Source organism: Chlorocebus sabaeus, chromosome 21 (genome assembly GCF_047675955.1).
Source record: "Chlorocebus sabaeus isolate Y175 chromosome 21, mChlSab1.0.hap1, whole genome shotgun sequence".
Lineage (NCBI taxonomy): Eukaryota > Metazoa > Chordata > Mammalia > Primates > Cercopithecidae > Chlorocebus > Chlorocebus sabaeus.
This window is the reverse complement of record NC_132924.1, coordinates 89,201,113-89,261,160: the sequence shown is the minus strand read 5'-3', so window position 1 is coordinate 89,261,160 and position 60,048 is coordinate 89,201,113. Positions and strand designations below refer to the sequence as shown.

Here is a 60,048-nt window from a genome sequence, read left to right as displayed (position 1 = left end):
GAGTTGGTTTTTTGAAAAGATCAACAAAATTGACAGACCACTAGCAAGACTAATAAAGAAGAAAAGAGAGAAGAATCAAATCGACGCAATTAAAAATGATAAAGGGGATATCACCACCGACCCCACAGAAATACAAACTACCATCAGAGAATACTATAAACACCTCTACGCAAATAAACTGGAAAATCTAGAAGAAATGGATAATTTCCTGGACACTTACACTCTTCCAAGACTAAACCAGGAAGAAGTTGAATCCCTGAATAGACCAATAGTAGGCTCTGAAATTGAGGCAATAATTAATAGCCTACCAACCAAAAAAAGTCCAGGACCAGATGGATTCACAGCTGAATTCTACCAGAGGTACAAGGAGGAGCTGGTACCATTCCTTCTGAAACTATTCCAATCAATAGAAAAAGAGGGAATCCTCCCTAACTCATTTTATGAGGCCAACATCATCCTGATACCAAAGCCTGGCAGAGACACAACAAAAAAAGAGAATTTTAGACCAATATCCCTGATGAACATTGATGCAAAAATCCTCAATAAAATACTGGCAAACCGGATTCAGCAGCACATCAAAAAGCTTATCCACCATGATCAAGTGGGCTTCATCCCTGGGATGCAAGGCTGGTTCAACATTCGCAAATCAATAAACATAATCCAGCATATAAACAGAACCAAAGACAAGAACCACATCATTATCTCAATAGATGCAGAAAAGGCTTTTGACAAAATTCAACAGCCCTTCATGCTAAAAACGCTCAATAAATTCGGTATTGATGGAACGTACCTCAAAATCATAAGAGCTATTTATGACAAACCCACAGCCAATATCATACTGAATGGGCAAAAACTGGAAAAATTCCCTTTGAAAACTGGCACAAGACAGGGATGCCCTCTGTCACCACTCCTATTCAACATAGTGTTGGAAGTTCTGGCTAGGGCAATCAGGCAAGAGAAAGAAATCAAGGGGATTCAGTTAGGAAAAGAAGAAGTCAAATTGTCCCTGTTTGCAGACGACATGATTGTATATTTAGAAAACCCCATTGTCTCAGCCCAAAATCTCCTTAAGCTGATAAGCAACTTCAGCAAAGTCTCAGGATACAAAATTAATGTGCAAAAATCACAAGCATTCTTATACACCAGTGACAGTCAAACAGAGAGCCAAATCAGGAATGAACTTCCATTCACAATTGCTTCAAAGAGAATAAAATACCTAGGAATCCAACTTACAAGGGATGTAAAGGACCTCTTCAAGGAGAACTACAAACCACTGCTCAGTGAAATAAAAGAGGACACAAACAAATGGAAGAACATACCATGCTCACGGATAGGAAGAATCAATATCGTGAAAATGGCCATACTGCCCAAGGTAATTTATAGATTCAATGCCATCCCCATCAAGCTACCAATGAGCTTCTTCACAGAATTGGAAAAAACTGCTTTAAAGTTCATATGGAACCAAAAAAGAGCCCGCATCTCCAAGACAATCCTAAGTCAAAAGAACAAAGCTGGAGGCATCACGCTACCTGACTTCAAACTATACTACAAGGCTACAGTAACCAAAACAGCATGGTACTGGTACCAAAACAGAGATATAGACCAATGGAACAGAACAGAGTCCTCAGAAATAATACCACACATCTACAGCCATCTGATCTTTGACAAACCTGAGAGAAACAAGAAATGGGGAAAGGATTCCCTATTTAATAAATGGTGCTGGGAAAATTGGCTGGCCATAAGTAGAAAGCTGAAACTGGATCCTTTCCTTACTCCTTATACGAAAATTAATTCAAGATGGATTAGAGACTTAAATGTTAGACCTAATACCATAAAAATCCTAGAGGAAAACCTAGGTAGTACCATTCAGGACATAGGCATGGGCAAAGACTTCATGTCTAAAACACCAAAAGCAACAGCTGCAAAAGCCAAAATTGACAAATGGGATCTCATTAAACTAAAGAGCTTCTGCACAGCAAAAGAAACTACCATCAGAGTGAACAGGCAACCTACAGAATGGGAGAAAATTTTTGCAATCTACTCATCTGACAAAGGGCTAATATCCAGAACCTACAAAGAACTCAAACAAATTTACAAGAAAAAAACAAACAACCCCATCCAAAAGTGGGCAAAGGATATGAACAGACATTTCTCAAAAGAAGACATTCATACAGCCAACAGACACATGAAAAAATGCTCATCATCACTGGCCATCAGAGAAATGCAAATCAAAACCACAATGAGATACCATCTCACACCAGTTAGAATGGCGATCATTAAAAAGTCAGGAAACAACAGGTGCTGGAGAGGATGTGGAGAAATAGGAACACTTTTACACTGTTGGTGGGAGTGTAAACTAGTTCAACCATTATGGAAAACAGTATGGCGATTCCTCAAGGATCTAGAACTAGATGTACCATATGACCCAGCCATCCCATTACTGGGTATATACCCAAAGGATTATAAATTATGCTGCTATAAAGACACATGCACACGTATGTTTATTGCAGCACTATTCACAATAGCAAAGACTTGGAATCAACCCAAATGTCCATCAGTGACAGATTGGATTAAGAAAATGTGGCACATATACACCATGGAATACTATGCAGCCATAAAAAAGGATGAGTTTGTGTCCTTTGTAGGGACATGGATGCAGCTGGAAAGCATCATTCTCAGCAAACTATCACAAGAACAGAAAACCAAACACCGCATGTTCTCACTCATAGGCGGGAACTGAACAATGTGATCACTTGGACTCAGGAAGGGGAACATCACACACCGGGGCCTATCATGGGGAGGGGGGAGGGGGGAGGGATTGCATTGGGAGTTATACCTGATGTAAATGACGAGTTGATGGGTGCAGCACACCAACATGGCACAAGTATACATATGTAGCAAACCTGCACGTTGTGCACATGTACCCTACAACTTGAAGTTTAATAATAATAAATAAATTAAAAAAAAAAATCATATCTGTGGTTATTCTCTGCCATTGATTAGCAACAATGTAATACAGAGAAGCTTGTAACAGCTAAAAAAAGAAAAAATAGCAGTTTTATCTGTTTCAATATATTATTGAGCATCTATGTTGTCCTAGTGTTGGGAACAGAACAGAAAAGGCAGATAAAAAAATCCCTGCCCTGATGAAGTTACATTCTAGTCCTTGAGACTAAAGGTCAGACAGCAGCAAAAAAAGGTATACATGATAATACCTTTAGTCTGTAGAAAAACTGTTGCAACAATATTCATTGAAGCAGTTTTTAGCTAAATAATGTATCAGGTTACATGGTGATTTAACATCTTGTTCCCCAGGTAAAGGAAGGCCCATGGTAGCCCCAAAGCTAGAAATATTAAGAACACAAGTCAGTCACTCAAACATTTTCTAAGTGCCGACACTGAAGATACAGAAATAGTAAGGCAAGCTCTACCCTCCAGCTGCTTACAGTCTAGTGAAGGAGACAGATGAGTGACATTCACACACACACGCCCCCCCCCCACACACACACCATTGGGAACACAGAGAGCCTGGAGACAATGATGGAGTTTGGGCACGGGGAATCAGGAAAGGTGTTCTGAAAAAAAGTTAAAGCTAAACTGAATCTAAAGGAATAAGTGTGTAGGTACAGTCAGGTAAAACAGGGAAAAGTAGGGTGTGTTAGAAAAACTATAAAGAGTAAGCAAAAGACAAAGAACAGTTTGTAAACTAGAAAATGCTGGGAAGCATGTGGAAATGTATGATTTGGGTTGGATAACTAGTACAAGGGACAGGAGAGGCAAGAAGGGGCCAGGTCTATTAAAAGTTTAATAATTTGCATTTTAGGAAGATCATTTTCCATCATTATGGTGGGTAGCTTTTGAGCAAGATGAATGAAAGTGGAGGAACGAAATTTGAGGCCACTGCAATAGTCAAAATGACAAAAAAAAAAAAAAAAAAAGGTCTGAAGTAGAGCGGTTGTAATTATGAGAATGTGAAATATATTGGTGAGACACAGTTGACAGAAAATGAATAACTGTATCGGGGGAATAAACGCTGAAAATTGGCAGTGACATCAAATCTTGTTACGTTATCTTCAAAGTACCACACTCTTATAACTATATAAACTATATGTAATTTCATTCCTTAGCCAGGAGTCTCTTTTACTTTATTTATAGCTCAGGGGACCATTAACACGTATTTGTTTTGCTGCATATAAAGAAGTAAATGTCTTTTTGGATACTCCTGGCTTACACACTTTACCATCTATGGTCAACTTTTTACCCTTTATCTACATTACCATCACTTGACCATTATACAATAGCAGCTCTGTGTAAGCAGAATAAATGCAAGAAAAAAATACACTTTCACATTGGAATGTTTGCCCACATAAAAATCTAAATATGCAGGCCAAATTCTGTTATGCCAAATCAATTCAATAAGGTTTTAAGCAATAGGTATCTTACAATCTCCAGGTAGCAAAAACAAAATTCCAGTGGGTGGTCCAGTAACACGAACAGAAAGCATCATATTCAAATAGAGCTAAAGAATATCAACAGCCCCTAGACACCGTTATTGAAATGGAATCTGATTGCTAACCATGAGAATAAAACAATCTCATTCCCATTAAGAATTTTTTAAGTGAGGATTTTATTACTAAGCAGTACCTATAATTGATACTATAAACTTCACAAGTAGAAATCTTGAGGTGGCTCATAGTCAATGCCTGTACTGTTTTTGAACTGCCTTGATTTTAACACCCTGTGGTAGATAATTTGCTTTCTACTTAGGAGGAGTGCTTTCTGTTTCCCATTTGTAAGAGGCTTTAAGAAAAGTAAAAACTCAAGTCCTAAAGCAGGCTGAGGCAAAACCATCTCCTTAGAACACTTCTCACCACAGCGTGATTCTTCACATAGCAGGGCTTGCACACGGGCTTGTCATTGACCATCACGTATATTTCCCCAGCTAGAATGCTATCACAGTCAAAGCAGCAGAAGTGTTTCAGGTGCCAATTCTGGTTTTCTGCCTGGGTATACTCATTGCTGAATATCAGCTAGGAAGAAGATAAAAATAAAGATTTTTTTTTAATATAATAATTTACATCTGTAACAACATACTTTCTCAGGGTCTAAAGTTTGAAAATGATAACCTAAAGCTTGAACTTATGCTATCATTTAATTTAGTCTAAATCAATCTTTTGTATTTCTAGTCTTTCATTTGTTAACCCAATTAACACAGACAGAATGAATGATATCAAAAGTTAATTTTTTAAAACTTCTGTGGACATAAACAGAGCAATTGCTGTTTGGTTAAGTCTTGTTGCCTTCTAGGTAACGGGACCGTATGAGGGTCTAAGAGGGCACCAGCATGCAGGTGGTCCCATAGAACGTACCTCGTCACAGCCAGCACATCGGGGTTTCTCGCTGTCACAGTAATGTCTGCCACAATATAGCTTCTCATTCTTCCAAAAATAAATCATGTCAACCAGGAGTTCATGGCAGGTGCTGCAGACAAAACAAGCTGGGTGCCACAGTTTATCATAGCCAGCCCTTTCGGCATAAATGGCGGGGTCGCCTTCTTTCATACTCAGTTTGCAGCAATAGCAGGACTGAAAGGGAAGCCATCCAGAACAACCTAGTCATTAGAAGACTGCCATTTCTTATCATTGGCTTCAGTAGAAATTCAGAGAAACAACTTTGAAGAGACATAATTTCTACTGAAATTACAAATTTGTCGACGTAGATAACAACATATTAATACTTCTGTAGATAATAACATATTAATACTTCTGCAAAATGGAATCTCAGCTTTCTCCAGGCTACTCAAATCTACTTCATTCATGCTGTGTGTAACAGGGCATTATTTCCTGAATTAAGGTCACTTATGGAAAAAGGAAAATAGTAATTTTCAGCTCAATTTTAAGCAGATTCTCTAAAACGATCACCTCAGGGCTTATTAGTGCTCTTTTTTCAGTACTAAGCCTTATTGGTTGGTGTGCTAACTGGAGCTATGAGGAATATATTACAGCAGGTTTAGTTCTTATGTCTGTTCATCTGTGTCCTAATTGCCTCCTACCTTCAAGTCATTAGCAAAATACTTCAATTTCTCCCTTTAGAAGAGACTTAAAAAAGAGCTTCACTATATATCCACAAAAATTAAATTTAAGTTTGAATTTTAGGCATGTTTTCACAAGCAAAACTGAATTAACCTAAGCATATATTCTTATTTATGAGCAGAGATAAGCAATTAATACCAAGAGCATGTTTAGAAACAGACTATAGAATAATACACTGTCCTTGATCAGCATGCCAATACCAACTACTGTCTGTATATAAAACTCACAATTATCCTTGATAATAAATGCATAGAAAATTTGGCTTTAGATAGAAGTTTCAAACATGATGACCCTCTGTGGGAAGTCTAAAGTGAATCTTAATTCTGTTTATTCCCCATACCTATTCCCTTTTGGAAACTCAGAGGAATAGTCCCCAAAAAAGTTCAAAGAAAGGGAAAAAACTTTGTAAAGTATACAAATCGGGCCAGCAGTGTGACCACTCTACTTACATACTGAGTTCTTTTGTGCTCAGCAGACTTGTCCTCCATGGCCCCCACTGCTGCTGGGGTGCTTCTGTCCCCTCCAGGAATGTTCATTTGTTTCGGGCCTTGGGCATCCATCTCACAGGGAAGTTTGACATCTCCTACTCCCAGAGCTTCGCTCTTATATTTCTTTACAAACTGCTCCATTTCCTTCACCTCTCTGGGAGACAACTCATGGCACTTTGAAGGGTCCTGGTCATGTGCAGGGAGCTGCTTTGCCAGCTGCTTCTTCCGGTACTGTGCCCCCTCTGAGCCTGCTACTGGCTGCTTTTCCTTGGGTAGCATCTGCATGTACTGCCTGGCCTGAACCACAAGGAAGGAGGCCAATGTTAACTGGGATTAGCCATTAGGCAGTGTGATGTTTTAGAACACACATCAGAAGCAAGTTACTTAAGAAAGAAGTGGGTTCTATCCAACAGTAGCAACTCACCCTCACAGTATATTAAGAAGTTAAAACTCAAAAACGGTACACGAAATAGATTTAGTTGGGTAAAAAGTAACACTTTTTCTCCATGAAATTACATATTTTTTCAGTTTAGAAGATCTGGCTTACTACTGTTTACTTAAGCTAAATAAACAAATGTACAGTTGAAAGAACACACAAACTTTTAGGCAGACATGTTTGGAATGGTCTACAGGACCAGGAACATTTTTATCACATAAAAAATGACATTGCAAAATTCACTTTAATGATTTAACTGACTTTAAAAGACTTCCAAATGTTTCATTTAGTTGTTATAATAGTGGAAGGCGCTTGATATAAAACTGTGATCTTTTTGGTCTTATATAGTATTAATAAAGAAAATAAAATGAAGAAAAAACACAGAAAGATAATGTTGAGTATTTTTTTTTTTAGTTCTAAACTATGACAAAAATTCTCTTTATCATCTTAAAAGAAATCCTCTCAAGAGTAAGCTAGAAGAGTTACTAGATTAATATAAAACATGATTTCCATCTAATTATTAAGAATGTTAGACCATTCCCTCAAAAAGGTAAACATATCTAGGGAGTTGGAAAAATTTTATGAAGTATTTAGTCTGACATTCAAAAGACTAGAAAAGGAATCAGAAGTCAAAGTAATGAGAACCCCGGAAGAATAATAGATCGGGGATGTGTGAAGTTGATTAGGTCACCAAAGAAACTGCCCCAAATAAATGCTTCAGGAACTTCAATAAAGGAACTCTCTGTCCCCATATTATTTACCAATGCCTGATTCTGGACAGGAGGTGCCCACTCATAGGTAACTGTATTGATGGAGACATTCTTCTTGGCAGCAACTGGATTGGTCAATATCATAACATTGCGTTTATACATGGGAATTCCATCTGACTTTAGTTTTGCAATCAGGGTGGTATACTTGGTGTCTTCAAAAAGTTTTCCCACTTTTCGATCCTCTTCATTGCTCAAGAGGACATCATGTTCTTCTTGGCCACACTTGCAGTTACGACATATTTTTCTATAATTTTGAAAATAAGTAGAAAATGATTAATCATACTTAATCGATATTTATGTTGATACATTTACAGTTCATAAAATACTTTTAGGCATATTCTATATCATAGTATGCAAAGGCAAGTTCTTTTTTACAAGGGAGAATAAGTATCCATAAAGTTGCAAGAAGGAAACAAAACACAACTTTGCTTGATAAGGCTTTTAAGAGCTTGGTTGTAAAAATTGACAAGAAGGACCCAATTAAACTGAAGAGCTTCTACAAAGCAAAAGAAACTGGCAACAGGACAGACAGACAACCTACAGAATGGAAGAAAATATTTGCAAACCCTACATCAAATAAAGGTCTAACATTCAGAATTTATAAGGAACAATTCAACAAGCAAAAGGCAACCCCATTAAAAAAATGGGAAAAGGACATGAACAGACACTTCTCAAAAGAAGATATACATATGGCCAACAAATATATGAAAATATGCTCAATATCACTAACATTAAGGAATGCAAATCAAAACCATGATGAGATGCCATCTCCCATCAATCAGAACAGCTATTACTAAAAAGTCAAAAAATAACAGATGTTGTGGAAAAAACGGAATGCTTATACACTGTTGGTGAGAATGTAAATTAGTTCAGCCACTGTGGAAACCAGTTTGGAGATTTCTCAAAGAATTTAGAACTACCATTCAACCCAGCAATCCCAAAGGAAAATGCATTGTTCTTCCAAAAAGACAATGCACTCGTATGTTTATCACAGTAGTATTCACAATAGGAAAGACATAGTGGAATCAACCTAGATGCCCATCAATGGTAGACTGGATAAAGAAAATGTGTAACATATTCACCATGGAATACTATGCAGCCATAAAAAAGAATGAAATCATGTCCTTTGAAGCAAAATGAATGCAGCTGGAAGCCATTATCTTAAGTGAATTAATACAGGAACAGAAAACCAAATACTACATATTCTCACTTATAAGTGGGAGCTAAATATTGAGTACACATGGACACAAAGATGGGACTAATAGACATTGGGGACTATTAGAGTGAGGAAGGTGAGAGGGAGCAATGTTTGAAAAGCTAACTCTCAGGTACTATGGTCACTACCTGGGTGATGGGATCACTTGTACCCCAAACCTCAGTAACATGCAATTTACCCATGTAAAATACCTGTACTGCACATGTACATTCTGAATCTAAAATGGAAGTTGGAAAAAAAGAGGAAAGCAGCAGAATTATCAGTCACTAATAATGTATTTTTGGAAATTACTGAATTAAGTTTTGTGATTTTGATGGTACTATAACGTTTCAACTGAATTTTCAAAGTAAGTGTTTTAACAAATTCAGTATGTTTTGTCAACCAAACGTGCATCTGCATTTCTGATATGATCAGGAGAAGCAATTATTCATTTGATTTTTATCAAAACCAACCAAGATTTTTTCAATTAATTCACTGAAAGAAGTGGTGATGGCCCCAATAAGAGACATCTTCAATTGTACCATTAAAAAAAAATAAAAGACTGCGATTAAAAAGTACACACTTAAAGGTACATGTCTGAGTGTAACGCCATCTGATATTCCTTATGCTGTCACCAAATAGTAAATAAATAATAAAGAAAAAGAAATGAATTAAATAAAACCACAAAAATTATATGCGTTTCCTTATTTTATTTAAGCAACAGGCTTTGTATTTTATTGCATGTTAACATTTTATAGCCATTATCCAAGGTTTCGTGTTTGTTTTTTTTTTAGTGAGAGATAGGGAAACTTTTCCCATCAAAGACTACAACCTTTCTCATTTTTTTCTCAATTTCTTTTGCCCTCCATTTCCTTCCCTTTTGTTTTCGTTTCTCTTTCCTTCCCTTATTTTATTTCTTCAAACACTTATTGCCACCTACCATGTGCTCTCTGCCATCATGGTGTTTTTTTATAGTTCAAGGACAATGTTCTCTTTTTCACTCCGGTTTGGCACACAGACATTCATTCATTCATGCAACATACATGAGTGCCCATGTGCCAAGCAATGTACTTCACACTAGGACATAGTGCTACAAAAAAAAAAAACAAAAAAGGTCCTAGTCTCTGACTTGTAGAACTTACTGTCTGGTGGGAGACAGACATTAAATAATCACGCACACACACACTATTTCATTCGTGATAGGAAAGTCAAGTATAGGGTCCCTTGAGAGGGTGTAATTTTGACTTCAAACTAGTGAAGAAGGGACTCCATAAGAAGGTGACATTTAGGTTGAGATCTGGATGATATATGAAACATAGGTGTAAACTCTGTATGTGGGTGCTATCTGGGAAGGAGAAAAGGAAGGAAAAGAAAAGTCTCTAGTGTCTGGGTATAAAGAGGAATACCTGCAGTGGTCCTGAATTAGGAAAGAAATTGTCCCCTTAGGTGTCATAACCAGGGGAGGCTGGTATGACTGTAGGAAGATGAGTCAGTGGGAGGGGGGTGGCAAGGCTGGAGGGACAGGCATGAAGTCATGCAGGGGCTCATAGAACACATGAAGGAATTTGGGCTTCATCATAAGAGCAATCAGGAGGCAGCAAAGGCTTTTTGGTAATGGAATAAAATGATCGGATCTGTAATTTTAAACATCACAATATCTGCCATGTGGTAAATGGATTAGGAGTGAAACATAACTGGAAATAGGGAGACAAGTTAACATGTTAATTATGCATCCAGTTTGCAATGGCACGGTTCTAAGTAACAGGATACTGCCACTACTTCACAAATGGAATTTATATCTTGGAGCGTTATTGTTGTGGTCCAGATAAAATATTCTGTGGCTTAGATTAGAGTATTCAACAGTAGAGATGAAAAGAAAGGAGGAAATCTGAGGTCTCCTCGAACAAAAACCTGACTAAACTTTGTGATTTGGATATAGTGATGGTAAAGGGAAGGCTCAGTGATATGGTTTGGCTGTGACCCCACCCAAATCTCATCTTGAATCGTAGTTCCCATAATTCCCATGTGTCATGGGAGGGATGTGGTAGGAGGTAATTGAATCATGAGGGCTGTTACCCTCATGCTATTCTCATGATAGTGAGTGAGTTTTCACAAGATCTGATGGTTTTATAAGGGACTTTTCCCCCTTTTGCTCGGCACTTCTCCTTCCTGCCACAATGTGAAGAATGTGTTTGCTTCCCGTTCAGTCATGTTTGTAAGTTTCCTGAGGCCTCCCAGCCATGCTGAACTGTGAGTCAATTAAATCTCTTTCCTTTATAAATTACCCAGTCTCAGGTATGTCTTTATTAGCAGCATGAGAATGGACTAATATAGTAAATTGGTACTGTAAAGAGTGGGGTGCTGCTATAGGGATACCTGAAAATGTGGAAGCGATTTTGGAACTGGGTAACAGGCAGAGGTTAGAAAAGTCTGGAGGGCTAACAAGACAGGTTGATGTGAGAAAGTTTGGAAATTCCTAGAAACTTGGAGGGTTCAGAAGACAGGAAGATGTGGGAAAGTTTGGAACTTCCTAGAGACTTGTTGAATGACTTTTACCAAAATACTGAAGAAGACAATGAAGTCCAGGCTGAGGTGGTCTCAGATGGAGATGAGGAACTTGCTGGGAACTGGTATAAAGGCCACTCTGGCTATTCAAAGAGGCTGGTGGTATTTTGCCCCTGCCCTAGAATCTGTAGGCAGGGGCAAAACTTTGAACTTGAGAGAGGTGATTTAGGGTATCTGGTAGGAGAAATTTTTAAGCAGCAAAGCATTCAAGAGGTGATGGAGGATAAAAGTTTGAAAAATTTGCAGCCTGACAATGCGATACAAAAGAAAAAGCCATTTTCTGGGGGGGAATTCAAACTCGTTGCAGAAATTTCCATAAGTAACAAGGTGCCCAGATGTTAATCACCAAGACAATGGAGAAAATGTCTCCAGGGCCTGTCAGAGAGCTTCACAGCAGCCCCTCCCATCACAGGCCTGGAGGCCTAGGAGGGAAAAATGCTTTCATGGCCCAGGCCCAGGGCCCCCTTGCTCTGTGCAGCCTTGGGACATGCTGCCCTGCATCCCAGCTTCTTCAGCTCCAGTGGTGGCTAAAAGGGGCCAAGGTATAGCTTGGGCCATTGCTTCAGACGGTGCAAGCCCCAAGCCTTGGCAGCTTCCATAAGGTATTGGTCCTGTAGGTATGCAGAAGACATGTTTGGGAACCTCTGCCTAGATTTCAGAGGATGTATGAAAATGCCTGGATGTCCAGGCAGAAGTTTGTTGCAGGGGCAGAGTCCTCATGGAGAACCTCTGCTAGGGTAGTGTGGAAGGGAAATGTGGGGTCAGAGTGCCCACACAGCATCCTCACAAGGGCGCTGCCTTGTAGAGCTATAAGAAGAGGGTTACCATCCTCTAGACCCCAGAATGGTAGATCCAAGGATAGCCGCAGACACTCAACACCAGCCTGTGAAAGCAGCTGGGAGTGGGACTATACCCTGCAAAGCCACAAGGATGGAGCTGCCCAAGGTCATGGGGAGCCCACCTTTTTTGCATTAGCACGCCCTGGATGTGAGACATGAAGTCAAAGGAGATCATTTTGGAACTTTAAGGTTTAATGACTGCCCTATTGGATTTCTGACTCATGGGGCCTATAGCCCCTTTGTTTTGGCCAGTTTCTCCCATTTGGAATGGCATATTTACCCAATGCCTGTACCCTCATTGTATCTAGGAAGTAACTAACTTGCTTTTGATTTTACTGGCTTACAGGCAGAAGGGACTTGCCTTGTCTCAGATAAGACTTTGGACTTGGACTTTTGAGTTAATGATGGAATGAGTTAAGACTTTGGGAGACTGTTGGAAGGGCATGATTATCTTTTGAAATGTGAGGACATCAGAGTTGGGAGGGGCCAGGGGCAGAATGATATGGTTTGGCTGTGTCCCCACCCAAATCTCATCTTGAATTGTATTTCCAATAATCCCACGTGTTGTGGGAGGGACATAGTGGGAGGTAACTGAATCATGGGAGCTATTACCCTCATACTCTTCTTGTGATGGTGAGTGAGTTCTCATGAGATCTGATGGTTTTATAAGGGGCTTTTCTCCATTTTCCTAGGCACTTCGTGCTGCCACGATGTGAAGAAGGATGTGTTTGCTTCCCCTTTTGCCATGATTGTAAGATTCCTGAGGCCTTCCTAGCCATGCTGAACTGTGAGTCAATTAAACCTCTTTCCTTTATAAGTTACCCAGTCCTGGGTATCTTTATTAGCAGTGTGACAGCAGACTAATACACTTAGTCCCTCGAAAAATAAAACCAAGTTTCTGAGATGAGTAAATTAGTAGAAGGAATATAATATATTAAGACAGTTTATTCAAAAGATGAACAGTTTTGCAGTATGGAGTGGGGAAGGCCGATGGAAGCCTCCAAAATGAAACCACTGATAAATCTGATATGCCTGTGAGACAAGGTAACAATATCACAGAGTGCAGGATATATAACTCTCAGGTTAAACACTGTAGCCTGGTAGGAAATATAAATTTGGTGGTCAGAGAACAATATAATGACTATGAGTTAAAGAGATCATCTGTGCCTCTTGGCGAAAGTGTCGAGGGAAAAAGTAAGGACTCAAGAAAGAGTCTAGCAGAGGAAAAGAAGCTGGAAAAGGTGACAGAGAAAAACAGAGTAGTAGGGAGTGGTGTTAAAAATTTAAGCTGGAACTAATATACAAGGCAACGACAGCATAAAATTAAGATTGGCGATCTGAGTGTTTTAAAACGCATTCTAAAGATACTTACATTGTTCAGTCTATATAAACATGGATTAACTAGATAGTTAGGTTAAGTATGCATGTTGAAATAACTAGATAACTAAATAAAAAATTTTTACTTTAAAACACTCAAATTAGAAAAAAGGAAAAAATAAAGTACTAAGTGTTCAATTCAGGAAGTTAGGAAAAAGGCATAATAAGTCTGAAGTAAAAGGAAGGAAAAGAAAGAGAATAGAAAAAACTAGTAAAGGGAAATAGAAACAATTCTAGAAAGTTTCTGCAGGGTGGGGCACGGGGGGAACAAACCCAGACACTCAGCATAGATCATACTTACTGCATTAGTTTTAAGATGTGAAGCAAGAAAGCAACCTTGCTATCACCAATTCTAATCATATTGTTCTGAAGGTACTAATCAGACCAGTGTGAAAAAAAGTTACAAGAATTCATCAGAAAGAAAAAAACTAAACTGTTGCTATTCATAGATGTTATGGATGATCACAGAGAAATGCAATGTATTAATTAGCATTAAGAAGAGTTTAATAAGTTTTCTAAATTTAAAATTAAAATAAGTCATGGAATTTCTCTACATCAGAAACAGAAAAAACAACAACTAAAAACCCAAATGAATCTCATTGCCAAATAATACATTATTAATTATAGATTTTAGGTTGTTACATTCTGAATGTTCTTAAAATACTTTTCAGTATGCAAACTGAAAATATTACATTTGACTTGTATATTCCGAGAGATACAGAGAGAGAGAAAGAGAGAGAGAGAGACTGGTGGTGAAGAGGCAAATTGCTTTCCTTGTGCACGCTAGTCAGAAATCTTTATTTGGTAAGAATTTGTTGAAGAACTTGCATATTCTACTTCAGCTATAAAAGAATCTTTCTAACATCTGGTTATCTCATACTCCCATCTAGTGGAAAGCAGCAAGTTATCCTACTACAGTATGTTCTTTACTTTTATTCTTTGGTTAACAACAATGTAATTATACTATCACACTGCTTTTGGATCAAGTTTAAAATTATATCTTCCTGAGGGGGGAAAAAGGTGAAGTGGGAATTTAGTTCTTAATATAGCTAAATAGATCCTTCTATGGCTGTGAGCTACAGCGTGCATCCCAGTAATTAGCAAAGTGATGTCTTAAAGGATCAAGGCTGTATAATAAATACTGGACTTTGGAAATTTTTACAATCTAAGTTCTACACCAGTACAACATGAATACCACAAAATAAGAATGGTCAGATTTTAGAATCTGAAAGATAAATAGTAAAAGATACAAGTGAAATAAAGCCTGAAGGTTTCTGAAGCATGAATAAACTATGGTGAGCTGTTACTTGGTGAGGCCGAGACGGGCGGATCACGAGGTCAGGAGATTGAGACCATCCTGGCTAACACGTTGAAACCCCGTCTCTACTAAAAATACAAAAAAAAAAAAAAAAAAAGTTGTATTTACTATGAAAGTGTTAAATATAAAGAGTTAAATTCACTAATTATAGTAGAACCAGCTCTGTATTTTTTAAAATTATTATTTGTCTTGACAATTAGAAGAAATCACAATCTCAGGAAGCCTCTGCTTTTCTACCAATGCCTTAACCACCCAATATACCTTTATTAATAAGTAAGTAAAATCACGTTAAAACAACATACCAATAGCAGTAGTGGTAAGAAAGAAGAAATACCTAAGAAGTCATACTGTGCCATATAATTAACAGTTTCCTAAGTAGGGAAAACCTATGATTGATTCATTATAATTTTAAAAATCATGACTACATTAAAAGCCTCATCTGCATCCTCACTCTAATGTGGTGAATTGTGGTGACAGAGTCCTTGGTAAGAATGTGACCCAAGAACGGTGGGATGGTTCTTCAACTAGAGCTGTCATCACTGAAACAGCTGGGATGACCACATCCCTTCCAGTTGCCTTACACTGGAGCTCCATTTCTACAAGGAAAAGAGCCAGCTACAAACCACTCTGCAAGAAAGCATACTATAAAATCAGCACCAGGTGCCAGGAGCTATCTATTGTGGAAATCTGTGCTATTACCACTTACCTACTTTTAGGTTTTAAAATCTTTTTCTTAGAGTTCTAATCTACAGTGTTTTATATTTGAATCTCCCACATTTAAACTAAAACATTTTACTTTTAGAAATACCTATAAAAACTTTTAGAGTCATTTGGAAGCAATCCAACAGATTAATTAAAAGAAAAACCTTGTTGTGGAATTGGAGAAGAAAAGGATGCCACTGTGATCTTGTTATCAGAGAGTGGCATGATAATAAGTGGGATGTTTATCACATATTCAATTTCAGCCTAAAATAACCCAGATTCTACCCTTAAGAAAATGAAGAACTTTAAAAACGTGGTTTTATACAAACCTAAAACAAAAACAAAAACGGGGTATGGGTGAGCATAATATCCACGTGCAAGGGGCTGTTTGTGCGGTGTGTGGATTATTTTTCTTCAGATGATCCATAAGTAACTTTTGATGACATATATAGATTTAAACAGCTTGTTTATTAAATTTATTTGTGCTATATTCAGTTGACAGCTTTAAGAGAGTATATAAATCAGTTCCCATATTTAGCACAGTTTTCAAACCTCTAAATTTTCTAAACTGTCCTATTGAGCAGTTCTCTCTCCAGACTCTCCACAGGATGTTAAGAAAAGTGCTATGGGGAAAAGAAAAGGGAAGGGGATTCAGAATTAAGTTAGTTTAAAAGTCTTTTTCATGATTCTTTTAAAAAGATGCAAAGGTGGACTGGCAGATTGGAAAGCTCTAAGGTGTGGGGATGGAGGAGGGTTATTTGTATTAAACGCTGTTTGTACAAAAAGAGTTTAGCACCATTAACACATATATATGCAAACATTAATATGTATGGCAAATCAAAATTGTACACTCAAAACTTTACAACTTAAGAGTTCTAGAGTTAAATCTAACTGGTAAAGGAAAGGGAGGAGCGAAGGGGAGGAAAGGAGGGAGAGAGGGAGAGAAAGAGACAGCCTGGGATAGCAAGTTCAAGAACCAAACTACCAAAAGTATTGCCTCAGACAAATAAACATATTTACAGTTTCAAGCTGAAAGCAACCAAGAAACTATCCTTTATTCTACCAAAAGAAATTTTTTTTGTATCACTATTTGTAAAACTTACTATTTTTCCAAGGCAAGTAGTAGAAACTAGAGTGCTTTGACATGCTGCCAGCATTCGCAGTGATTTAAAAGCATGGCCATGGCATTGCTACAAACCATAATTTAAAAGGGTTGGCCCTTTTATAACAGGGATATACATATATGGATTTAAGCGTGGGCCTCTGTGATAGAATTCAACACAAGTATTAATCCATTTATGGTAGGGAATTTTCAGTTTTCACTCAGCTCTAAATCAATCAGAAATTCTGAACAGATGTATGTTATAATCAAGTAACACACTTTCAATAAATTGCAACTGTTTTATTGGGAGACGTTAACAAAGATAAGGCAAAACTAATAATTATGTTACTTAATATGATAAATGACATGGCTGCAATTATATTAACTATACTTCAATATGAAATAACTGGCTATAAACTGGAAACCTTGGGTCCGTGTCATACGTTTCAATAAACACTCATTCTCTCGAAATATTACTTGAAAGCATGCCCGGCAGATAGTGTTTCTTATTGGGTCGTTATCAGGCTTCCTGAACCCTTTATTTTCCTCTACTATTGTAATCACGGGCACACTGAAAAAGGAGAGAGCTCACAGTAAAAGTACACCTTTGTCCGCAAGGATGTCTGTATCACAACAATCACACTTCAGAGGCGACAGCCTGGTGCAGTTCAAAGTTCACTGGCCCTGAGAGTGAAAAATGCACATTCTAGTATCTCCTCTGCCATGGAGAAAGGTTTTGGCAAACTCTGAATTCAAATTCAGCTCTGCTATCTGTAAGTCCTAACTTTGGTAAGTTGTTTAACTTTCCTAAGTCTTTGATTTATCATAAATAATAAAATAAATATTAGGAGTATTAGGTACAATCAGGTATATAAAGTGCTGTGGTAAGCAGAATTTTAAGATGGCTCTTATGAATTCTGTCCCCAGTGTTACTTTCATGATGATGTTACTTTTATATGGCAAATGCGAAATTTTCCAGGCGTGCCTAATCTAATCATGTGAGCCCTTAAAAAGCAATGAATTTTCTCTGGCTGGGAGCAGAAGGGGAAGTTGGAGACGTGTGAGGTTCAGGAAGCATTCTAAGGAGTGTTGCTGGCTTTGAAGATGGAAGGGGCTGTACCTCAATGAATGCGAGTGGCTTCTAGAAGCTGAGAGTAGCCAGCCCCCAGCTGAGAGCAACGAGGAAACAGGGACCTTGGTTCTCCAACCACAGATAATGAATTCTACCAACAAGAATGAGCTTAAAAGCAGATTTTTCCCCAGAACTTAAAGGTGAGAACTTAGCCTGGCCAACACCTTCATTTCAGCTTTTTGAGGTGCTAAGCATAGAATCCAGCTAAGCCAGCCCCACTACCTCAGACTTCTAATCTGAAAGATAATGGATGCTGGCCAGACACAGTGGCTCATGCCTGTAATCCCAGCACTTTGGGAGGCTGAGGCGGGTGGATCAGCTGACGTCAGTGGTTTGAGACCAGCCTGGCCAACATGGTGAAACCCTGTCTCTACTAAGAATACAAAAAATCAGGTGGGTGTGGTGGTGGGCGCCTATAATCCCAGCTACTCGGGAGGCAGGCAGGAGAATCACTTGAATCTAGGAGGCAGAGGTTGCAGTGAGCTGAGATTGTACCACTGCACTCCAGCCTGGGCAAAAAGGGTGAAACCCCGTCTCAAAAAAAAAAGTAATAATATAATAATAATAATAATAATGGATGTTGAGTTAATAGTTGTTGCTTTAACTTGCAAAGTTTGTAGTAATTTGTTATGCAGTGGTAGAAAATTATTACAAGTGCTCACTGGTGTGTGACACATAGAAATCATTCACAAATTATATTATTAATAACTCATGGGCTCAAACAAGTTATTTTAACTTCCTTTGGTTTTGGTTCTTTGATCTGTAAAATAAGGTTTGACTAAAGTTACAAGTTCTACTCTAAATTTCTAATAATTCATTTTTAGTCTCCTGCAACTATGGTGATAAACCTTGATCCGGCATCTTCCATTCACCTCTCCAGGTTCACTCTCCATGCCTCAGTACTCTGTGCTACTTCCCAGAAGGCTGACCCTTAAGGACTGCACCGTGGGTTCCCTTGGCACTGGCAATGGGACAATGGGAGGTGCCAGCAGGAAATCAGAATGATGAAGAAGAATGAAGTCTGGGTATTTATCTCCTGGCTTCCTATAAGTATACAAGGTGATAAAAAGGAAAATGATTCCTAACAACTTTGGGGGTATGTGGAAGCAGGGGAAGGGGGTGCTGTGGACTGAACTGTATTTCCTCAAAGTTATATGCTGAAGCCCAAACCCCTAATGTGACTGTAAAAGCAGGGGCTTTTAGGAAGTAAAGTTAAAAGAGGTCACAAGGTGAAGGTCACAATCCATTGGAATAGGTGACCTTATAAGAAAAGGGAGAGAGATCTCTTCCTCTCCAGACACACACACAAACATGCACACATGCACATGCACACACACACCAAGGAAAGGCCATGTGAGCACATGGTGAGAAGGCAGCCATCTGTAAGCCTGGAAGGGAGACCTCACCAGAACTCAATCATGTGGATTGATCAAGCACCTGATCTTGAACTTTCCAGCCTGTAGAACTGGGAGAAAGTACATTTTGTTTAAACTACCAGGTCTGTGATATTTTGTTATGGCAGCCCGAAAAGACATACATGGGCAGGGAAGAATTCTCAGAGGTATTTCTTGAGCTGAGACTTTTTGTTTCCTACTGGTGGGAGGTAGGGTTTTCCAGGCAGAGAATACCATCAATAAGGCACAAAATTTCAGGGAATAGTATGTATCAAGCACTTGGAGCATAGGGTGCTTGGAAGGGCAGTGGAAGAGGCTGGAAAAGCAAGCAGAGGCCAGATGTTGGGGTGTAACATCAAAGGTCAAGAAATTTGCCTAAAAGAAGTCCAGTGGGAAACTACTGAGGGTTCTTAAGTCATCAGAAGTATATAATAGTATCCATGTTCAAAAGATCATTTATGTGGTTGTGTGAGAGGCCAGACTAATAAAGAGGTAGAGAAAATTTAACTCTGATTTTTGAAATGTACCCAGTGGAGCCCTCAGGGTCCTAAGTCAAGGATCACCATGAAGCTGGAGGAGGAGGCTAAGTGGGTAGGGTCAGGGAATCCCATGTCTACCTCACCCACAGAAGTTCTGTGGCCCTAGACTAGACCTGGAATCTTTGTTACACTCAGGACAGCCAGTCTAGAATATTTTACTTCAAAGACTGTACTGAAAGAGGCTACATATGGAGGTCAAAGGCACCTGCTTCAGCTCTTTTAGCTATGGTGAAAAAGTCAGGGAATTATCAAGAATTCTGAGAGAAATGTGACTGGACTCATGCCAGGAAGATGTCAGAACTACTAAGAAATACCAACGGGGTGGACTGTTATCAACCCTAGCTGAATGACAGGCCATATGCAAAGCCCTAGACTATTATGGCTCTTAGATTTTCAGACTATACCCAGTTGATTAAATGAATCTGTGTGATAAAATTGAAAAAAAAAAAAAAAAAGGTTATTTTCATGCCATGGAGATCTGCTCTTGTCGGATATATTTTCATCTGAAAGTATCAGATTAAAATGATTAATATAGACATAACAAAAATGACTATAACTTGCTTTAGAGAAAAGATGATATCTCTTAGGAATGAGCTTTAAAATCTCATGAGCAGTTTTTGGCAATTGCATAGCAGAACCAAAAAGAATACAGGTTAAGTATCTCTTACCCAAAATGCTTCAGAAGTAAACAGAAGTGTATCAGATTTCAAATTTTTTTAAATTTTGGAATATTTGCATAAACACAATGAGCTATCTTGGGTATAGGGCCCAAGTTTAAACATAAAATTCATTTCTATTCCATATACAGCATATGTACATAGCCTGATAATTTTATACATATTTTAAATAATTTTGTACAAGACACAAAGGTTTGAATGCATTTTGACTGCGACCTGTCACACGGTCAGGTATGTGAAATTTTCCACTTGTGGCATCATGTTGACTCTCAAGAAGTTTTGGTTTAGGAGCATTTTGGATTTTGGATTTTAGGTATTATAAGATTGTAAGGTAAAAACTACGCCCAGGAGAGGGCAGTGCAGCCTTCCGTAAAGTTAACTGATAGGGACAATAGAAAACTGTGTGAGCATTAAGAGCAGAGACGTTCTAATCCACGAAAACTATTTTGTGTTAAGTCACTTTACCTTTTTAAAACATGAGAGACATACTGCCTCACTTCTACATCCCTTGAAGAGACAGCACAAGGGAGAGCTGTTTAAGTCTTGTAAAAAAAATTTCTGGAAAACTTTAGCTCCCTAAAACTGAAGAATTGTATCAGTTCTAGCAGGTTTCTACTGACTTTGCTATTTTACACATTTACCTTTGTTTCTGAAAACTGATTCAAGAAACTAGTTTTTAAAAGAGCTTAATTTCTAAAATTTTATTTGTTTATAATCTCCTTTAATTACACTGTACACATTTCCAAGAGCTGATGAAAGTATTTATTCTAAAGGGTTTCCTGTGGAAATTTGTAGTACAGAAGTGGCTCTCAAATGAGAGTCATCCTAACAAGATAGCTGCCATCCTAAAATTGTATAGTTATCTTTATTTTTTTTCCTGCTAATTCTAACTTTGAGCAGACTTGTGAACTACCATTACGGACTTGACAGTCATTCATAAGCACAGGTTTCAAATACTGATTTTAGATTTATATGATATGCAGTAGTACTTTCAAAACAACCTAAAGATAAGATCTATATAAAATCCACATTTTTAACCCACTAACATTTGTCTTGTGTATATCTGCACTTCATTCAAACCAAGACACTACAATTAATTTTTTTCTTAAAAAAAAATTCAAGTGTTTCAATGTTTTTCACTGGTAACTTACAGCTGAAAATTTTAAAGAGACCTAACTTCAACTTCATTCCCTGATAACTAACATATAAATTCTCAATTCAGTATTCATATTTGTTTACTGAAAATGTAGAGATGAGATGTGAAGTTACTAATTTTTAAGAAGAAAATAATTAAATTAAAAATTAAACAGGGCCAGGCATGGTGGCTCACGCCTGTAATCCTAGCACTTTGGGAGGTTGAGGTGGGCTGATCACTTGAGGTCAGGAGTTTGAGACCAGCCTTGCCAACATGGTGAAACCCCATCTCTACTAAAAATACAAAAAAGAAAAATTAGCCAGGCATCGTGGCACAAGCCTGTAATCTCAGCTATTCAGGAGGCTAAGGCAAGAGAATTTTTTGAACCAGAAAGCGGAGGTTGCAGTGAGCTGAGGTCACACCACTGCACTCCAGTCTAGGTGACAGAATGAGAGCTCGTCTCAAAAAATAAATAAAATAAATAAATAAATTATTAAACAGTCCTGGAGGATTACTACAAACTTATTTACTACCAGAAAGATATATTCAGTATTTCAGGCTCAAAGGAAATCCTAAAGACAGCAAGCAAATCCAACAACTCTAAATATAGTTATTATGGTTCAATTTACTAAGTCAGACTTAATGACAGTAAGAAAACTTTATGTTGTATTCATTTCTCAGAAAAGACAATAACAGGTCTGCAACTTAGCAAGCATGCTGGAGAACTTGAAGATATTTCCACTGTCTAAGGAAGTATTGCAAAAAGTATAAATTACTAATGTGGTTGCAGTTTTCAAAACAATACCTCCAGAAGTGCAGTTCGAATCCTTCACATTTTTCTTTGCATTTTAAACAAGGGGCTCCAAATCCTTGCTCGTGACCTAAGCCCATCTGTTAAAAAGAAAACATCGCGAATCTATTATTACATTCTTTACAAATCTAAAAATTCAATAAATTGCAGTTTTAATTCCACTTACCACTTGTGTTGATATAACTTTCAAACAAATCTTATGTTTAGTCAGTGATGATACCCAGGTATGTACATGGCAGTTCCAAGTACATACATAACATATTTTATATTCTGATTGCCTTTTATCATAGAAAGAAAAGCATCAGAATATAACCGTATAGAAAACTACAAATATTGCAAATAGCAAAAAGTCATGAACTTATGTCTTTGGCCACTACATGCTTCGTAGTCCAGCCCTGTAGTACAACAGGTACAACACTCAGAAAACCATAGCTTAAAAAGCAAGTCTCATCCTGAATAACATATTTTGCATCAAACAAGGCATTAAAGATTTTAGAAATTACAACTGAAGTAATATTATTTTTATTATGATAAATATTAATAGCTACAATATACACTTTTTGAATGCCAGTGCTATGGCTTTAACGTTTGTGCTCCTCCAGAATTCATGTGGCCACTTAATCCCCAATGTACCAATATCATGAAGCTGGGCCTTCATGAAATGATTAGGTAGTTAGGCAATGATGGCTCCACCTTCATTGATGGGGCTTCCTCTCTTCCATCTCTTCTGAAACTTCCTCCATGTGAAGATGCAGCAACAAGGTGCCATCATCTTGGAAGCAGGAAGCAAGCCCACACCAGACACTGAATCTGCCAGTGCCTTGATCTTGAACTTCCCAGTCCCCAGAACTTAAGAAATAAATTTCTATTATTTATAAATTACCCAGTCTAAGGTATTTTGTTATGGCAGCAGGAATAGACTAAGATACGAGGAATAGAGGCAAGTACTTTACTTATATCTCACTAAAATCTTACAGAACCTTTGCCCACTTTTTGATGGGGTTGTTTTTTTCTTGTAAATTTGACTGAATTCTTTATAGGTTCTTGATATTAGCCCTTTGTCAGATGAGTAGATTGCAAAAATTTTCTCCCATTCTGTAGGTTGCCTGTTCACTCTGATGGTAGTTTCTTTTGCTGTGCAGAAGCTCTTTAGTTTAATTAGATCCCATTTGTCAATTTGGCTTTTGTTGCTGTTGCTTTTGGTGTTTTAGACATGAAGTCCTTGCCCGTGCCTATGTCCTGAATGGTATTACCTAGGTTTTCTTCTAGGGTTTTAATGGTTTTAGGTCTAACATTTAAGCCTCTAATCCATCTTGAATTAATTTTCATATAAGGAGTAAGAAAAGGATCCAGTTTCAGCTTTCTACTTACGGCTAGCCAATTTTCCCAGCACCATTTATTAAATAGGGAATCCTTTCCCCATTTCTTATTTTTGTCAGGTTTGTTAAAGATCAGATGACTCTAGATGCGTGGTATTATTTCTAAGGCCTCTGTTCTGTTCCATTGGTCTATATCTCTGTTTTGGTACCAGTACCATCCTGTTTTGGTTACTGTAGCCTTGTAGTATAGTTTGAAGTCAGGTAGCGTGATGCCTCCAGCTTTGTTCTTTTGGCTTAGGATTGTCTTGGCAATGCAGGGTCTTTTTTGGTTCCACATGAACTTTTTAAAGCAGTTTTTTCCAATTCTGTGAAAAAAGTCATTGTAGCTTAATGGGGATGGCATTGAATCTATAAATTACCTTGGGCAGTATGGTCATTTTCACAATATTGATTCTTCCTATGCATGAGCATGGTATGTTCTTCCATTTGTTTGTGCCCTCTTTTATTTCACTGAGCAGTGGTTTGTAGTTCTCTTTGAAGAGGTCAGGATATGAACAGACACTTCTCAAAAGAAGACATTCATACAGCCAACAGACATGAAAAAATGCTCATCATCACTCACCATCAGAGAAATGCAAATCAAAACCACAATGAGATACCATCTCACACCAGTTAAAATGGCAATCATTAAAAAGTCAGGAAACAACAGGTGCTGGAGAGGATGTGGAGAAATAGGAACACTTTTAGACTGTTGGTGGGACTGTAAACTAGTTCAACCATTGTGGAAAACAGTGTGGTGATTCCTCAAGGATCTAGAACTAGAAATACCATTTGACTCAGCCATCCCATTACTGGGGATATACCCAAAAGATTATAAGTCATGCTGCTATAAAGACACATGCACACGTATGTTTACTGCAGCACTATTCACAATAGCAAAGACTTGGAATCAACCCAAATGTCCATCAGTGACAGACTGGATTAAGAAAATGTGGCACATATACACCATGGAATACTATGCAGCCATAAAAAAGAATGAGTTCATGTCCTTTGTCGGGACATGGATGCAGCTGGAAACCATCATTCTCAGGAAACTATCGCAAGAACAGAAAACCAAACACCGCATGTTCTCACTCATAGGTGGGAATTGAACAATGAGATCACTTGGACACAGGAAGGGGAACATCACACACCGGGTCCTATTGTGGGAAGGGGGTGGGGGAAGGGATAGCATTAGGAGATATACCTAATGTAAATGACGAGTTAATGGGTGCAGCACACCAACATGGCACATGTATACATACGTAACAAACCTGCACGTTGTGCACATGTACCCTAGAACTTAAAGTATAATAAAATTAAAATATATATATATATATACTTTATCTTTTAGCAGTTACATATTTGAGTTAAACCAACTTTTCTTCATGTACATCAACCAAAACGGCATATCAGAACAGATAGAATTCTATAGCAGATATGAGAATCTAGAAGTTGTCTATTAGAGGGTTTTTCTCGTAAAAATGTTACTTTTCTCAGTGTTTTTTGTTTAGACAATATTTTTATATAGAATGTAATTTATAAAAAAAAAATCTTACAGAACCATATAAAATACTTACAGAGTAGGCAATATTATTTGCCATTTTTGACACGTTTTTGCTGAAACTCAGAGATTATGGAATTTGCTTAAGATCAAAGTGTTAATAAATGGTAGAGTAGAGATTTGAGTTCAGGTCTTTCTGACTCCAAGGCTTGCGCTCTTCTGCCTGAAGCTGTAGGGAGGTGAGGAGTGGAGAGCTGTATTACCACCCTTGCTATAGTAAACCATCTTTTCTTCTTTACCATATTAAACAATAGTCTTTGAGAACTTGCTGAGACATGGCCTAATACGTGGAAGGAGTGGGGTGCAGATGGCAGAGGACACAAGATGGTAATTAAGCTCTTTTACCCAACTACCGATATTGGAAAAAAAAAAAAAAGAGTAGCCAGTCTTACATCAGTACAGTGGCAAACCACCAGTAACCACATTATTCCGTGTTTTAAATATCACATCAGTGACCATGAGGAATTGGTTACTGGTTAGTGCCTAGAGTAGCAGTTCAAGCTGGACAAGTAATGGATATTTTTCAATGGCCCTCTTTTGTAACTTTACCAAGTTCTGTTTGTCACTATGCAATCGAAACCACATTGTAACTTGTTCCTTGAAAGATCAGTCTGACATGCCCTGAAGTTGAAGTGAAGCCTTTCCTTTTGTTCTAAAGAAAATGACCACATCCTTTTTCCATAATTAAGGCCATATTCAAACCCAGCTAGTCTACCCAGCTGCTTAAGGGAACCCACATTACTTTTAAGTTAGACCATATAAAGTATACTCTCTAATGAATAAACACCTGCCCAGCATTAGTTAAGCTTTATCATCTTTGCCATGTCCATATTACCAATTTTCAAAAGAAATGAAAGTCTTTAAATTGTATATTTAACGTCAACACTAAGCTTTTTTTAAAAACAAATTGTTTCCTTGTCACTGATGATCACAGTTCACACAGTATGGAAATAATGTAGGTTAAACAAAAGACAGAGAGAGACTGTTTTCTGGTCTTGTGTAAGAAGCACAATTACATGTTTTCTCTATTACAATATCCACAATAAAATGAAAAGCAAATCCAAAAAAGTGTATTCTTTTTCAAGCCCTTTCTAATTCTCCATTACAGAAGAGTTAGTTCTGAATGTGCCTGGAGTATGGATATGATTCATACTATGTTCATGCATCTCCTGCTAAATAAACTCTAATCCCAAATGAAAATTTTGATTACATTATTAAGCCTTAATCACATAGCTTAGCTTAAATCAGAGGTTTTTAAACTCTCTTTTATGTAATTCACAACATGGAATACATTTTACCTCATGACATAGAACTTGCATATACACATACAAACTTATATATGTGTATAAAATCCTGATATTTGCGGACAGATAATATCTAGAAATATGCTTCTGCCTCTAAATTAAATGGCCACTTAAATTCTTGCATGCCTTCAAATTAGAATTGCCTGGTCTGAACAACGCTGGGCTTATAAAAGACTGCAAACATCCTGGAACAATACCATCTCATTCTCTATTTCTGAATGCAACTTGAAAGTTCAGCTCATGTAACTAGAACCTCCATGAGTCAGCAGAGTTTTTACACTAAGGCTTTGGAGTAGCTCACTACTGTTACAAAGTCAATCTTGCAAAGGGGCAAGTTGTTTTCTCCTACCAACTTTTTATCTTTGTAAATCAAAAATAAAATTATAAACCCAAGAAACATCTGAATGGACCTCACCTCTTGGCCAAGGTCATTCCAAAGTGAACCTGAAAAACCAGTTCAGGCCATGATAGGAAATGGGGAGTTGGGGCGGGGCGGTGGGGGGGGCGCGGTGCATGCTGCTTCACAGATGACCAGCATTAGCATAAACACAGAGACCTAAGACTGACAGAACAGACTCTGATAAGAAACATTTACAATCTATTCTGACACCTGCTACCAGGAGACTTCATCTGCATGATAAAACCTTGGTCCTTACAAGCCCCCTTACCATAACCCAGACATTCCTTTCTATTGATTTCAGGTCTTTAGATAATAAGGCTTTCAACTAATCACCAATCAGAAAATCTGTGAAGCTGCTCATGACCTGGAAGGACTGCTCCCTACCTCCAGCTGTCCTGTCTTTCCAGACTGAAGGAATGTACATCTTTCATGTATTGACGGATGTCTTGCATCTCTGTAATATGTATAAAACCAAGTTGTAGCCTGACCACCTTGGGCACATGTTCTCAGAGTCTCCTCAGGGCTGTGTCATAGACCATCGATCACTCATATTTGGCTCAGAATAAGATCTTCAAATAATTTTACAGAGTTTGACTCTCTACATCAATATGGTCTTAAAATAGCTATCGGTTTATTTATTAGAATTACTAGAGCTGGTGGTATTTCATGAACAGCTGCTCTTTTAAAGTGTCCCACATATTCTCATTCTGAACAGGACTAGGCATCTCCCTCATGTAAGAGATCAAGCAAATATAGTCAAGAGAGGATGAGGAATTTGCTCCTGTTGCACGGCTACTCAACAGCAAACCAGACCTAAAACTCAGCATCTGGCTCCTGCTCTACTGTTCTTTTGGGGCAGATGGCTAGAGTGTCAAACGGGAGCTCTTGCCTTTCAAAGAGAGTCACTAGCTAATTTCTGCCCCAAGGAAAAGAACTACCAATCCAGAAACACTCTTGCACCATCTCTAAGTGTAGATGACTTTCTGAGAGCTTTAAAAAGGAAGACAAGGAAGTTAAATAAGGCAGGCTGGGGAAGCTTTGTTGAAGGAGAGGTGCATGAATTACAATGGAAAGGATGACCAGTATCTAATTTGGCTCAGAGACGTGCATTCAGGGAAGAGGAAACACCATACACAAGGCCTGTGGCAGAAGAGGGCAAGGGAAGAGCCAAAAAACTGTAAAGCACTTGCAGGGTGACAGGGCTGGCTGGCCTTGTAGCGGGTGGAGTATTTTATTTTGTTTTCCTTTTCTTTTCATTTTCCCAAGGAAGAAACTAAACTTCTTGCAGCATTCAATGCCATGCCTTAGGCTACTGGCTTAACAGAGGATGACATCCTCAGAGATAGGAGAGACTGGTAAAGGGGAAAGCCACAGGGCAACAGGGGACAGTGAGAAGCAAGAGCACCTCTCAAGCTCTGCCAGCAGAAGTTCAGGCAGCCCTCAAAGAGAGCAGGAGACCAGGCCTTGGGAAAAGCAGTAACTTGAGAAACTGGCTCTGTAGGCTGCCCTGGAAAACCCAGAAAGTATTGTTCCAGGGTTCTTTTGCCCTTGGGCCCTGCCTGGAAGGCCAACTTCATCTCTTTATGGACTCTTTCCAGTTAGACTTGTGATTGCCTGGAGAAAGTGTCCCTCTACCTTTCCAAACACAAACACTTTCATCTTCCCCATGTGCTCAGACTTAAGTGTGAGGGAACTTTTAAACATCACAGACAGCAAGTAAGTGAAAGAGAGTGGAATGGGTCACGGCAATGAGATACACTTTCTCCTACTATAACCTAATGGAAGCAGTCCTAATTAAACACACACACACAAAACACAAACAAAAATGACACCAAGTTTTCAAAATCACTTTTAACAGCTAGATCAATTAGAGTTTCAGACTGGCAATAAACTTATTTTCCTGAGAACATTTCAGTAAGAAACTTATTTTATAGCTACAAGTATACAGCTACAAAACTTAAATCTCATTGACACCAGCACAGAAGATCTCTGACTTATGCCACACTATTGGGTGAGAACTTTTTCCATATTTTTATTCCCTTTATCAACCCTCTGTTAGGAAACAAGCACAATGCCTCTCCAAGAAAGAAGATACATGATTCACACTCTAGTGTTTTCCTTGTTTAGGATGTGCCTAGTTTCAGACTGAATTATAATTTAGAATGCAGTTGTTAAATCCAATTTATATTATAAAATTGCATGGTAGCAGACATACCTCTACCAGTGTGAGGCAAATTTCTTCTGCTCTGTTCCCACTCCAACTGAGGCATCTAATCATCTGCTATTCTCCCCTTCATAAGTCAAATGTGCATCAGATGAAGGAAAGCATACGGACTCTAACCTGTGGTAAGAGGAGTTTCACAGCCAGAACTGCCCCAAGCACAATTTCTTAGGGCCTATTTTGGGCAAAGTGTCACAAGAACTGAGGTTCCTCAACTCCTCTTGGTTTCAGTTCAAGGATCTGGAACCCCATCTACTCTTAAGGGCTTCTCTAATTTCTCTCCATTATTCACTTTGTATTCAAGATTCCCTGAAGTCCAGGACCCAGAATTCTTCTCATCCCTTCTCTTTACCCTCAGCATAGACCACACCTTCTCCTTAGGGTCCTTCTGCTTTCCTGAAGAGCCAAGGCTATTATTATTCTTGAACATCCAAATCTTGTAGGTTAGTCTCTGCCCAGATGACTGGGCTGGAGAAAACTCTTGGCGAGGGATATAAATAAGGAAAGTGTTACTTAATGATGCCCAGGGTTCACACAGGGGTATGTGAGAGAGAGTGGTAGGGAGGAAGGGGAGCCCAGAGAGGGTCAGCTCCTCAGCTAAGGCAAACTGGCTGTTTAGAAAGTGAAATCTAGATCCTTGGACTAATATAATCAAGATACGTGTGCCTGTATGTCATATGTATGTTGTGAGAATTACCAAATGTTAAGGAAATGATAAAATATATATATATAGTTACAGATACTAGTGAGCTAATGGGGAACTTTGAAAATGTAGAAAGATCCCTAGAGGAGAGTAGAACTTTGAAAATGTAGAAAAATCCCTGGAGGAGAGTCAGGAAAACTGCGATCTGGTCCCAGAGTGTCACTGGTGAGTTCAGGGATTTTGAAAGTGATCTTTCTTCTTCAGGCTTCATCTAGATAATGAAGAAATTAAACTAGATTGGTTCCGAGATACCTTTTAATTTTATTGCAAATCGTGTCAGATTAACTCTTAGTTTGGTTATTATTCAGCATGGTCAACTGCTCTAAGTTTAATCACTAAATAGAAAATAATTATTTGAAAAAGCTAATATATTAATGACTCTGAGAAGTCAGAATCACTTGGAACTCAGTTTGGTGGAGTAGTTTTACAAAGTATGCATAGGAAACAAAAGACTTAAATTGTGAATGATAAAACTCAGGCCTGCTGCATGTAATTATTTCAACAGCAAATGTGATACGGTATTCCCTGCAGACTCAACACTTAGTGCCTAAAAACACATGCTTTTCATAAGCACAAAAGTCTCAAAGCTGTCTACTTCATATCATTTTAGTAACACATTCTGGTCAGCATCAATAAAAGGATATGACAGAATAATTTTTTTTCTTCAGCATCCAAGAAAACAGGTCCTTTGGATTGATTATATTGGAAGAAAGTATAGTCAGGCTTTAGGAATATCTATCAATATCCTAAGAAAAAAATAAAAGTGACTATATAATATTTACTATGAAACAGGAATCACAGACAAATAGGACTTAAGTATCTTTAACTGCAGGCTCCACAAACTGAATTTATATTCACATGATCTGTGCCTCCAAACACTCTTTTATACCCTGCTTATTTTAGAATAAGAAAACGGAATGGAATCAATTTATCCATATTCATAATTTTAAGCAGTCAAATAGGTTGGCAACATTTCAGGTCACCCTTCTGACCCAGAAAAAGGTATTGCATGTCAGATACTTTTTAAAAAAAAAAGAAAGGAAAAAAAGAGTATGGAACATCTGGTATTTCAAACATGGTCTGAATTGATTTGGAGACAATTTGGATCTGGAAGATATTATGCAGTATTCAGGGTGAGATCATCTGATTCATGCTGTTTTCATAACCAAATTCCCTCTGGAGTAAAGAATCCTATGTGGTTACTAAACAAGCAAGTGTTACTAAGACTTCTTTAATAATATTGGAATGAAGGTAGATCATATGAAATATACATATCTCTCTCCTACTCCCCCTTTCTCAGTGTGTATGTGCATGCATGTTTATCTACCTATCACATATACACACACATATGCATGTACATACACACACATATATACTCATATTACACTCCTAAAGAAGCATTTTAGATTTTTGTTCATCCAGATAAATATTCTGGACAAAGGAACTACATATCTAAATAATTCATCTTAGCAAATGGCTCCCTTAGAAATCTAGTGTGATCTGTGAAGTCCCCCACCCAAGGAATGTATTTTTATTAAGATCTGATACAAGATTTAAAATTATTTGAAATTTTTAGTTCATTGCCTATTTCCAAATCTCTAACAAGATTTGCATTACCAAAAAAGTGTAGGTTGGCCAGACGCAGTGGCTCATGCCTGTAATCCCAGCACTTTGGGAGGCTGAGGTGGGTGGATCACGAGGTCGAGAGTTCAAGACCAGCCTGGCCAAGATCATGAAACCCCGTCTCTACTAAAAAAAATACAAAAATTAGCTGAGCACAGTGGTAGGTGCCTGTAATCCCAGCTACTCGAGAGGCTGAGGCAGGAGAATGCTTGAACTCAGGGGGTGGAGGCTGCAATGAGCTGAGATCATGCCACTGCACTCCAACCTGGGTGAGAAAGTGAGACTCCATCTCCAAAAAGTAAATAAATAAATAAATAAATATAAAAAAAATGAAAAGTGTAGGTTACACAGATAACCAAACTTAAACATAAAAATAGTTGCACACTTTATTAGTTTGCCAACTTTCTTAGGTAAGAATACAAAGAACTAGTGTGATTAAGAGCTACAATTAGTCATTCCTAGTAAAGCTGCTACATTTCTCTTTCTTTGCTAATAAAAACAAAAACTTCCCATCTCTCAGTTACTCAAGTCTGAAATACATGAGAAGAAGACTGAAGACAAAGTTGTCATCACCCACTTGGTCACCCAACCTGGGGCCCAGAGGCCTCCTTGTCCTTGTCTAGCATGTTTATTATGCTCCAAATTCTAGTGTCTCTTTTCTAAAAAATCACACAGTCTCCTCCCTCATCTGCACTCCAGGGTTCATGTTTAAACTCACATCATATCATCCTGAGACCACGCTCTCTTAACTGATCATTTTGTATGATGTTGTATTGCTATTCTCAAAATTATTTTGATAAACCTAAAGATAATCATAACACTCCCCTTGCTAGATGATTTTAATAAGTTCAATGAATTTCACTTTTCTTAGCATGCAAAGAAGATCCTTTAAAGCCTGGCACCTCTTGCCTTCCTCACATCACTCCCCTCCAGCCATTCTCTGGTTTAAGGGGAGTTTTTCGCTTTGCTTGAATCTCTGTTCCTCTTCTTCTCCATCTGCCAAAGTCATTCTCTCTATTGGGCCCACATATCAATTTTAATGTCAGAAACTCTGTGATACTTTTCTTTAACTATCCCCTTGGCACAAATGGTGTCAAATCCTTCCTTACCATCCTATGATTGTGTGTACATCAATTTACCCCCATTAGATTATGAACTTCTTGTTCAGATTTGAACTGCTAGTACTGCCACAGTGTCTGAGATTTACAGGAGTGCTAGAAAGTTTTATTTATTTAATTGTTTTAATTATCAAACGATCTTGATCATAACGTATCTTTACCCCAAGGAACTTCCACTGCCTTTTACACACACACAAAAAGACACTGGAAGGGATGGTGATAATAAAAGCAGCAGCTGATTTTTACTGAGCACTTACACTGCCATGCACGGTTCTAAGTATTTTACATGGATTATCTCATTTTATCCTCCTAACAATCTTATGAGAGTCTGAGATACTATTACTACCCACATTTTCATCCATATGAAGAAACTGAGACAGAGCTATGACTGCTCTTAACCAATAAACAGTGCCTAAAGATAGGTCATAAAATGGAAAGCACTGATAAAGAAGCACTATTTCCTAAATCCGTTTAAAAAAATAGAATGTAATGGAATTTTTAACTGAAGACCAAATATTATAGCTCAAGAATAGAATAATCAATTAAGGGTCTTCACTTGTCAACACGGCTCATCCATAAGGAAACAGGAATAAAACTATTTACTGCAGATTCTAGGATTCATTTCCACATCCCCTTACCTTTTCAGCTTAGGATGCATAAAGCCAGAAGCCCTGTATGCATCTCTATTATGAAATCCACTGTAAGCCAAATGGTCAGAAATCTTTTTTGTTCACAGACAGCAGTAAATAATCACATAGACTATTATGTTAGGAATGAAAAGGAAACAAGTGTTCTTTCTGCCTAAATATTTTATAGTAAAATATATTCTGGAGGTAATAGGTCAAGTTTTCTGGGACTTTAACAAATTAAAGTAGACTATTCCTACTTAATCTGTCCCTACATTTCTTAAGGCAGTAACAGTATTAAGTTAATGACAAAGGTACTGTCATCAAGACAATTTCTCTACTTGAGTTTGAGATGTAATCAAGTTGTAGCTGATTACCCAAAACATCTATACCTCAATAAATACGGTAACATATGTGAAGAAGAGCAGAAATAGATCCTGCTATCATATTTGAAGAAGAGCAGAAATACATCCTGCTATATTTTTAGGAAACAGTAATAAATTTTTGTTTTGGCAGGATACGTTGAAGTGTTTTTAACTATACTTTAAAAAATGAGCACTGAGGGTTGTGATGGTAGAAGTGTTAGTAAAAACACCTCAACCACCATTTGTTAAAATGTTACTACCCACCAGCCAAAACACATATACCATCACATTTAATCCCCAACAACCTATTGGAAAAGTATTATCACCTCTATTTCATAAAAAGGAAACTGAGACTCGGAGAAATTAATTTGCCTAAGACTACCCAGCTAGCAAGTGGCAGAAGTGAGATTTGCATCTTGGCATTTCTGACTCAAACCCTATGCGCTTAACTACAAAGTCACTGCTTTTTTCCCTCCAAACTGAAACTTCAAAGGTAAATAGTAATTTAAAGAGTAATATTCCTCATCTGTAACTTCTCTAGAACAATCAATTTTGATCTGAAAGACTGCTCGTTGCTTGCTAGGCAGGAATTCCTCCGTCCTAGGCAAACCTGGGACTTATTATGAGGAACCTGAATGTCTGCACACCAGCTATACTAACATGGAAGTCCCCAAGGTAATAAATTCACACACAATGGGATCCTCAGAAGGATGAGGTGAGAGCCAAGAAAAATCTCCAGGGTCCTGATGCAAAACAGGTCTCTTTCAATGTTACAGCAAGAGAAAAAAAAAAAAAAAATTAAAAGAATGAGCAAGAAATACAAATGAACAAATTCTATTTCAAAGTTGAAAGGCGTTTACTCAAAACATGTAGACATGACTAGTACTAAAAATTATCTGCTGTATTATATGTAAGATGTTTTCACTATGCAGTAGTCAGGGGCAATATAATAAGCAAAATATTCTTTTCATATTTTTCAAATCACTAAATTTCTAGATTCATAATGGAACAACCTTTGTATTAGCTGCAAACTACCCCAAAACTTAGGGTTTGAAAATACCATTTATCATGTCAGAGTTTCTGTGGGTCAGAAATTTGGAAGTGGCTTAAGTAGATGGGCAGATTTAGGGTCTCTTACAAGTTTGCAATCGGGGTCAGCTGGGCTGCAAGGATCGACAAGGGAGATTCCCACTTCTAAGATTTCTCACATGGGCCTACCCACATGGGTACCTCAGGACATGGTAGCTGGTTCTCCCCAGGGCAAGTGATTCCAGAGAGAGCAAGAGCACACAAGATAGAAGTTGTAATCCCTAATCTTAGAAGTGATGCCATCGCTTCTGCCACATTTCATTTTTTGGCAACTGATCAGGTTAGCCTGCACTCAATGGGAGGGCAATACGTAAGGGTGTGACTACTAGTAGGTGGGAGTAATTGGAAACCAGCTCAGATGCTGCCTACTATATCCTATTTTCTGTTTTGATTCTAAATTCAAAGACTAAGTGATTTGTGATGAGACAGACATATTATAAAGGGGAACAGGGGCATATGGGGTGCTTATCTACCACTTCTCTTTATTCTGCCCATCTCAAATATTTAAATTCTCTTCACCCAATGGGTATCTAAAGCAGAACTTTGTTCCTTCCTCATAAATACTCTCGTTCCCCTCAATCTGTTAGTTGTTCACTCAGAACCAGGAAATGATCTTTCAGAAGACAGAGTAGAATATGATTTTTAGCCTCTAAGTCTCATTTTCTTTCTCAATATATAGTTACACACACTTGTGTACACATACATACACACACACTTGTGTTACAGAAGACAGCTGCAAACCAGATTATTAAAATACCAAATATATTTGGGAGGAAATTTTCACAATTTTTATAATATGCCACAGTAGTCCTTAAAGAACACAGAATAAAAATTGGAAAAGATTTATATAAACTTTTAAATTCTATTATATAAATCCACCTGGAGATGGAATTAAGTAAAATAAAATAAATTTCAGTACCTCTATGTGATAAAAGGAGCCAAAATTACTTGATTCAAATTATGTAGTATTTACAGTTAGCAGCTCCTTCCCTCACAGTTCTACTTCTCTATTTGAATCCTAATATGTAACCTTACAATATTATTAGGAGCAAAATTTAGGCCCCCCTTTTTAAAAATAAAAATGGTTTGTACTTATTTTAGGTAAGCAACTGATGAAAATATATTGCATCTGCTCAGTTTAAGCTGGTTCCTTATAAACATTTTTCAAACAGACTGCTATCAAATTATTTTTATACTACTGTATGAAGGAAGTCATTTGAAATGCTTACTAATAGAATACCTCTTCTGTGGACTCTACTCAGAAAAGGCCTCCTCCAGAATCCATTACTTTGAGAAAGACAATGTAGGGCTATAAAAATGTCACAATTATTATAATAAGCTATGACTGCAGCTGAAATTGCTTCTTAATTAGGATTGGCTGAGCTCTGGCTCCACTGAAGGACACTGCAATGGAATGCGTTCATAAACAGCCCTCAAAACCTCCTATTTATTTGCTATAAAAGGGACTTTGAAAACCTGATTCCAAAAGGCATCTGTAGGAGTTCCGTAAAAGAATCTGGATCATGGCAACCATTCCTAATTTGGTCTTGTGTCACTATCTCCACAGCTGCTTCTAAAGGGTGGATCCCACAGAGAGCTGCTTTGAGAGGTCTTAATTAAGGCTCTTTATCCCCAAACTTGAATACTGTGATCATTCTTGCCATGCCTAAGGGCTGTAGTAGTATTTCTTCAGAGGTAACCCATTATAATGCATGGGTGAGGGTATAAGTAGGGTGACTGTACAATTAAGTGATTTATTGCCACTAATTCTTTACCTAACTGGAGCACATGCAGATAAAGATGGCAGTACAGATGTGTTTTCACAGACTGGAGAATGAAAGAAAAGGCTCATGGTATTGGCTGAAGGCTTCACTGAAGCAGGCTGTCCAGAAGAGGATCCAAGGAAATCTACAGAGTAATGCCCAACAGAGACAGCAAAGAAAACAGAAAAGGGGGTGGAAAAAGACAGTCTTCTCATTTTTCTCTTTTGCCCCAAATTAGCATTCACAGGCATTTAGAACAAAAACACAGTCTTACAGCAAGGATAGGGGTCTTGGAAACCAGGAAAGAAAGGGAGAGATGTAAGAACCCTACTGCCAGGTCCTCATGCTTGCTTATTTATTTATTGCATACCCTTTTCATACCATCCCTTATTCTGGGGGAAAAAAAGAATTATGTTTATTGATATGTTGTGCTGCATAAATCAAAGAGCCTTAACTAATTTTTGACCCATGTTTTAACTTCTGATGTATCAGAGAAGTAGTCTGGATTACCATACTTTTTGCTCTATATTTAGACTATACTACTAAAGAAGGTACATAGACATCACTTAAAATTTGTCTAGTGATTCAAGGAAATTAGACAATTTTCAAAATATGCAATATACCACCTATTTACAACTAAGATAAAATTGCAGTTGCATGTTAATTTAATTTTCCTTCACTTTAATGGAACAACAAGCACAAAAATCAAAATTAGATTCGTCTAGAGTAGAAAGTGGGTTCAGTCTTAAGCCACCAATGAAATCAGAGAAGTTTCAGTACATTGATTCTTGATTCTTTCATATGTACAGAGGAATATCAGGGTAATTCAAGTGAGGACAGTCTTCTGTAAGACTCTTTCCACAGCTTTCACCTTAGGAGGCTGTGAAGATTTAAATACCTGTAACAGAGCAATAGAAGCAAGCAAGGTCTCTTGAGGTCCAAGCTTAGGACTCACACACCACTTCTACCACATTCTACTGGTCCAAGTAAGTCAGAAAGCAGTCCAGATTCAAAGGGAAGGAAAATAGACTCCACTTTTTAATGGGAGGTGCTGCTAAGAATTGTAACCATTTCTGTAATTTACCTCAGAAACTCTGAGGAAGATTCCAATCAGGGAAACATGCCAGTTTCCCATACTGGACCACAATACATTGCAGTGTTCACTCAAGTGCTTTCTCAGGGAACCTAATATACACAGCCTTGAATCCTTTGCATAGCGATTGGCACATGGTAGGTACTCAAGTTCTGGAAATATTTATAAACTTTAATTTCATTGTAAAAATAAAAATCAGAATAATTTTTAAATTAGCAAAAGGATACATTAAATATATTAAATTTTAAATTAGCAAAAGGATATATTAAATCCAGTAAGTTAATATATCCCACAGTTATCGAACTTTAAATGGATATTTCTTTGTGTCCAACAAAACACCAAGTGGCAATAATTTACTGAGAGTATGCCATCATAAAATTCTTGATGATATATTCAGGGGTCTGTGAAATAGCATGAAGATCTATGCAGGATTTTCTTCCCTCTAGATTGGATTTCTTGAAGAGGATTATGACACATTTGTTTATTGTCTATGTTTTGGCACCATACTTTGTGCTTTAAGATATTCATCTTGATTATCCTTACAACCCTGTGAGGTAGATAGTTGAAACCCATTTCAGATGAGGTACTAAGGTCTACAGGGCTAGGTAGCTTTCCCAAATTCACACAGCTAATAAAGGCCAGGGCCTTTAAAACTGATAGAGAATACTAATAATCAACACTGATCAGGTACTTGCTATATGTCAGGCACTGTTCTACATGTTTACAGTACACAATAATCCAATAAAGAAGTACTATCCATGTTTTGCAGATTAGATATCTGAAACCAAGGAGCAACTGTTGCCAAACTACTGAGTAAATATCAAAGGTGGGATCCAAATCTGTGTCTGGAAACGTCAAAGTCTGCACTGCTCCCTTTAAATTCCCTAACTGTTAGAGAAAAGTGGGCAACGGTGGTCCACAGGATGATTCTATCCTCTGGCTTAATTTCATCTGGTCCATGAAAAAGTAACAATGAATAACATCACTACTGGTTTACCGGTGACATCTTAAAAGAGCTGTGGAGTTAGGCCACTGAAATCTGTCCTTCCTCTTTTTACCTTTAAATTCTGCTATTTCTCTTGGGATAACCTTCTATTCCGTTACCATAGATAGAGTCTAACCCATATTATCGGAATGTTTACAAAATATATTTTCCATATGTTGCCGTATATAAAAGGTAATATTTTGTAATTCCCCTTCAAAACTTTAGGCAACTTGCCATTTCCCAAATAAATGAGTTTTACATTTCTTCATGTAACACGGAAGTCACATGACCTGGATGGAATGAATTTGGAGAGGTCTATGTTTCAAAGCTAACAGAAGAGTGACTAGATTGAAAAATGGACACCCTAAAAATCAAGTAAGGGATACTGCAAAGTTAACTCTCCTCTACAGTTTTTCGGAATGACCAAAAACTACCCTGCTTTAAAACATGTGTAGTCTGTGATACTGTACAGAATATCATCTCAGAATACTCGATACATGAAAGATCTTCAGAAAAGTATCCTCAAGCCCCTACATTCAACTGTCCCTCTGTAGCACACGTGGTAGACTGAGGTAATGATCCCAATACTTCATTCCCACGTAATAGTATTCAACATCATATCCCTGCCGCAGCCTCATAGTTGCTAGACTAGATTTCTCCTCTCCTTGACTTCAGGACTGGACATGTGACTGCTTTGGCATAAGAAGAGGCTTAAAAGGTGCTCCTTCAGTTGGGCATGACCTTTACTGTTTGCTTCACTGATCTAAGGAGGATGAAAACCTAGCACCAATGTGGTCCCAGTCCACAGCTCCGAGTCCAGATCAGCCTACATGAGCTAGACTCTACTGTGAAATTTCCTCCTCTCTCTCAACAGATGACACAATGTATTAAATAATCATCCAAGTCAAGGGAGATCAGAAACTCTTCAGCTGTGGCCTAGGGTCTTATACTAGCTCAGTGATACACTTCTTTAATTCAAATCTGTACTGTGGAAAAATTACAAATTACTGCCGCTCATCTACTTTAGCTTTATTTTAGGAGAGACAAAACTGAAAATGTTAATGGTGGTTTTACTGACTTTTCACAGTCAGGTACCTTTGGTTCATGCTATTTCCTCTTTATAGAATGCTTTCTTTGCCTAATGAAAGCTTCTTTATTCTATAGGAGGTGTTTCCTTGATAAAATAATCCCAACCCACACAATTAAAGTTAGTTACTTCTGCTTCTGAGACTTCATAACCATTGTTTGTATTTCTATTATTGCTGTGCTACTCAAAGTGGCAGTTCACAAACTGTAAGTCACTTGTCTGTGATGAGATAAGCAGAGAAACTGACAGTAGGCAATTAGGAACTACTATACACTTAAAGTAATTTTGTGTCTCTTGCATTTAATATTTTTTAATTGGTCCTGTATTTGTCTTTTGTTTTAGTAATTTTTACTATGTTTTTAAAAATATCAGCCCATGATAAATTTGTTTACAAAAAGGTTTCTTATCCCAGATAAGAAAAACAGTGTATTATAGCACTTATGTCATTCTATCTAGCACTGTAGTTAACTTACACATCTGTCTTGCTCACTCATCTTCCTTCCTTTCTTTTTTTTTTAAAATCTATCAAAGCTGACATCCATATTTTGCTCAAGAGGTGATACTGATAGATATGGAGTTTAGTGTCTGTAGTTTTAAATCTAAACTGCACTTTTAATATTCTCTATGAAAAACAAACGGTAACTTTTTTTAACCCCAAGTTATTTTTATTGTAGGCCAGGATTTCATAAAGGAAAAATCAGATCCTTGATCCTTACTTTGTGACTCATTCTGTTAAGACTGTCACATTACACTCATATAAAAACAAAAATCCACCTAACATCTACATGGTCATTTTTCAATGAAACATGATATCACTTTATCATCAAACAAGGCAAAGGAAAAGTTCACTGTGGCTAGAGATGCATTAATGGACTCCATATCAAGGCATTTCTGCTGGGCTGAAAGCCCATCTTTTCTGCCAGGCTCGCTGCTCAGATAAGCTATGCATTGAACACCCTGAAACTCCTGTTTACAGCTTTTCACAGTGGCCAGAATGTCACAATGATAAACACAAGTTGAATCACTCATGGTTTGAGGATAATTCAGCATTTCAGATTAAGTATATTTACACAGTAGTAACTTTGCTGTTATTCAGCAGACGAGATCTCAGCAATCCCCACTGGCTGGCTTCTAATAAAGCTCTCCCACTTTAAGCCATGCTCAAATCTGAGCAGACTCCCCACCATTCTAACAGAGACTAAGGAACAGAGAAATTGGCAATTCCAAACTACGCTCTTTTACTTTTTTGAATTTGACCAAAATAAATGCAGTGATACTTAGAAAATTATAGTCATGCACACCCTTACTGCTCGAATTCCCCATTACTAACTAGAATGTTAGGCCGACAGGGCGCTTAGAACAGAAAATCGACAAAACCACGCTAAACTGCAGATCTTTTGTAGGAGAGCCAAAGATTGTAGTTGACTAGTTGAAAAGCATAACTTCTAAATTTAATCCTCTAATAGTGTTTGAGGCAATTTTTAAACATGGATATTTACTCAAAGAACAGTGGTGAAGTTATCAATGACCAAATTATTTTTCTTTAAAATCCTGAAAATCTGTGGTTTTGAAATGTTTTTGATTAGTCTTTTGTTTCCTTATCTTCCTCTCCTAGAAAAAGTTGATTTCATAATTAATAATATAATTTCCCTGGATACCACCACCTTGTAAAAAGTAAAACAATTTCCTGTATATTAATGATTTAATAAACAATTCTTTTAAAATCATAATTTTGGTTACCATGGCAGTAGTTACCAAACAAAAATTAGCTATGACTGCAAACAGGAAATCCAAGAATGACTCTTTTGTAATGCATCTGTAATCCGGGAGAAGACTTACAGTTTGTGTATATTATAGGTGTAAGTCTATTTGTATAGCTTTATGCATTCATAATCTTTTTCACATTCTAATACATAAAAGCTGCTTTCCCATTTCTTTTACATTTGCCATTACTTAAAACAACTGAAATAAGAACCCCTAATTACAAAGTCTGCAAAACCAAGAATCAAGCCCAGGGATCACCACCAAAATTGCTGGCTGACTGTGTTAGAAATGTAGGTACTGCTAACCTATAAAGAGTTCACTGATGGGTATAATCCCAGTTGTGCTTACTTTCAACATTTACATTGCTCTATCATCACTTGTAATAGCGTAATTCTATGACATAAGCTTAAGTTCAGTGTCATTCTTGTTCACTACTATAATCCCAGAGTCTAGAACAGTGCATGGTATGTAAAAAAGCACTCACATAGGTTTTTTTTCTTTTTAAAAATTTTTTTAAAAATTTTTAACAGCCTTATTTTGAGAGAGATAACTTTTAAAGAAAATAAACACTCCATTATTTTTCATTTTCCCATAATTAAATACCAAGGTAAGTAATATATCACTCCTAGACTTATGGGACCCACACTATTACAGCCTTCAGAGCCTTATACTACAGATTTAAATTAATTAAACTTAACCTAATATCTTCAAATACCTCCACAAGTATTATGAAAATTAAGTACAAACAAGTTGAAACAAGCTAAGATTTGTGGAAAAAAATTATTTGGTTCAATCTATAGGGTCTTCATGGAATTCACTAACATTTAAACTATGCCATCTCCTTTATGTATTTATTTACACAAATATTTATATGTTCTTTGTGTGATTTTAAAGCACTGTGGATCATTACATGTGGTAGACTACTGATATTATTTTCTATGATCAAAGAGTCACAGGACTTGCAGAAGTCTCAGAAATCATCTGGTTCCCCTACTGATTTTTATATAAATAGAAATTGATAGCCAAAGTGGTCAGCATCACAAAAAACAGTGGACTTGGATCTACCAACTCTCAGCTTAGGGCAACTTTAAATATATTATACTGATAAATGGAAGTGAGAAAACTGATATATTATGGAAGACATTTCCATACACTATAGATGTTTATATATACTGGAGACTTACTGACCTTTCCTGATTTCTAAACACACTTTGGTGACTGGTATGTAAAAAAGGTATATACACATTAGCATGGGGCCAACTTGTATTCCTTCTTCTAGTTCTCAGAAAAAGAACACAGGAAGTAGCTTCCATGTTAGCAATTTATCACTCTCTTTCCACTAAGAAGGCCCCTCTTGGTAACTCGTGTCGCACACTGATGAGCTATGATGTTGATCCCATGCTCATAATGCTGGATGTCATGCTGGAGCTCCATGAGAGCCTCATGAAATATTTGATCATTGTGGTGTTTTGCACAGCTTCTCAGATTCACAAGAAATGTTTCTGCATGAAGAACGGGAAATTAAAACAAAAAAATAGTTCTCCTCCCAATATTATGAGGTTTTGTTTGTTTGTTTGTTGTTTCTTTTTAGCTGCTCTATTCTTAGCTGTCTGGACTGTCACTCCAGAGGTACTCTGAACACCTTCCTACTAGGGAAAAGAGGTGTAGCCTACTCATGCTATGTGTAAGGCTTTCTATCAACTGCAGAGCTCAACAGGGAGAAAAGTCCATGAGTATCCCTTTATAGTTCCAGATGCCATTGGTCAAACTTAACAAAACAGAGAGCCAAATACAGCGTCACTGTTACCCAGGGCCATTTTACATAGTTAGGAGACAGCTTAATCATTGGCTCACACCAAAAGTCAGGAAGCTGGAAGAAACTTAGAAGACAGGTAGAGAGTATTATTGGAGTTTATGCTATTTCTTTGACTGTAGAAGTTTCCCAGAAATTCCTTTTCACAAACTTTTACTTTTGTATACTTTGCCTCTGCCCAAAGAATGTCAATGGCAACTCACACTAAAGGGAATACATACAACATGGATAAAGTAGAAACAATATACAGAAACTAGTAGGATGGTGATTTTATTGGAATATAAACCATTTTCTCAAATATAATTCCTTTAAAACATGAGTGAAAGTGTTGAAATGTATCTTATTTTATTTCTCTTTTTATAACAGTTACCATTCCACATATATGTAGTGAGCAAGATGAAGAACATAAGACTCGGGCTAGTCGACATGATGAAAGGAGTATGGCTTCTTCAGATTATGGTTGAAGTTCATAGTAAAGTTCTCTATAGAAAGGTTTCAGATTACACTATCTAAACTTTAGTTTCTTCATCCTGAAAGTGGGGCTAAGGCCTACTTCCTAAGGTTGCTTTGAACAGCAAACAAAATAACCATGCAACTATAACAGGATATGGATTCATCTCTCAAGAAGTTTGTAAGCAAGGTAAGAAGGTGAAACATACAACAGGTAAGTATAATCCAGAGGTGGAGAGTGATTAGTGTCCTAAGTGTTACCAATACATGTTTTGGGAATTCAGGCGAAAAGAAGAAAATATTTTTCATCTAGGTGGCAGCATAGAGAAAGATTTCCTAGAGGAGTGTGCAGCGTGAGGGGTTGGTCCTTGAAGGATGGAAAAAATTTAGAACTGTAGATAGAGTATGGGCATGCACAAGCAAAGTCATGGTGTGAGTTGATGGAACACAGGTAATAGCCAGTAGACATATAAATTCCTACTTCTACTTCATAGGGCAGCATAAAGGAACAGAATCAATAGAAAACCTACTATAGTTTTTTCTCCAACCAATATTCAGGACAATTAAGAGAAAGGGACTTTTCATATTCTACCAATGTAATGAATCACACCATGGGGAGAACAGTTTTATAAAAGCCCAGCCAAGGACCACTCATTTTCTTCTGCACTTGTTCTGAGAGGCAGAACACCTCTAAAGCAAAGCCCTGGATGTGTCCTGCCCTACCTTTACCCTCAGCCTTGCCAATGATTCTTGCAGCAAGAGTGGCTTCAAGTCTTGAATCCAATTGTAGTTTTGAGCATCCAGGTCACCATATATTGCCTTTTCCCCTTCAACCAGGGGCCACCTCAGGCAAATAACTCATTCTAATTTCCAATGGAAATAATCTCTGTAGTTCAGTCCTTTTTCCAATAGTATTCACTTGGTTTCACTATGCTTTTTTGGCTAATGACAAAGGTTTTGAAAACAAGTTTGGATACAGAGAAAGGGGATTTTTAGTAACACGTAATCTTTAAAATGCACCACATTTTAAAAAAGTAAAATTAAAGAAATAAGAGTCTTAAGAAAAGTATGCAAAATATTAGGATTAATCAAAATAAAGGCGTTAGAGAGGAGACAAAAAATGAACACGGTAAAATAAAGCCCTGCAGCAATTCCAGGCAGTAAAAGGGAAACTACTGAAGTTCTCTTTCTCTGTTGGTATGTTCTTAATTGAAAAAAGTAATTCTCATGGGAGAGTAACACAGAATGGAAAGAGGAAAACAGCTGGCTGTTGGCCATGATTTACCATTTACCACAAAATGAGACTGTTTCTCCTTCTCAAAGTCCACTGTTTTTCCCAAGCAGACATGGATCATACTGACACAAAGCCAATTAACAAGAGACTTAAACAATAAGAAAGAGGTCTAGATGTGTAACTCAGAAGACAGGGCAAGGACACAGAATCAAATTCTGTTCTAAAGTATTATTAAAACAAAAAGTTTGTATAACCAAACCAGCTCTCACATCCTAGCAACAGCTCGCTTACTTCAAACAAAACAAAATATAGCAAAATCTAATTATAAAAACCCTTTGTCTTTGTGATGGTGGGTTTTAACTGGTAATTAATCCCAATCTGTACAACTGATGTGGATAAGCTTTCTTTTTACAAGCCAAGAATTTTATAACAGTATCATCTATCTCAATCACTGCTTAATAAAGACAATCCTCTTTAGTTCTTTTTACATGAAATGTTAATGTGGAAAAATAATGCTTTTCATCTGTCTGGAAGAAATTCTTCATGAAATCAACAATGTAAAAGTTTTGGAAGGAAAAAAATGTCACACATCTTAAAACAGAAGTCATATTAGTTGTATTTAAATGGTTGTGTCTTTGTTCCAACTTTTAATCTGCCTTTTCTCAAGGTACATTCAAACTATTAATTTTCTTGTATAACTGAGTCAAAAAGAAAGGAGACTTGAAAACTAGGTGCCAAAATAGGGTAAGAAGACTGTGCTGGTAAATCAGTTAGTCTTGTAATATTTCCTTCTTTGGATGTGTTAGAAAACAATTGCTAAAAGGAACGTAAATTTCTTTTTGAGAGTATGGCCAAGATTGTGAAATACATTCCTGAGATTTCCAAACTTTTGTACTGGGAAACTTTTTGTTAGAACATCAAATCTATTAAGGGACCCACACAAACTGGAGACAAATAGGACATCTTTGCAGTTTTTTAATAGCTTCCAATTTACCAGGTGAGGATTCTGTTCTAAGAATCATCAGTGAAGACAACGTAGTGAAACAGGGATTTGTTGTACCATGGGATTCTCTCTAAAACCTTTAATTTACGGAATTCTTTTTGGGGTGGTAGAGGCAGAGAGGAGGAGAATTAGAGGAAGTTAAGATTCTTGGTTGAAAACATAACTTTTAAAAGTAAAGTGGGGGATAAAGGAGGAAAACTATACCATATGTCAAGGGCATTATTTATCATAATCCACATTTTCAAACTCTAAGGAAATTGTTTATAAACAACGTCTGCATTTTTCCTTTGCAAGCACATACAATTTTTAACTTTGAACTTTTTTCCCTCAGAATTACTCCTTGTCTCAAAAAGCTTCAAAAATATCTGATTTTTCCTTCCCTATTAAACGGACTTTGTTTTATAAAGCATTTTTTAGCTTCACAGCAAAATTGAGCAGAAAATTCGAAGTTCCTATGTACCTCCCCCATGCCTCCCCATCTCCAAGCAGCCTCCCGGACTACCAACATCCCGTTATCAGTGCTGTACATTTGTCACAAGTGATGAAACACATTGACACATCATTATCCCCAACATACATAGTTTACATTAGGGTTTACTCTCGTTGTTCTACATTCTATGGATTTTAAGGTATAATTACATGTATCCGCCATTTTATAGTATCATACAGAATAGGGTCATTACCCTAAAAATCCTGTGCTTCACCTGTTCTTCCTGGCCAGCCCAAAATATGTTTACTTTGACAAAGTTGTCTTCAAATACTTAAAAGCAAGGACAAGACCCCTCAAGTTTTAGACAAGTACTAAACTAAGTAGCTCTTACCCACTTGAAAACTAAATGAATGTAGTATTCATCAACAGAAAGCTAAGCGAGAAAAATGCTTTCCCCGCTTTTCCCCCATGACAAGCAAGATTAACCAAAAATATCAGTTACTTAAATGAAAAAAAGGAAGAAACCAAATGGAAAGAGAATAGAATGCCATCACGCTACTCTCAACAATTTATGTTTTTCTGTTCCTGGATACCTTTTTGAGTGCCTGAGAATTTTAGTCCTAAGGAATGAAAAAAAACTGTTTTCTCATTTCAAGTTTTTATTGGTCAATAGCTTCCTAACCGAAAACTCTGCAGTCCTAACACAATACTTTCTATCCATTTTCAAAAATCCAATTCTGGGCATAAAATAGAATTAATGCTCAAGTCAGAAACTTTGTGTTTAGAAGATAAAACAAGAATATTAGGAACCATGAGTAAGAGAAAAAACAAACTTTTATTTTTCCCTTCCTCTCTCTGCAAAACTTCCCTATCCGATAAGGGACAGCTAGCTTAAATTTACCACAAAGTAAAATATGAGCAAATCCCCTGGAACGAGGAGAACTTTCGCACAGGGCAATTCACTCGAATGTGACATCAGCATTCCTTCTGAGTCACAGTCTGGTCCCCACCCTTTTCTCCCAGGCGACACCAGGCTCCGCATAACCCGGGAGTGGCTCAGGTAAGGCCATCGGTTCCAATGCCTGCGAGGCAGCAGCCAGGCTGGAAATGTCTCCCTGCGCTGAGACGCTGGTGACAACTGCCCTTTGGGACTCCCTGCCAAACAGGGAGAATGCGCGCTTTGACAGATAATTCCCTAAGAGGGAGGCAGTGCTTCGGTAGACAAGTGATGAATGACCAAAAAAAAAAAAAAAAAATCACATTAGAAGTTATCACCAGCACGGGTGCGAAGGCAGTGCATTAAATCAACACTCATTTTATAGCGCCCCAGGCAGCCCAGCTGGAAGGGAGGAGGTCAGAGCTGTCAAAGCACAACAGAGCCCCAAACCACAAAGGCTTAATGAAGTTGAACTTCCTGAGCCAGGAAGTGTCACGGTCTCGCCCGCACTCGCCCTAAGCTCGTCCTTTTGAGGAGGCACAGGCAGAGCTGAAACATCTTAAGTAAAGTTTCCAACACCTCCAACCGCTGGGACTCCGTAAGACGGGAGAGAAGAGCCCCGCGCCCGCCCTCGCTCGCGCTTCCAATTTTGTCGCTCTCAAGTTTGGGGAGCTGGCGGGGCCGGCGGGCACCTACTCTACCCAAGGGGCCGGGTCTCTGGGCCCGGTACACCGCAGACCCAGAGCCGGGTTCACGCCGGGCGGCCCGCAAGCCCCACCCGCCTCGGCACCTCCGGCCGCCGCGCACCGCTCGACCCGCGCAGGTGAAGCAGCCGCTGCCCGCCACGAGCGCCCCCTGGGCACCCCCCTACCTTCTTCACTTTGTTTTCCAGGTCCATGTTTATGCGTCCTATGGGTCCCCTCCTCCTCCAGTCCGGGATCCCACAGCCGGGCTCAGCTGGCCTCCGGTTCCGCTGCGGACACGGGAAACCTGCGGAACTCCCACGCCGCCGCCCAGCAGCCACTCGACCGGCGCCGTCGAACTTCCGCCGCCCAGTCCGCCGCAGCCGGCCTGCGGCAGGGACCCGGGAACAAAGAGGGCCCGGCAGCCAATGGCAGCCGGGCAGCCCCGGGCCGCCGCCAATCACCGAGCGCCGCACGCACCTTCGCGGCCCGAGCTCGGCGCTGGCAAGGTGAAGGGCGGGGCCGCGTCCGGGGCGGCGCCCTGCGGGGCAAGCTCGGGGACCCTGACCTGGTCCCCGGAGGATACTCTGGGCGTCCACGGGCCGCTTCTAAAGAGCTGGGATCCAGCCTCTCTCTAGCTGAAGATAGAGCAGAACTTTTTCCATTTTGGCAATTTGTACCTGTGTTTGCCCAGGACTTTTTATCTGGGTCAAGGGGAATAGGTATCCCAACTTCTCAGTTTATTTTCAAACTAACTTCTCAGTTTATTTTCAGAGCAAAGAGAGAAAAAAAAAAAAAGAAAAAGAGAAAGAGAGAGATTGTAGGGATCGTTAGGCATTCCTGTGATGGACCTTGGGCACTAAATTCACTATTGCGTTGTGGAGATGCCCTTTCCTCGATTGCTTTTCTCCAAAATCCCAAATACTGTCAAGGAACCGCATATTACATCCCTAACGTCAGTGAAGATTCTTAGATTGTTTCCTGAGCATTGGGTTGTTCAAAAGTAAAGATGATGTGAATCACTTCAGAAACAGGTGTTATTCCTTTGGAAGTAGAGGGTTGCCCTTTGTGCTGTGTGAAATGGTGCTAGGCCTATCGCGTGCTCAGGCTTTGATGACGCAGAGTCATCACATTGGTGCACCAGAGCTGAACTCATTTCATGCCCCAATTCAGGAGCAATTGCTTCTGATACCTTCAGATTGGTGGGTCCGGAAGGGAGCCTAAGATTACTTAGTCTAGCTTCCTCATTTTGCGGGGAACTGAGGACTCCAGAGGTGCAGGGACCTGCCTAATGTCTTAGCCTGTTGGGGACAGAGGCATTGCTCATGAATCTAAATAACTTCTCAAAGATGTTTGGGGCTGGAAGCAGAGCATGTTGAGTAAGGAAAAAGAGCGGTCCATTTTCTTCAATTTGTGGTTATGTCAAAAAATAACATTGCCCAGACAGCAGGTGACATAATTTGACACCTACTTTTAAAAATAACAAAACAATATAAAACAAACAAACAAAAATTCCCCAATAATGCAGATATTCAGGTCCAGTTGTATGTCTACCTTGCCTCTAGAAATTTGGTAGCTAAAAATATCCAAAATTCATTTTAGCCAATACTTACAACTCTGCTTGCTTGATTATTTGTCAACACAGAGCATTGATTTATAATGTGCATTTTTCCTTTATCCTATTAAGAATTAAAACTGAAATTACCAAAATGAGTTGCGCATTTTTCTTTTCAGTTGATGTAAAACTTTTCTGTGTCATTTTCCCAAATCACCTTGAAAGTTGTGGGCCCCTGCAAAGTTTGCCCTCTGTAAGTGTACAGGAACACGAGGTCTAGCTATGACAAGGCAATTTTGTTTCTTTCAGAGAGCTTAACAGATGGAAAATGTCCAGTAAAGCAATTTAAATAAGGCATCAAACAAATGTTGTAACATAAATTTTGGACCCTTATTTGATGAGGTTGCAGAGATGACACTAAGAAAACCATCTGGAAACATTTTTTTTTTAACTGTCAACTTCTGCCTTTCTCCCATTCTTCCCTCCCAACTCTCTCACCATTACATTGTGTGTGTATCATTGGCAAGGATGGAAATAGAAATTCAGTGAGTTTTATCTGGAATTATCACTGTGCCAATTATAGAAAAGTAATTATAGATTATGTATAAATTATAAAAATAAAATTGAGGTAGATAAGTGTTAAAAGAATTAAATTGCAAGTTTTTGTTCAGTTATTCAGGTTTTAAGCTACAGTTATTAAGGAGGTAGAACTGGCATGGTTTGATGACTACATGTAGTTGATGACAGTGGAATGAATAGAAGATGGCACACATTTCTATCTTGATCACCTCTATGGATGGTTCAGAAAGAGAGAAAATATAGGATGACAGTCAGGGTTTTGTTCAGTTGTGCTTTCTTTGGCGCTGGTGGTAGACATAAAGGATACAATTTTTTAATGTATTAGTTTGAGACTGAGACATTGAAATGAAGTATACAAATATACATCCTAAAACCTGGACTAGAGTGCTGATTTAGGGGTTCACATCCTACATAAATAAATAATTAAAGGCCGAGAAGGAAATGAGCCTGGGAGATAGTAAAATAAAAGAGAAGAATATCAAAGACACCAAGTGAGCAAGGCTGAGCAAGAGAAACACATGAAAGAGACAAGGGCTAGATTATGGGTAAGAAAAAAATTAGGAGTCAAATCCCTGAAATCAAGAAAGGAAATTGAAGAAGAAATTAGTTAACAAATGCCAAATTGTAGAAAAGGCTCAAATGCCCTTTGGATTTAACAAAAAGGAGATCATTGGTGACTTTGGAAAGTGCATTTTTGGTAAAGTTGTGGGGAAAGATATTACTTTACAATTTTATCTCACTTTGTTACCACCAGAGTGCTTTAGTCAATGTTAGACTTGACTTTTCCACAAAACTTATGGAAACATCAGCCAAATAAATGCCCAACTCTGCTGTTTAAATCAAGTAGAGAGGAAATCAATATACTATACTGAATAATACTAAGGAATGTTCTTAAGATCTTTATCCTTAGAAAAGTAAATAAAAATATTAGATTTTACGCATGTGTGCAGGGGCACACACACACACACACACACAGAGACAGAGGAGAGAAAGAGAGAGAGAACAAAATATTTATTCAGGTCGAATTCAATTTCTATGCTGTCAAATTATAATATCCGATGAGGGAAATGTGTTAAACATTTATGTACCCTTCGTCGTAACGATCACTGGAGAGATGTAAAAATACATAAGACATTCCCTTTGTTCTTTAGCAGTTTATAGATTAGTATGGGAGTAGCAGGCATGTAAGAGTAATGAAGTGTTACAGGTAGAGGGAAGCACACGTGAGAGTCAGGAAGAAGGTGGTATTGGGATTTGTAAAATCTTTAGAAAAGAGTAACCTTGGCTTAGTCTTGGAAGATGAATAAGTGTCTTAGTTAAAACCCTTGATTGCAAGTTATATTAGGCTGTTCTTGCACTGCTATACAGAAATACCTGAGACTGGGTAATGTATAAAGAAAAGAGGTTTAATTAGCTCACAGTTCTACAGGCTGTACAGGAAGCATACCTTCTGCATCAGCTTTTGGGGAGGCCTCAGGAAGCTTACAATCATGGCGGAAGGCAAAGTGGGAGCAAGCACTTCACACGATAAAAGCAGAAGCGAGAGAGAGAGTGTGTGTGGAGAGGAGGATGAGGTGTGCCACACAATTTTAAATTACCATCTCCCCTGTGAACTCAGAGAGAATGCTCATTTATCACCAAAGGGATGGCCCAAGCCACTCATGATCCAAACACCTCCCATTGGGCCCCACCTCCAGCATTAGGGATTACAATTCAACATGAGATTCGGGTGGGGACAAATATACAAACTATATCACAAGTAATAGTAACCCTCGAGCTAGTTTACTTTTAAAAAGGTGGCATTTTATTTTAAGGATACAGAGGTATGTTGCAAAACTCAAGGGCCAGATGCATTTGCAACTAGACCAAGCATTTACTAACATCTGGAACAAGGAATCTATTCCTTCACTGGAGTCATGTGGTCTCTCATCTTGCTGCTTGGCCTCCATCAGCTTTAGCTCTTCCTCTTTGAAGACTCTGTTTTCCTGCACACATGGGCAACCAATAAAGGCAGTCTCAGCTCATTAGTTGACATCACCTTAGTTCAAGCAAAATACCCAGTTTGGGATTTCAATCCCTCTAACAGAGACTTTAAATAGCCCAGCTTGGATAAGCTTAGACTTCTGATTCAATTAGCTGAAGCTGGCGCCAGTTGAGAGACACAAAGGACAACACATAGACTAAAGCCCAAACTTATAAGGAGTAATAAGAGTTTTCCAAATGCCTCCAAGGATATCTATCTCTGTTGCAGATGTTATAAGGAAATTAGCAAAGGAAGAGGCTTAGGAAGTACAAGCAGAAGATTTTTCTTTCTGTCGATATTGGAGAACTTTTTTCCCTTGACTTTTATTATAAGTTTGGGAGTACATGTGCAGGTTTGTTACATGATTAAATTGCATGTCGCTGGGGTTTGGTTTACAAATGATTTCATCCACCAGGTAGTGAGCATAGTACTCAATGGGTACCTTTTTGACCCTCACCCTCCTCCCACCCTCTAACCTCAAGTAGGCACCATTGTCTATTGCTCCGCTCTATGTGTTCTGGTGTACTCAATGTTTCTGAACATTTCAAAAACTATTTAAATTACAGAAACCCCACTTGGGCAAAAAGCTGTAGATGTTTATTTTATTGCTAGGAATAGGGGTGGATAATGAATGGGACAAGTCTAAAGAATAGAAAATTAATCAGGAGATTCTAGCTATAGCCCACAAGAAATATGATGAGGGCCTAAGTAAAGCAGTAGGAATGAGTGTGGAGAGTTAGAAGGATTTATCAATGATATTAAAGAGGTAGAAAATATTGGACTTGACTGATTCTTGAAAAGGGAGAGGATAAGGAATCCATTAGGATTCTATTTTCCTATCTCTTAGAAATCTGTTTTGGGTCACCAACTTGGTGGATATAACACACACCTTGAAGTAAAAAACAAAAGAGGAGAAGAAAATTTGACGGCGAAAGATAATGGGTTTTGTTTCATATGTATTGATTTGGCAAAGCCAATAGGATCTGAGTCTGGTGGACAAAAGAAACATCTGGGCTGAAGATAGAGATGATGCTGCATACACAAGTACACATACATAAACATATGTACATATGCACACATAAATACACACACAGAGTAAACACTACATATGCCAGGGAAAATAATTATTGAAAACTTTTCTATACTGGATGAGGTAAAAATTTCAAGAGGAAAATGATACACCTGTCTCGTCAATTATTAATGTGATCCCAAGAGGCGTCTTTAGATATGTTAATCAGTTATTAACACCTGTCATAGGAACGCCTTTGTGAGTCTGACACAGCTATTATTCCTCATTAGCAGCTTGTATAAGATTGCAGGTTGTTCTCTAGGGGCATTTTTTTTTTCTAAAGAAAATAGGTGTCAATGTAGCTTAGAGCAAATTAATATCCCATAACGTTTTTAATTGACCAAAAATTGGGGACTGGCTAAGTAAATAATTGATGAGCCACATGATAGATTTAGCATAGTTACTGATCAATGATACTTAGGAATGTTTGTAATGGAAAACAATTATAATGTTAGAGGAACAGAATATAATATGGAATTGTATCTACAGTATGCTCACAGCTATACAAAAATACACCATGCATAGAAAAAGAACATGAGGCAAATACACTAAAATGTCACCAGCAGTTTGCCTTTGATTGGTGGTCCATGGGGATTTCTTTCCTCCTTTTAAAAATATTCCATGATTAGTATGACTATTTTAAATGAAAAAACCTTATTTAAAAATATATTATTTCAAACATTTTAGGGGGACAGAGCAGTGGCAGTGTAATTTTCAATCTCTACAAAAGCCTACATTAAGAAACAAAAAAACAAAAACCAGATCCACTAATTAGCAAAACCAAATGCCCAGGGACAAACTTTACAAAAAACTCGGTAATAAGGTATCTTCATAAACCCTAAAACACAAGAGATGAGGGCAAACCACCGAAAGTCACAAGACATATATGCATAAACGATTATGTTTTAAGGAGGGAAGAAAACAGTGGGGTGGTGTCTGATGGATGGCAGAACTAGAATGCTCTCCTCCAGTTATTTATTGTAAAGCATTTCAGGCCAATTTTATAATAGCAGCTGGAAAAGTAAAAAGGATTGAAGGGAGGGAGTGAATCCATCTAGCCCTTGTGCTATGTCAAAACTGACCCTCCAGGACTCTCTTCTAGGACGAGTTTCCACAATCAGAAATTGCTTAGAGAGAAATCAAAATTGAGCAGGATGGGGCAGTAGAGGCAATGGAAAGAAGCCTAGAGGGGCGCCATCCAATTTGGTAGCCACTAACTGCATGTGGTTATTTCAATTTTAATTAATTTTATTTAAGTTTTAATTAGCTAAAATTAATTAAAATTTAAAATTTGGTTTCTCAGTCACACTGACCACGTTTCAAATGTTCAAAAGCCAGAGAGGGGAGCAGTATCAGGAAATCTCAAAAGTACTGCTGTATTTTTGATTTATTTTTATTTTTAGCACTTTATAAAAACAAGGAGGCCAGACGCGGTGGCTCACGCCTGTATTCCCAACACTTTGGGAGGCCGAGACAGGCAGGTAACCTGAGGTCAGGAGCTCAAGGCCAGTCTGACCAATGTGATGAAACCCTGTCTCTACTCAAAATACAAAATTAGCCAGGCATGGTGGTACATGCCTGCTATCCCAGCTACTCAAAAGTCTGAGACAGGCAAATCATTTGAACCCAGGAGGCAGAGACTGCAGTGAGCCAAAATCGTACCGTTGTACTCCAGCCTGGGCAACAAGAGCAAAACTCTTTCTCAAATAAATAAATAAATAAAATAAATTAAATAAAAACAAAGAAAGATGGAGCTCTCTAGAGTTGGGCAAGATTTCCTGAACTTTGCCTTATTATAAAAGTTCAGGAAAGCTAATACCACATGAAAATGAGCAACAGTAAATTATCAAGATAAAATTCCATACAAAGTTGTCATAACAAAAAAAAGAGAAAAAAGGAGCAGCATAACATCATTACAGATAGTGAACGAGCATCAGAAAAATGTGTCCACAAAACAAAACTATAGGCTATTATTTTATTTATTTTATTTTTTATTTTTTTTATTTTTTATTTTATTTTTTTTTTGAGGCGGAGTCTTGCTCTGTCGCCAAGGCTGGAGTGCAGTGGCACTATCTCGGCTCACTGCAAGCTCCGCCGCCTGGGTTCACGCCATTCTCCTGCCTCAGCCTCCCAAGTAGCTGGGACTACAGGCGCCTGCCACCACGCCTGGCTAATTTTTTTGTATTTTTAGTAGAGATGGGGTTTCACCGTGTTAGCCAGGATGGTCTCGATCTCCTGACCTCGTGATCCACCCACCTCAGCCTCCCAAAGTGCTGGGATTACAGGCTTGAGCCACCGCGCCCGGCCAGGCTATTATTTTAAAACAAGCTAAAAGGCATTAACAAGATAACATATGTAAAGGATCACACAAATCGGAATTTTAAAAACTCGGAAGTGAGGTGAGAGAACTTAGGAAAAAATTAGAAATGAAGAAAACAATATTAACAAAATGAAGACTAAAGTAAAAGAATAAAAGAGCAAAAAACTAATAATGGCTAAGACCAATAGAAGGTAAAACAGAAGAATATTTGAAAAAGAAATAGTCTAGAGAAAGTAACAAGTATTGAAAACAGACTAAAAATGTGCAACACAAGGATAATAGGAAGCCCTGAAGAAGAAAACCAAACCAAAGGAACAAAACAAAAAGTAAATACTATAATTAAAGAAGTCTTTCTTGAATTAAAAACAAATTTAAAACTAGATATTGAATGATTGCTGTACATGCCTGAGACTATCAACTCAGAAAAATCAATACCAAAGCATAACCTAGTAAAATTACTGGACTTTTAAGAATGGGGGGAAAATCCTCTGGGTTTTTAGATTTTTTAAAATGTATGTAACTTAGAAAGAAAATTATATTATCATCTGATATATTAATCCTTTAGCTCAGAAAAAAATGGAGAAACAAGATATTTAGGAAAGATGCTGTGAGCCAAAGATTTTATATGAAGTGATTTTCAAGTGTAAAGGGCACAGACAAACTTTTATCAACATGCGAGAACTCAAGAAATATTGATCCCCTCAGCCCTTTATGAGGAATCTATAATGAGCTTCAGACAACCAAAGTTACTGGAGAGATATTGAAATGAGGTGAGTGTTAACTCTATAGACAACTCCTATAGAACAAAAACTAGATGAGGAACAAAAAGGAGAGAGTGTAATGTATATTAACCATATGATCTGACAATGTAGATATAATAAAAATAAAATGGGAGGAAAGCATATAAAAATTTTAACAGACTTTCAATATTCGTATTGGTGGTAATATTAGCATAATCTGCTCCTATGCATATAACAGGAAGTGAGACAAATGAGTCATCAGGGGATAGTCTAATTTTATCATCCCCTGTAATCTTGACAACCAGGATTCGAGGTGTATAAGAAAGAAGTTAATCTAAACTCCTAAAACTATAATAGTTTTGAATTTGACTTTCTATTTACTAGCTTTTTCCACAGAGAAGGACTACAATGACTAACTTAGTAGCAAAGAATATCTCTAGAACCCAGATTGTGATCTTGAAATAAAATTTTCACTGAAAGGAACCTAGAACTTCATGGAAAATGACTGATTCCAGGTCTAAAGCAGAAAATGTGTAAGTTAAGCCTAAAACTTGTTGTCATAGAAGAGAGCAAGGAGGGTATGAAAAACTACTGGGATCACGTCAAAAGAAGTTAAGCCAGCTCGAAGAGTCTCTTGCTAGCCAAAAGTGGGTTAACTTGAGCTTCAATAATGATAACAATTACAGTAAATTAAAACCCATCAAATATCTATAAATTCATAATAATATTTAAAAAACCAGCCATTTTTGAAGAATAATAGGGAAGCATTCAATGATCTAAAGAATTAGTAAGTAAAAAGAAAGAATCAAGGATTTATTGTGTCTTTTCAATATGAACTGTACCACTGGATAACCAAATATTAGAATATACCTCTTTATGGAAAGTACTCCAATTAATGCATTAAAAAATGATAGAATTAGAATATCACCATTTCAAAACAATGAGTAAAATCAGTATTGCTGACTGCTGCCGTCATAAAAAGAGACACAATCTGACATTATGTATCAAACACCTCCCATAGGTCTACCAAAGGGATAACACCTGAACTTGGTCCAGTCTTTGTATCCAGCTGCCAATTGGCGAGAAATGCCATAGACAGAAGAACATATTGAACTACTCCAAGAACACCAAATCAGCAAAATCCAGACTGCAGGAAACTCTACAGATCAAATGATCTTGGTTCTTCAATAGAAAATTGTAAGGAGGCCGGGCGCGGTGGCTCAAGCCTGTAATCCCAGCACTTTGGGAGGCCGAGATGGGCGGATCACAAGGTCAGGAGATCGAGACCATCCTGGCTAACACGGTGAAACCCCGTCTCTACTAAAAAATACAAAAAACTAACCGGGCGAGGTGGCGGTGCCTGTAGTCCCAGCTACTCGGGAGGCTGAGGCAGGAGAATGGCGTAAACCCGGGAGGCGGAGCTTGCAGTGAGCTGAGATCCGGCCACTGCACTCCAGCCTGGGCGACAGAGCGAGACTCCGTCTCAAAAAAAAAAAAAAAAAAAAAAAAAAAAAACGAAAATTGTAAGGAAAAGAAGGGGATGAAAGGAGTACCTATAGATTAGGAGACTTAAAAAGACATATCAATTATTTAAAAATAGGCAAGGATTATAATAATAATTAAAAAAAGGTTAAAAAAATAGTCAAGGATAAAATTAAACCATAGTGTCTAGGGATACATGATTGAATAATGAAATTCTTTAAAAATGCAGGAAGTAATTGGCTAAAATATAAGGAAAATGGTTACTAATGGGGACAGGAGCGGCTTGTGATTGAGATGGAGCAAATAGACAAGGTTTCTTGCGTACTCACCAAACTTCACAGAATAAGGAATCCCAGAGAGCTAATGGGGGGTCTCTGCTCTAAACAGAAAATAATAATAATTCCCAGTTACATCTATTCCTTGTGTTATTGATACAGCAACAAGTCTTTTCCTCATTCATATGCACCCCCAGCTTTGCCAAAATACATCTGTTTCATGTATAAACAAAAATTTAACTCTTCCCATCTCAAAGATAACAATGGCATCTAACTCTAAATCCAGGATATCTGGATGATACAAATTAGTCTCAATCAGGTCTATATGTGGTTTATCATGATTCTGTTCAAATGAGCTAAATGATAAACATAACCAACAGCCAACTTAAACAATGTAAAGTGGTTGTATCAGTTTACAAGGGCTGCCATAACAAATTACTACAAACTAGACGGCTTAAAATAACAGAAATTTATTTTCTCATGACTCAGGAAGCTAGAAGTCTGAAATCAAGGTATCAGAAAGGCCATGCTCCCTCTGAGGGTTCTAGGAAAGAATTCTCTCTTGGCCTCTTCCTAGCTTCTAGTGTTTGCTGGAAATCCTGGGCATTCCTTGGCTTGCCTTTCCTGCTTGGGCATTTTCTTTTGAAACCCAGTCACCCACTTTCCTGCTTATACATTTTCTTTTGAAACCCAGTCTAGAAGCCTAGCTAGAGAGGAACTGATGCCCCAGCTGACAGCCCGCACCACCTTGCCAAGGAAGTGTCCCAGCTGGGCCATTTCAGCTGATGCTGTATGCAGCAGAGACAAAGTATCCTTGCTGCCTTTCCTGCCTAACCTGCAGATTTATGAGCAAAATTAATAGTTTTGGTTGTTTAAATCTACTAAGTTTTGAGGTATTTCGTAATGCAACAACAGACAATCCATTTCTAGCATCATGCAAAGCAGTGGTTCTCAACTAGGGTAGCTGCAGTACTCCAATTTTGCCTTGTTCTTCACATGACCATCTTCTCTGTATGTTTGTCTGTGTCTGTGTCTGACTCTCCCTCTCCTTTCTCTTATAAAAACACTAGTCATTGGATTTAGGGCCCACCCGAGTTCAATATGACCTCTTAACTAATTATATCTGCAAAGACCCTATTTGCAAATAAAGTCGCATTGTGAAGTTCTGGGCATATATGAATTTTGGGGGGGACATTATTTAACCCACTACAAATAAACTTGCTTCTGTTTGGGGAAACAAAAGCAAGGTAGCGACAGTAAAACTTCTTGGAAAAAAAACAAAGGCAATCTGTTCTGTTCCACACTGTTTCACAGCAAATATTACATCAGGCAGAACTGAGAAAATAAGAGCTAACTTTCCTAGGGGTGGAGTTAGGTTCTTGGTCTTCCATTTTGGATGCCCTGAATTCTTACTACTGAGATGCCCTTCTTTATCCATTGTCCCCTGTGATGACCTTCCAGAGAGGCGTTGTTTGAAATTTTGCTTCTGGAGAGTAGTCCTATCCTAACAACTGTTCTATCCTGTCCTGTCCTTTGGGTATTTGGGATTTGGGGGAGGCCATAATACAATGAGATATAGGCTACTTTTGCCAGGCTTGAGATTTACTTAACATTTGCCTGCCATTTTTATTTCAAGGGAACCTTTAAGTAAGTATTCCTCAACCATGATACTAATGATATTTTGGACCAGATAATCTTTGTTGTGGGGAGCTGTCCTGTGTATTGTAGAATGTATAATAGCATTCTGGGCCTCAACTCACCAAAGGCCACTGGCATCCCACTCCAGTTATGACAACCAAAAATACCTCCAGACATTGCCA

General features: G+C 38.0%; 1 protein-coding gene across 2 annotated transcripts; it reads right to left on the bottom strand.

Moving 5' to 3' along the window:
- Positions 1 to 4,739: 4,739 nt before the first annotated feature.
- On the bottom strand, positions 4,740 to 48,613 carry TES (testin LIM domain protein). Of its 2 annotated transcripts, XM_038004455.2 has the most exons (7): positions 48,374 to 48,558; positions 25,511 to 25,663; positions 22,567 to 22,652; positions 7,778 to 8,030; positions 6,542 to 6,877; positions 5,370 to 5,585; positions 4,740 to 5,030 (listed from the first exon to the last, which is right to left on the bottom strand). In XM_038004455.2, exons 2-7 carry the CDS (start codon positions 25,532 to 25,534, stop codon positions 4,827 to 4,829), a joined length of 1,119 nt encoding a protein of 372 aa, XP_037860383.1. In that variant the 5' UTR covers positions 25,535 to 25,663; positions 48,374 to 48,558; the 3' UTR covers positions 4,740 to 4,826. The 2 variants fall into 2 exon arrangements, with proteins under 2 accessions (XP_037860383.1, XP_037860382.1); XM_038004454.2 differs by lacking the exon at positions 25,511 to 25,663 and having other exon boundaries at positions 48,374 to 48,613.
- Between the last annotated feature and the right edge of the window lie 11,435 nt (positions 48,614 to 60,048).

What these genes read in the sequence shown, in the direction of transcription:
- TES (XM_038004454.2), bottom strand. Translation starts at nt 48,400, where the DNA reads ATGGACCTGGAAAACAAAGTGAAGAAG. An exon ending in CTGTCCAGAATCAGGCATTG is followed by an intron (nt 6,878 to 7,777) that starts GTAAATAATATG and finishes CTTGTGGTTCAG; the next exon opens with GCCAGGCAGTACATGCAGAT. An exon ending in AGCACAAAAGAACTCAGTAT is followed by an intron (nt 5,586 to 6,541) that starts GTAAGTAGAGTG and finishes CTTCCCTTTCAG; the next exon opens with TCCTGCTATTGCTGCAAACT.